At 40.9% G+C, this 72089-nt stretch overlaps 2 protein-coding genes across 9 annotated transcripts; one reads left to right on the forward strand and one right to left on the reverse strand.

The window, feature by feature from the left end:
- Positions 1 to 9020: 9020 nt before the first annotated feature.
- Positions 9021 to 30718, reverse strand: GASK1B (golgi associated kinase 1B). Its single transcript, XM_044430828.1, has 5 exons — positions 30299 to 30718; positions 28156 to 29502; positions 17133 to 17347; positions 14194 to 14420; positions 9021 to 13347 (listed from the first exon to the last, which is right to left on the reverse strand). Exons 2-5 carry the CDS (start codon positions 29129 to 29131, stop codon positions 13140 to 13142), a joined length of 1626 nt encoding a protein of 541 aa, XP_044286763.1. The 5' UTR covers positions 29132 to 29502; positions 30299 to 30718; the 3' UTR covers positions 9021 to 13139.
- A 5864-nt stretch (positions 30719 to 36582) lies between these two features.
- TMEM144 (transmembrane protein 144) lies at positions 36583 to 57636 on the forward strand. Of its 8 annotated transcripts, XR_006414802.1 has the most exons (15): positions 36605 to 36717; positions 38345 to 38547; positions 39583 to 39705; positions 40453 to 40552; positions 41244 to 41324; positions 41781 to 41862; positions 44030 to 44115; positions 45041 to 45159; positions 46579 to 46698; positions 47234 to 47331; positions 49677 to 49730; positions 50989 to 51189; positions 51990 to 52120; positions 55663 to 55813; positions 56441 to 57636. XR_006414802.1 is itself a non-coding variant. In XM_044430829.1 (12 exons), exons 1-12 carry the CDS (start codon positions 36674 to 36676, stop codon positions 51070 to 51072), a joined length of 1194 nt encoding a protein of 397 aa, XP_044286764.1. In that variant the 5' UTR covers positions 36605 to 36673; the 3' UTR covers positions 51073 to 53880. The 8 variants fall into 8 exon arrangements, 1 of the variants encoding a protein (XP_044286764.1); XR_006414806.1 differs by having other exon boundaries at positions 36583 to 36645; positions 50989 to 52120; XR_006414801.1 differs by having other exon boundaries at positions 50989 to 52120.
- The last annotated feature ends 14453 nt before the right edge of the window (positions 57637 to 72089 follow it).

The raw sequence follows: 72089 nt of genomic DNA on the forward strand, positions 1-72089 counted from the left end.
TTGCAATTCATTAAAATTATTGACAAAAAAGCCTGTTGCTTTCAATAAATCAGAATTGTACTCAAAGCCCCAGGACAGCAGCTCTCATATTGATATAAAAACTCTCATGAAGACATTCTGATGCACATTGTAAGCAAAAAAAGCTTCCATATTTATTCCAGTGTAGAGAAAGATCAGTAGCACTATCCCTTCAGTCATATTGAGTAGCTAACTTTACAGCAAAGATGGCCAACATGTTTATGGGGAAGGGTCTATTCTCCAGGCTGAAGAATATTATGGGTAACTCCTTAATAAATGGCTGGGATTTATCATAGTGCTGCTTGTTTTTCTTATAAGGAGAACTGAGGTCATTTTTAAAAATTACATCTTAATTAACATTTGTGTGGGCCACTGGGGATTCAGGATCACTGCAATGCATGTTCATTGCCCCATCAGAGTGTGAGTTATATGATGTTCAACCCACTCACAAAATGATGGTTTTACAGTAGTCATTCTGTCTAGACATGAGAATTCTCTCTTTCACACCAGACATATGGGGCTAGATTCAGATGTAATCCTACTAAGAAGAGTCCCATTGAAAGCAATGTAACTTAAATTAGCCATAAGCCATTTATTTCAATGGCTCTAATTAAAGTAGGACTAAATCTGGATCTAAGCCATGGGCCGTATTGCTAACTCCGGAAGCACTCATCCCTGGAAGGAAGTAGATACCAACCAAGCTTGTAACATCAATAATCAGTTTGGAATAATATGCAAAGGTGTGGTTCAGCAACACTGACACTTTTTGTACTCATAAAATGAGATCCAGAAGGGTATACCACATATAAAACCATATTTCTAGGTACAGAGCAATTATTATCAATTGGGGTATTTTTTTCTTTGAAAACTCATTTTGTTGCCCTGAGAATGATCTAGAATAGGCCAGGAACTAGTGCAAAATATTTTAATGTTCAGCCAAATGGGGTTGGAAGTGATTATGGGAGAGAAATATCATGCAAGAATCTGTCTAATGTGGATAAGAATGCTGGTCAATAGGATTAGAAATAAACCACAATTCCTCCTTTTCCAGAAGGCACAATATACGCTTTGATTCCTTGCAGCAATGCCCCAGCACCTAAAAGGTTCTGAATGCTAGCAGAATGATATGCCGAATAAACTACGTGTGTCATTTTGTATTATCTTTATTGCCTTTACCCTGAAACCTTTGCAAAGAACATGGCAAACAGACATTTTTTTTAAATGGCATGGATTTCAGCATATACTTTAGAACTTTCACACAAATTGTGCATTGCACAAAAAACACCAGCCTTCTCATTGCAGACTGTCTTTGCAACACAAATAAATAAAGGGAAGCAGAGAAATGTTGAGAATGGCCAGAGAGCTGGGGAAAGATCTCATTCAGAGTCTCATAAAGGTCCTCATTTGAGCAGTTTTTGGAAACAGGGTAAAACTCTATAAATAAGCTGACACAGGACTGGGAGAGGCTCAGCCTAAGGCTATAAAGGGCAGTGTTCCTTTCTGCACAATTACGTTTTAGATATTTTAAGTCTTTTGAAATGCTGGGAACAATAGATGGCAAATAGACGGCAGAGAATGAGGTGGCTAGATGGAGTCACTGAAGCAGTCAGCCTGAGCTTAAGTGGACTCCTGGGGAAGGTGGAGGACAGGAAGGCCTGGAGGAATTGGACACGATGGGTTGGACACGACTTCCCAACTAACAACAAGTCTTTTGAACTTGAACTTGGATTTGATTGTAACTCATCCTTGGACTCTGAGATGTCACAGCTCCAGGAAAATATGTCTGTGTTGTTTGATACTATATATTTGAATAAATACTTAATTCTCAGCGGCTTATCTAAAATGTGCTAGCTAAAACAATGTCCTTCCAGTGCAAATTAGACACACACTTAGAAAGGCCTCAAGTAAATTCTTTAGCATCATGCCAGAAAGTGACATGCTAAGTAATCAATATGAGAAAAAGGACACGTGATTTATAGGATTTGTATGATCATCCCACTTCAAAGTGTAAGTTTAAGGTGACATATCTTAAGGGTGGAGCAGTGACTAATCCATGGGTGGAAAACCCCCAGATGTTATTGGACTTCAATACCTATCAGCACCAGCCAACTGGGAAGCAAAGTCATTGCTGCTTCCTGCTCCCTTGCCCTTTGAAAAAAGACAGAAGTCTTCTTTCCCTTCTTCCCTCAGGAGTAATGAGCTGCAATGTTTCGATATACATGTCCACTCAAAAGTAAAATCACATTTTCTTCAGCTGCGCTGCCTCAAAAGTAAATATGATCTTCAACAATTTCCAGTGCAAATTAGACACAGAAACAAACAGCAACAAAGAAGAAATTCTTTTCACACAGGCTAAGAAGACTAAGCCACTTTAGTCTTGAACGGCTTCTTTCTATGACTGGGGTTCCATTGCCAAGAAGTTTAAACATGCGATTGTTTTCACTATAGGACTGGACCACAAGCTTTTTTGTTAAAAATCACTGCCTTATTAATTGGCAATGATTTGCTTTATTAATAATGCAGCTCCAAGGGTGTGTTGATAGGTGTGCTGAACACATTGACTTAATAACAAGCAGGAGAACACATGTTATTCTTTGTAACCATATGGGACCCACCTTAGTTCTGTGTGAGAAAACCATCCTGAAAACGAATGAGTACATTACTTTAATTGTTCTGTAGTTTCTTGTATAGCTATGGGTAGATATAGCTCTTATTTATTTATTTATTTTATTTAAAACATTTTTATGCCGCCCCATCGCAACAAAGCCTCGGGGCAGCTCACAATAAGAACAAAATATAACAAATAGTACAATAAAAATATTAAAACCCGGTGCATCTTGGCTTAAAAGATTTAAAATCCTATAAATAACAATAAATTAGTTTTAAATAAAATAAGTTTTTTAAATAAAATAAGTTTTAAATAAAAAAGTCTTAGCCTGGCGCTGAAAAACAAATAACATGTATAGTTTCATTAAACTAGGAGTGGTCAGTCAATTTTAATATCATCAGTGCAAAAAAGGGTCCTTACTAATTCTTGCACTAGGCATGTCTACTCAGAAGTAAGTCCCATTGATTTCAAGTTTACATTTAGACACTTTTATTCACACAATAATACAAAATGGAAGTCTCTGCTTATTACGACCTCTGTTTTTAACCTCTTTTCATTTCCTTTTTTTGGTACTTCATCAGCAATTTGGCCCACGTGAACTGCCTTAGAAACTTAGCTGACTCTTCGGAAGCTGACAAAATACTCTCTTTTATAACTCCTAGAAGTAAGCATGTTGCTTCCAGAGAGTGTATTTTCTAGGTCAAATATTTTCAGGCTTAAGTATTAAGACATTTTATTTATTTTAAAATTGTTTTAAAATGCCAAAAATAATTATTTGCCATGAGTAATATCCAGAATGGAACAATTGGAGTGAAATGTATCAATTGTTCTTATAGTATAAAGTGAGGGCGGCAGGGGGGGCCGAGTGGAAAAAGCAAGACAAAATCCCTGGTAAGAAATTGTACATTTCTCTCCTTCGTAAAATCTAGTTAGTATACAAAGATGCTCTAAAAGATGCATGGAAATGTCTGAAGGCAACAAAAAGTAGGCATTTGGAGAAGCAATTTTCTCATTTCTATAGACATTTAGTTTTTCAAAATGCTTTATGTAAAATGCTTTGAGATTTCAAAAAGTTTCATTTGCTTCATATTTATAGAATATAAGCCTGTTTCCTGTTTGAATGGTTTTGTGGTTCCAAAAGTAAGTTTTAGGTCACTGATATTTTTAGTTTTATGGGTTTGTATTTCCTTTTGTGGAAGCAAAGGAAAGAGGACATTCATCAATTCTTTGTTGTTGGTATTATTATTCCTGACTTGAACTGCTGTGTGTCTTCCTTCGGCTATTTAAGGCCAATGAGAGGTTTAGCAAGATTTCTCAGCATTTCAACGTTTCAAATCAAGAATGCTTCAAATAGGAGCTAGCTTTCACCATCTGTCAGACATAGTTCTCTCACACTTTATATAACCGACTATAACACTGGTGTACTGTCTTCATTAAGTGTTTGTTATGAATTGTTGCCAAATCTGGACATGTTTCACATGACTTGTCCAGGGATACTACTGATATGGTCTCGCCTGCAGTGCTTAGACAACCCCCAAGGAATGTCAAATGAATTCCTAGTAGGAAAGTATCATTCCTCAGATGATGCTAATATGACACAATGAGATCACTGCCACCACACACGCTCAACCAGAAGTATTTTAGGGGATGAGGAGGGGACATAATTCAGTGGTGGAGCACAGGCTTCACATGCAAAAGTCCAGGGTTCTGTCGTGGCATGTCCAGCTAACAGGCTCAGAGAGCAGGGGATGCAAAAGACCTTTGACCAAGACTCTGAACAGCCACTATCCGAGGAGGGAATTCTCTGTTTAAAAAACATGGAGACTGATCTTCGCAAGATGCCTGAGGACTAGGAGATATATTTCACAGACTCATGGGTTCCTACCATGCTGCCTATTATATCCAACAAGACATTCAAAAATCCACAGTGTGTGCAAGGAATGGGGGACTTTCTATCCTTTTCCTATCAACCCCCTCATACCCTATGCCTCTCCATCAGCAGATCATTTGGGGTGCTGTTCCCATGTAGAGCATACCTACAAAAAATATAGCAGCAGCAACCCTATTCCTGAAGCTGAGTAATCAATAGAAGGTCCTGAAGGTCCAGCTAGCATGTAATGAGTTACAGCAGGAATGCTATGGATTGTTGTAAAGGTGGGAGGGGTTGGTACAGAAAGGTGTAATAGGGCCAGAGGTAATCCTAGCTAATCCATTAATGGTCCATAGGGTTAGTCATCCTTAAATCTTCTAAGGGGATTCTTGGAGGGATGTGTATTTCTCACCCCACTCTTAGCAAGTCTGATGCAATCCAGATGCCTCTGTGTGAAGAGAAGCAATAGAAAATAGCACTTTTCCTAGAACATAAGAATGGCACAGAGAGGACGACAAGAACAACAGCAATAGCAACAGCCCCCAGTCTGGACTCTGCAAGCTAAAAGTATTTTGGGGTGTTGGCTGCCTTTCTCCAAAAATTTGCAGATCTTGTTGATCTTAAGTTGTCAGTGTGAAATGACTATTCAGAAAACAGTTGGGTTTTTCTTCTCTCTCTCTCTTTCAAGTTATTGCAGAACCAGAAGAATCCAGGAATGCTAATCTTATCATGCTTATAAATGCAAATACATTTTTTCACAGAAACAAAACAAAGAAAAACACGGCCACATTGTGGAAAGTAACAGCTGTCTTCAGCTTGTCATGTTTCCTTTAAAAAAAACCTCTCTTATTCCATAGCAACATAGAAGCAGCTGTTCTATAAAGTTGGACTTAAGATCTGCCAGTGTGGAAGGGTTTCTTTTTTTCATAAGTTTTTAATTTGAACTTGCATATAGGTTGTTTTGTTTTGGCAGAAGTAAAACCAGCTTTGAAACTGTGTAATTTGTGCATATATCAAAAAGGAAATAGACTATGGCCAAACCCACAGAATGGCATCTATTAGAGTGTGGTCCAGCATCTTCCACCACTGGAGCATGTAAGCTTCCAAACACTGAATGCTTACGTTCATTCAGTGCAGTGTGCAAGCCCTGCATGAAATGCAGCCACTTCCCACAATCATTGAATTGCAGAAGGGCAGGGAAGAAGGCTGAGGTGCTGTCTGAATATGACAAAAGATGTCTCCCCCAGCCTCTTCCCATCCCCAACCCCTGGCACACCCCCTTGGCCCTCTCCAAACTAATTTCTGAACCCAGAGAGACATCTAGCACTGTTCTATCTTCACTAGCAGCAAGGACAGAGTGGGGGCTCCTAGTGCAGCATCCCAGCTCCAAAGTCACATTTTCTCAATGACACTTTTGATTCCATGTAACTTTCTTATTGGTCATGTTCCTCCTGGGACCGCTGGTCTGATGGATGCATTTAGGCAATGCCTGTGGAAAATATGGTTAAGACAGAAGAAAGTCAACATGCTACACTACTCAGAAACTGGACTTCTGCAAGTTCTGCAACAACTTCAAGAGAAAGGAAGGAGCACAGCACACACTGTTAATGCCATCCCAAAGTTAATGACATATACAGTGGTGCCTTGTACTTCGAACGAACCTAAGTTCGAACATTCCAGAGTTCAAACGCTAAGATTGACATAAAATTGTTCCAAAGTTCCAACAATGCTTCTACATTTAAACTGTGCAAACAGTGAAAAAATGAGGTTGCTGCAGAAACGTCATCTGTTGTGCGCCCAAGTCTTATATTGTTTTCAGTTCCTTTTCAGTGTGTGCCTTTTCAATCATTTTCAGTGTATTGGGTATTGTTTGGTGTCTGGAAATGAATTAGTTCACTTTCCATTATGCTAATGGGGAAAACTGATTTGGACTTCGAAAGATTCAGAGTTTAAATGACCTCCTGAAATGAATTAAGTTTGAAGTATGAGGTACCACAGTACAAGAATGTGTTGCAATGTAATCCCTGTTTAATTTCATGATATTAAGAAGTAGCACCTTGCCATTTTTAAACATCTATACCAACATGCTATCAGGGAAGAAATAAAAGACCTGTGAACTCTGTTAGGTAGCACAATACACACACACATTCTTTACATAATCTCTAATCCTATGTGGGAAGGATGGTATAATACAGTGATGGTGAACCTTATAGGGACCAAGTGCCCAAACTGTAACCTCAAACCCACTTATCTCAAAGTGCCAACACTACAATAAAACCTCAAAAAACAGGTTTTAGTTTAAAAACAACAACTAACAGCCAGTCCAAACAAATATATATATCCTTGGCAGTGCACTGACCAGCCATGCGAAAGCTTGGAGAGTCGCAGCTAATGAGTCATGGCACATGTCGTCATCCCCTGGTGCTGCTACTCCTTACCGAGCATGCGCATGGCCCCTATGTGCACTATTATCCGATGCTCAGCTGCTGGGGCAATGCTGGGGTGACTTGGCTCACATGCTGACAGAGAGGGCTCTGCGTGCCTGCTGTGGCACGCATGCCACAGGTGCACCACCACTGGCATAACCCTACCCTGATGTGCTCCCCTAACCCTAATATATGGCTAAAGTTCCATCAAAAAGAAGGAAATTTTGAAAAAGTCTTCCTTGAGCAGCTTTTTTGCACTGCTCATCATTTCTGCCCATTCTCAACACACTCCAACCTTCAAAATCATACCAGGACACCTCGTTTTTCTAACCCTAACCCAGTGCTGGTAAACCTTTTAGAGATCGAGTGCCCAAACTGCAACCCCAAACCCACTTATTTATCACAAAGTTCCAACACTGCAGTTAAACCTGAAAACAACCAGGCCAAACATAAATACATACATACATACATACATACATACATACATACATACATACATACATATATATCTCCTTGGCAACACACTGACCATGCAAAAGGTCGGATGAGTCACAGCTAATGAGTCATGGAACATGACGTCATCACCTGGCGCCACTACTCCTTTCCAACCATGTGCATGGCCCCTATGTACACTGTTATCTGATGCTCAGCAGCAGGGGCGATGCTGGGGTGACTTGGCTTGCCTGCTGACAGAGAGGGCTCTGCGTGCCTGCTGTGGCACACGTGCCATAGGTTCGCCACCACTGGTATAGTAGATCCTGTGTGCAGTTTCCTGCACTTGATAGAACCAGCTTTGTGCATTTACTGCCATGCTCAGGGTTTTGGCCTTCATGACAGGTTGCGCGTCGGATGCACAGTGAGGCCTCTCAGGAAATTGCCTTGATCCCAACCAACCCTCAGTGCCGAAGTGATTTTGTGAATCGTTCAGAGAGGATCCTGATTCCAAACACATATGGCTACAATCCGGTCAAGCTATGCTTGTATAGAACTGCACAGGTTGATGTCTGTAAGGGAACATTGCAGGGAAGTGGATTGTACCATTGTTTTTAATACAATGATGCTTCATAGAGCACAGCTGCAAAAGGGACCTGAGAGACAAACTAGCCAGCCATTACTTAGCAATTGCATTATCTTCCTCCATGTTTATTCTAGAGTAGGCACAGTGAGGGAATTCAGATCTTCAAAGTCAGCTGCTTACTTCAGAGTCACAATCTAATTTGCCTCCTTGTGCCTACTCTACAGTAATGTTTGTTCTGGCCTTTAGTGGCAGGTCTTAAAGGAGAGTTGACTGTACAGGCCGGACTTTTACATTTCTTGAGTGACATTCTTTAGCTTTGTAGTTATGTGCTCCTGCAGGCAGATGCTAACTTTTCTTGGAAGGGGCAGGCACCTGACAGGGTCCATTCACATAAAAAGGACCCTGATGAAGCCGGTGGTTAGTTGACAGGCTGCGAGCTGAGCCCATATAGGGTAACAACCATATTTTGCAGCTTAGAAACTTGGAAGAGATGCTCCGGCCCAGCCTTCTCCCAAACATGTTCATTCATTACACGCAGGATGTTGTCGTTTTAACATGGAAAAATGTTCAACCATGTGATGTTTTTGCCACAGTCAGAGTGCCATCCCAGGCAGCTAATTTGGGTACTTGAAAGGGCAGCAAACATTCCTGTATTATTGCCAGGGAGCTCTAAGTGGGCAAGGCATGGGAATGTATAAGGAACTCACTTCATTTTGTATAAATTAAAATGTATGCACCTTCCAGAATGAAATGAGGACTTGAATATACTCTGTGACTGTAGTCTGTACACGTCTGATCTTGTGGTGGAATTTGGGCAACAAAAATGCATCCAAAATTGCCTAAATTTGGAAAATGTTTGTAAAAGAATGTGCATTTTTAAAGAACGCTCAAACATATTTTATTCAATGGTATTAAATGTGCATCTCCAAAATGTGCATAATGGGAACATGCATTTAGGAGGAAATACATGAAAATGTGCACGAATTTTTGTACAAAGCCTGCAATCTGATATGGAATGAAATTTGAGGTGGTAGTCAGAAAACCATGGTGGGTTAGAGTTTTGCTAAGTTACACATCCCCAGAGAGGTGCTTGAGGGATTTCTTGCTGCAGTTGCCCAAATAATTCTGGGACACAAAACACCATGCATGGCTGCTTTACCTCAGGCAGCAAAACGTCTTTGGTCTGCATTCTAGATTGGTGCATTCCCATAAGAGCTATAGAGTATGACAGGAACCTGAATATCTCTTTTGCTAGCAGTGGATTTTCTGCTTGTTTTTCCACTTCAGATATATAACATGTATTAAACAAGTACAGCTCTGAACTCAAATATGTTTGAAATATCAAACCCTAGAAAATTCAGCCGATCGTTTTAAAAGTGAGATACTAGCAACTCTTACAAGTCTTTTGAATAAATAATGTGAAACATTTCCATTAAAAAGGGGAAAGAACATTGCATAATCTGTTTTGGCTTATGTTTTGCCTTCTTTTTTGCCACTGATATTCATTCAAAGTTTAAGCATTGACTACCTATTCTCTACAATAGAGTTAAGTCAGTTACTTCAGTGCACGCTTGTAGAGTATTCTAGCAAAAGGGGTGCCTTTGGTTTTTGAGTCTATTGTCCAAGATATAAGAAGAAATGTTTAAAAAGCTATCCCTTATAAAACCAAAATGTATTATATTTTATTATTTATTTAAGTATTACATTTCTGTATCACCCATCAACTGACGTTCTCTATTGCACACACATTATTTGATAGTAACAATACATGCATAATGCATACTATTTGAACATTGCACATATGTGCACACACGCACAAACACAGAGTCAATGAACAAAGAGAAAAGGCATCTGTAGTTGAAAAGTAAATGAAGTTGTTATAATAGCATTTCTCTGAGTTAGTATTAGAATGGGTTTTACAATTCTAAATACATTTTTTCTTCACTTTTACTATTAAAATTCAAGAGATAGCATCTTAAGCCTATACTCATTTCATCAGAAGATTACAGTTGCATACCATCAGTGCATTTTGCCTCACATGCTTCTCATTCATCAGGTAACTGTGCTTTAAAAGAACAGCATACATTCAAGTCAGGTGCTGGGTGCACCATTGTCCAAAAAAAAAAAAAACAAGGTCCCAGAACATTCAGTTTGTCAGTGCTGGTTTGATGCTCAGTGGCCTCTGCCAGTCCGGACATAAAAAGAGGGATTATTCTGGATTGAACCCAAATGAGTTGCTCCAAAGCAGACAAGGAACTCTGCACAGAAGTAGCTGCAGTACGCACAAGGACTTCCATTCACCTCTTTGGGAAGGTAGCACCGTGCGTGCCAGAGGATTTAAGCACCAGTCTCTGCTGAAATGATGAGAAAAGATGCATATGTGCATCTCTGAGCTCTAAATTAGAGCATTTTTTCTTTAGGGAAATTAAGATTTGCTCACAGACGTCTACTAGAATGAATATTCAGACAGTCTTGCTTATCATCTGGAGCAAAAAAAAAAGGATCTCTTTGTGTGAAAATACATAAACATTCCCAAATTCTATTTTATAATGATGAAACCATTCAGGGATGTTAAAAATGTTGACATTTAACTTAGGCGTGGTGGGGGTGGGGTAATGTTTTTATTTTTGCTTTTGTATTTTTAAACACATGCTCATTTCCCATATAGAGAGTTCTTGGGTTCTTTGAATACTCCCTTCAGACAAGACTGGAATGTGAAGATGTGTCTGATCCCATATGCCCAAAAATGGAAAGTAGCTGGGAACGGTTGTTTACAGAACAAGTGAACGAAACAAATGTATACAGCTTGTGATTGGCTTGAGAAAGCTTCTTCCCCAATTCCTGTTGCCCTGCTTCCAGAAGGGAATAAAACAAAGTCCTTGCCATTCTAAAATCAGAGGGATGAATTTACCTGCTACTGCTGTCCAACAGTCAAGGTGAATGAGAAAAAGTGAACAGTTTACAATTGCCAATAAGTAGTGCTTCTTTGGCACAGAACTGAATTTATGGATGTGAAATCGGCCTTTTACTTTCAGTAACAAATAGAGTATCTTGTTTATAGGAACTACTCAGTACTTACATAGAGTGTGACTTTCACAACTGAGTATAATGAAATAAAGGAGTTAACCTAATTCCATACATTAGAAGTCCAAAGCAAGCTGAAATAGCTACTTTGAGAAACTGCTGTTCCAATCATGTTATAATTTGGGGGATTTGATCTTCTGATGACGCAGTCCATTCCCTTCGTGGGCAAGTTCTCCCATTAATCATCAAACCCATTGCATTCCAAGTATGAGTAAGGAATCCCACAGGGTTCAGAAAAGGCATACCACAAGGACATACAGTGTAACCTTAGACATTCCTACTTAGAAGAAAGTACTATTGAGCTTAATGGGGCTCACCTGCAGGTGACTGCACATGGAGCTGCAGCCTTAAACTGGTTAATTACCATTTCCATTCCCTACAGGATGGTTTTCCAGTAAAAGTGTGGGTTGTGGATTTCTGTAGCATGCCTAATTACAATGGCAAAGACCTAAACAGTGATGGGAGAATTCACTCAGTTCAGGATTACTGACACTGCAGTATTTTAATACAGCACCTCAAATGAGCCAAGCTCCAGGTATGGCTGGAGCTGGAGCTGAATTTCATGCATTGATCTGAACTACTCAGTCAATACTTTGTCTGTGGGCTTCTAGTTTTCTATAGATTTCTGAAGAAATCAACAAATAAATGGTAAAAAAAAATCTCAGTAAAACATAAAAATAAAGAATGTAACATTCCTATGAACAATCTTCTTGGTTCTATGGATAGCATATTTACTGATACCGTTAACAACATGCTTCTAATTACAAAAAGAATGAACTTGGTCTTTTTTCATTGGAGGGGTTGGTTTTTTTGTTTTACTGAACAGTTTTGCTTATGTACAGAAATGTCAACAACAGTGGTTTGACTGGGGTCTATATAACTGTATGCCTCAAGCAAGTTATTTGCAGCAATCTTGGAAAAAAATATTATTTCAAAACAGTCCTATTGAAATAAGTAGTCTGAAAGCTGCAACTTTTGTCATTTTTGGGGGGGAGGGTGTCCCTAAATGAACTCATTCCAAGTGTATTGCCCATGCAATAAATACGAAATCTGTTAAATATTCTTATATGTTTGGATCCAGATGTAGGTGTGTTTAGCAGATGTGTGTGCAGTTTTCTCCAGCCCTTTCTCCCACGGCAACCCCTTGCAGATGGTGCCTCCACCCAGTTTTCAGGCATCTAGCCAGCCATGTGTGAGAGCCCACTTCAATCAGTGGGATCCCACTACCTCTTGTAGCCATTTTTAGTGGGTTGAAAGACATGCATTGGCAAACAGTGGCAAGGAAGTTTGTTTCTGCCAGGCTGGTCACAAGATGCCTAAATCTGGATCCAATCTTTAGTTACCAACAGGAAACAAAACTTGCATGACTTCATGACGCAAATAATTTAGGATGTTTTTTTGTTCATAAAACACCTATTTTAAAATGTTAGACTTGTTCTTTGTTCATATGTTCTTTGGAAACTGACAAACCACGCCTATTCAAGCTTACTCAAAAATAAACTCCATTAATTTCAATAGGACTTAACTTCCAGATGAACCTGTCTAGGATTGCGGCCTATCCCAATGCAAATCCAATAGGAGCTTCACTGCATGAGGCTGTCACTGTGCACTCAAGAGCCCTGTGTGTACACTGTGTGTACAGTGTCGTCACTCTTCAGAGAACCTCCGAGGTTTCCCAGCCTTCTTGGATTATTTTCCCTTTTTTAAGATGAAGTAAAGTCTGGTATTAAATTTTAAACTGAGACATTCTGGGACAAAAGGCTCACAAATCTGCTCTACTGCAGCTATACCATAGCACAATCTTGTGGCTGGTTAATAGAATATACAGAAAGGCAACTCAATCCCTAGGAGGGAAAGCCATGCAAAGGACACATTTGGAAAATGGAAGAAGCTTCAATAAAGTAGCAGTTCTTCCTGATGTAGAGAAGCCCCAAATTTTGCATTAGGTGTGCATAGATTCATTCTCTCATTAACGAAACCTGCAACTTTTCCTTATAACCTGGCTATTTTACTCATTCATTCATAGCCCACTCCTATCCATGTTTACTTAGAAGAAATCCAACTGTGTTCAATGGAGCTTAATTCCCAAGAAAGTATGAGTATAGGATTGCAGCCTCATTCATTCATTGGTACCACTTTAGCACCATGTGCATTGATGTAGGTGAGAAGAATTTTAGCCCTCCGTTCTATCACATCGATTAGTTTTTCAATGCCTTGGCGACCCCCTTGGCTATCCCAAAAAATTCTGTCAAGGAACAAAGACTGAAGAAGCTTTTCTCGTAAACGCTGGCTTTTCATCACAGAGATTGCAGATTCTGGGAACCTGAAAATGAACAGACAAATATAATCTGATATCATTTCATATTTTTTTTCTTACTATGATCGAAATACTCCCTATTGGGAGGTAGAAGAGAGAGAGGAAAAAAGGCCAACTGAGTTCAGTCTCCAAAAGGCTGGTATCCTGAATTTGCTCCAGCCTCCTTCCCCTCTCTTTGAAACACAGTTTCTGGTCAGCAGAAAATGGTCATCCAGCAAAAAGATGGCTAGGAAAGTAGGGGGAGCAATGAGATAAAGACCATCTCCACTGTTCCTCCCCTAATGCACTCAATGAGTATAAGCCCTTGAGTTCAAAGGTCCATGCTCGTATCAGTAAGATTGCACCCCAAAGTAATGACTGTTTTGGTCTGTAGATGCAATTGCAATGCACTTTGTGTACACAGTCATACAGGACCATTATCTGAAAAAGAAAGGGATGTGGTCAAGGTGAGGAGCCAGCAATGCTCCTTAGGTCCAAAGGTGCCTATGGTTTCCCAAAGACACAACTCTGATACATGCATTGTATATGTGGAGAGGGTTCCATGATCAGAAGAAACAATGGTACCACCTGCGCATAATTTTGCTCCCTGATGTCCACGCATGGAGTGCAATCTAAAACCCACATGGTGGATGTTGGAAGCCAGGTGACTGTGTGAAGTCAGGACTGAAGCCAATGGAATGGATGGCCATACTGCTTCCTTTATAGCATACCATTTAAAGATTTCACAACTAAAAGTGCTTTAAGTTATATGTCTGATTTATTCATTGTGAAAGAGTTGTGCACAAGATCTGAAAAGAACTGTGGAGGGAGAATGCAGCTCCATATACCTGTATGGTATATCATTATACTTACTCATTTATGCCATGTAATAATTTGAAATTTAGATTGTCTTCACTTCGGTCAAAGAAGCCTTTATTATCTATAAAAACTAAATGCCTTGGCTCATCCTTCCTCTGGATAATGTGTGTCAAATCAATGTTGTCCTGGTCATTACAATTAAGATTCAGTCCTTTCTGTACACAAGAGTCCTCTTTGCGTGGTCTGAACCCACAGCAGTTCTTATCCAAGCGGTTATAAATCTGAAAATGAATACAGGTTGATGAAAACATTGACCTCTTAAGGTGATGGGATGCCACTGAAATGCTTGTCAATATGGAGCATTGCAACTATTAATCAATCCCATAAGTAAGTTTAAACCCTTCATTATGTTCATTTTTAATGTGTGGAAAGCTAATGCCCTGTGAGCCAGATGTCCCAGTTCAGCCATGTGGCCTTAGGAAAGCCATAGTCTTTCAATGCCAAGCTCCATTATCCACCTCTTTTAATGCAGACAATCCTGCAGCAGCAGACAACATGCACTGCATGGACTGTGCATGCCTCCCAAATGGGCATTTTTAGCGTCCCCTGAATTTGCTGTGGCAGCAGCAAAAATCACAGCAAGTTTGCAATCTGAAAACAATACCATGCTCACATGTGCAGAAGTGCACAGCTAGAGTGAACAGGATGAGAGGGTAACGGGGACATGTTTACAGTTCTATGAGATTATTTTATTACCATTTGACAGAGCAGCATTTTACCATCCTAAACCTTTGTTTTCCTTGTGGGACTTCTTTACTCTGCATCAATACAACACTTCCTTACTTGTTGGTGTCCAATCCTGAGTGAATGGATTCTCTTGAAGAAAGTAAGGTGATAGCTAGGGATATATAACACTGGGAAATCTGTTTCATTTGAGCCTGATAGACTTGCACAGTTTTTCTGATCTGCTGATCTAAAAAGGCCATGTTATTTTTTTTCAGGGTCTGGAAATGTGCACAAAATAGCTGCACACAGCAAGAACCAAGAACTGCATATTCATAGTGCCAACTGTGAAAAGGGAGATTTCATCAAATTGGGTGTTTTGCGGGATATGAATCTTTACATTTCTGTAAATGGGTTTGTGTGTTTTTAATATTATATCCCATTCATAAGCCTATTTTGTAACCCTGATGGTGCATATTCCCTTGGTAAATACTCTTGTCAGTTTTATCCTCTCCCTACTTTGTCATTAGCTCTTTGCCTCTTTCCTAAAGAACTGGTCACTGTCAATTTGTCTCATTCAGCACTGACACTATAGTTTTCCACTAAGGTTATATGACTTGCACACATCAAATAGTTGCACTTTAATTATTATTTTTTTGTTTGACCATGAATTGTTCAAACAGGATTTTTAGTCACTTCCTCCTACCCCTCATTCTTCCCACCAATACTATGTTTACAATATCTGAGTTTTTTAAAACGGGCCATGACATACAGAATTTTTTTTTAAAAGGGAAGGTCAGAAAATTTGCACAAATTTGTGGTGCCACAAGTTGCACACGTTTCCTAAGATATTATTTTAAATCATTGATAATAAACTCACCCAAATTGCAGTCCAAAGGAATCGATTCAAAGATCAAGCTGTCACCAGTATAAGGGTAATAGAACAGTATTCTGAGGTTAAGTCAAGCACAGCTGTCAGATTTTCACACCTCCCCCCCCCATAGAGGGTGAAGTGGATTTCTTGCACAACCCTCTGTGTATACTTCTTCTGCAATAACTGCATATTCTGTATCTCACAGTCTACACATATGCGCTAAGCTTGCCTGGGTTTCTCACCATTAAATATTACTGATGCTTTCCAACTACTATTCTATGTGAATAATATTAATACTACCATATTTCCTGCTAAACTGCTACAGACCTTAAAATTCGAAAGTTAATGTATGCTTAAATGCAGTTCCCTGGAGAGAAGGCTATTTACTCTATGATCCACTAGAGAGAGAGGGAGAGAAAATTATTCTGCATCAACACATCAGAAATCATGATGCTCTCTTTTACTCTATGGCTGTTGCTATGTTTAGGATCATTGCAATCCACACATGTGACTTTATATTACATGCCAAGCATTACATATTCAGAGAAGCATTTAGAATTATTAGTTAAGTGACTATTTTTAGGCAGGAATTGATGTTCCACAATAACCACATCTATGGCCCAGACATAAAACATAAATAATTAGACCTATCTACTCTTAGTAAAACCTGTCATAGACTGATATAAGCAGGCAATTGAAGGATTGCTACAGTTTAAATATATACAGAAAGAGTCATCATTTGAGATATAAAAGGGCACTCTTAGGAATAGGGACAATATGAAAGCAATCACTAGTCCAAGGTTGGGAGAGGGGGCTGGGCAAAGCAGGTGAATCCTCCCACCCCACCCCCGGCAGGCCTGGTGATTTTTGAGGGCAGCATCATCCTAAGCATTTTTGATCACCTGGATGTTATTTCCATTTTATTTTCCAACCATATATACCTGCCTCAACCCTAAGATCATCCTCAGTGTTCCTTCTCTGGCAGTGCCCACCAAAGGAAATGAGGTGGATGACTATGAGGACATGGGTAGCTTTTGTTGTGGCATCCCGGTTGTGGAACCTGCGTCCTACAGATACTGGCTTGGCATCAACAGTATGCTTGTTTTGAAGATATTGCTCAAAGACATTCTTATCTTCCCATGTATTTTAGTTTTTCTGTTTCTGTCCTGTTTTAAATCTGGTATTATAGTTTAAATCTTTTCATTGTTACTAGGTTTTACTTTGGTTTTTATTCTTATGTTATACTGTAGTTATAAACTTTTACACTTTTGTTGCATTTTATCTTCTTCCATTTTATGGCTTTAATTGTTGTGAACCACCCAGAGAGCTTCAGCCATTGCGTGGTATCGCAATCTAGTAAATAAATAAGCAAAACAAATAAAAGTGGTTACACTACCTGTAAAAGAAAATCAAGAAGTGCCATCTTGGACCATTCGTGGTGATGGACAGCGGTACAGCCCCATTCTGCTTTGGGCACTTTCCCATTCTGCCAGCACTTTTGCTTGAGTTGTTGCTTGTAAGTCCCCCAGTTTAGCCTCAGTGACGAGTGTGTCTCATTGTCTGTTTGGGCCAAGGAGGCATCCCAAAGAACAACAGGGCACGGTTGATCATCTGGATGAGAAAGGAAAACCAAAGTAAACAGAACTATTAGCATTCTTTGACGAAGCATTTCAGATGTACAAAGCCAGGGCCACTTTTGAAACATTGTCTAAAATTCTAACAGTCAACAACACATGTTTCCAAAAAGAGATTTTAAAGATGTGGCAGGAAAAAATCTGAAACCAACAATGATTTGGCTTCTCTCGGTAAATGTGGTTATACTCCACATCTAAAAGCAGCAACCACATTCAAGGAAGAGCCCTGGACAGTGTAATTGTCTCCAAAGTCTGAGAATAGCAGCTCCCTTGTTACTATGAGCGTGGCATGCTTAAACAGAGCCCCACTTCATGAGATGATTTATTAAATGAATTTGGCAGGTCAGGACCCGATGTAAATCTCTGTAGTTCATTCAATTTCAGCAAAGCAATATTCATTAATGAGAGTGTCATCTTTTAATGATATATGCATGGCCAAGCAGTGAATTCCAGCACCTAACAAACAGATTTATATTCTCATATTTATTGCTTTGGGTTTTAACAATGCATGACCTCCTAACTAGAAGAGGATACAATAAACAGGCAGGATGTTTCACATGTGTGTGGCTCTATTGCTCCCAAAAGGTGAGCCCACGATGAGATTGTGCAGGCCGTGGAAGACAAAAGCTGTTCAAATCTCGACACATGGGGTGCAGCTCTTTCGTGCATTCTCTGTGTATAAGAAACATGTTAGGGTCAATTACACAGTGGGTTGCTTGATGCAACACCAGTTTTATTTTTATTAAAACCATGTCAGAAGATCTGACCCAGTTCAGGATGACAGTGTGCAGGAAGGAGAGAGCTCCTGTGCGCCTGAAAACAAAATCATGCTTTGCAGGCTTTCAGCAAGTGATGCTTCCCTATTGCTGCATCTCCACGTCACCGGGAAATGAACTTTTTGAGCATCTGAAAGCAAGCGGTGGCAATGCTAAGAAAGACTATGAGGAGTAATGGCAGCTGGAGACAATAGCAGTGAGAAGACCAGTTCATTGAAAGGTGGGGGGGGGGAACTGAGGGTGCCTTGCCCAAGGGTCCTCGAAAACCAGGAGCTAGCACTGCTTGGGCCAGAGCAGATGTGTCTGTGTTTGCTAAACAGAAACTTGCCAGATTGCCTATGCAGCTGTGGTGAAAGAGGGGTCTACTGTTATTCATGAAAGAAGCATGCTGCAGACAGGAGCAAAACCCATGCCATAAGAACATAAGAGAAGTCATGCTGGATCAGACCAATGGTCCATCCAGTCCAGCACTCCATCCACATGGTAGCAAACCAGCTTCTCAAGAATCCCCAGAGCAGGATGGGTGCGAGACCTCCTCCTGCCCAAGCTCATGAGCAACTGGAGTACGCAGGCAGGCCACCTCTGCTGAAGGAGGTAGCACTTAGCCAGCAAGGCTAGTAGCCACTTATAGCCTCCACCCTTTACAATTCCTCTATAAAGCTATCCAGATTGGCAGCCATCACTATTTCCCAAGGCAGCAAATTCCATAGTTTAGCTATATGCTGTGAGAAGTGCTTCCTTTTATCTGTTCCAAACCTCCCACTAATCAGCTTCATGGAATGACCCCTGGTTCAAGTGTCATGCGAGAGGGAGAAAGTGGCCTCTCCTCCCACTTTCACCACACCATCCATAATTTTAAATGCCTCTGATTCTATCTCAACTGACCCCATTGTTGTAACTCTTGCTCACAGAGGAGTTGTGCCAACCCCTTGATCATTTCAACTGTCCTTCCCTGCATGTCCTTTTTCATGCGCCATGTGCAGTGACCAGAACTGGACAAAATATTCTAAGTGTGCTCTCACCAAAGATCGCTTAAGGGAAGTACGATCTTGGCAGTGTTATTTTCAGTTTCTTTCCTACTTGTGTCCAACATGAAGTTTGCCTTTTCCACAGCAGCTGCTCACGGGGTCAACATTTTCATCAAGTGTCCACCATCACCCGAAGATCCTCCCCCTCACCTTATGTCACACCATACTTTGCTGCTTGGCAAACTCTTTCCTGAGACAGATCATTTTTGGGATCAGAAAGAGGTTGTAGGAGTATGAGGCAATACATCACAGGAAGGGGACCAGATTTTTCCCATCCTTCTCAGTTTTGCAATAAAAGCAACCACCCACTACCACTTTTTATGCAAAGCACAATACCCATCTTTAGCAGACACATACTTATCATTTTTGGATGCTTAGTCAAATACCAGGGCTTCCCTCTTTCACCCCCTGAAAATCAAAGATGCATTATTTTCTTTTTCCTATACTAAACACATTTATTCTTTCTTATTTTGCAAAGGCAGTTTCCTTCAGCAAAGCTTTTCCTGTTTTTCTTTTTCCCTGCTTCCTCCCATGGGTTCAGGAGGGGAGTGAGAGACAGAGAGAGAAAGGGAGGGTGAAAGGGAAGGAAGGAAAGCTGCAGGGACGGGATGGATACAACCCTCTTCTTTTTAACAGTCATGAAAACTTGCAGTTTGGAAAGAATGGAACAGAGATAAAGAGAAGCCCAGGAAGTGTTATTCACAGGAAAGAAGACAGAGCAAATACTCAGCTGTAATAGTGCTGTCTTCAGTGTTATCTACTAAAATAGACTCCACTGGAACAAATTAATCAAAGAAAAAGAAGGGGCCGAGTTGGAAACTATGTAGTGTCTCATTGTAATACAAACAGAAAGGAGCTAAAAGCTGTTCTGACTCACTGTCCTAGGGGAGGTCTGCTACAAATGAATTTACAGTTCTGAATGCAACACATTAATGTCCTATTGATTAACTTCCATCCAAATGAAAATACAGTACAGTACAGTACAGTGAATAGGTCACCATGTCTGCAGATCAACCAGCCAATATGACCAGTAGAAAAGGTCTCCTGCCTCAAAGAATGTGAAATATTAGACCCTGCCCTTGAAGCAAACCTGCCATTAAACCTCCTCTTCTCTCTGCTCCAGTCCTTCCAGCAAGCGGGTTTTATCAGCAGCGCTGCAGCTGGACAAGGGAGACAGCTCAGTTGCCTGCTATCTGGGCACAAGCCAAGATCAGGAAGAAAGAGAAACTGCTGCAGCCATCAGAGTACCTGCTTGGCATGGGACCTGAAAAACGCACCCCACCCCAAGTATCCCATCTCTTTAGGACTCCTGGTTTCATTTGTAAAGCTTATTGAGCATATGGAGGCTTGCTCCTGGAAAGAGGACATCACCAAAAAAGGGGAAATGCATGACCAAAAGGAGGGCACATATTTGCATACAGCTTAAATATGCCGATTTAGCTGTATAACTAGGCCAACGTAGATAAGATTGAAAAAGAGATGCAGTACATTTCACTGTGACTCAGTCCCTGTGTGCTGTGCCTCCTCCAGACTGTGGCAGGCAGCAGAGAGGCCACTTTTCTCCCTTCTTACAGTTACTTCTGGCTCCTCCACTTTAAACAGGTCTTGCCCTGGACAGTCCCTCAGACAGAGAACATCTTCAAACAAAGAACTGTCCCCTGGCAGACCTTCAGATAGACAGAGGGCTGTTCTCTGCAAAACAGGATACCTGGACACCCTTCACCTTGTCTCATGATGAGCAGGAAAGGAAGCTTCCATTACAGTGAATTTGGGCAACAGCTAAAAAACTATGGGGTTAAGAAGTAGGCTCTTGTGGGTGTGGGGGGGGTGTGTGTGTAAGAGAGAGAGAGAGAGAGAGAGAGAGAGAGAGAGAGAGAGAGAGAGAGAGAGAGAGAGAGAGAGGATACTGCATAGTCAGCAATGCCTGATTGTCACTAGCCTGGTGATAAACAGAACATCAGTGAAATGCCAGCTATTTTTACTTACAACAGCTTCTATTTCCATAGCAACTTAGTGCCTTCCCCACACTCATATACCCTCCAGATTTTCTAATATTAGAATTGCAAGTTTGGTATATTCTCCTACATAGGCAGACTCTGTTGGGAAAAAATGACTAGAAAACTCCCATCTGGTTTTTATAAGTAGTGCCATAATTATCCCATTCCCCAAATTGTGTTCTGTACTTTTTTTGCCTGGTTCTTTTTTTTAAGCCACAAGGAAGCAGTGCTTATTAAATACAGATTAGAAAATCTTCAAAGCTGCTCTCAGAAGGTCCACACATGCATATGTCAAGGATGGCAACACGTCAGCCAGCTTTTGGGAACAGCACAACAACAACAACAACAACAACAACAACAACAGAAAGGTAGAAGGAACATAAACACTAATGAAAAATTCCCATAAAATAGTTATCTCAGACATATCTATTAGAAGAATGTAACAATAACCATAATAGATCAGACCAAATGTACATCTACTCCAGATTTTATATCCATCACTGACTACTCAGATAATGCAGATAAATTCACAGCCCTGGGAGGACTTGATAGGAGATACAGATAACTACATTCCTCCCAGGGTGATACATCTTGGGCCTACAAAGTTTGGTCATGTGAATGCAGACAGGGCATGAATCAAGTCTCCCATATTTATTTAATAGATGGTTATCCCAACTTTCAAGATGTTAATTCTCACAAGGTCACTCATAATATGATCCCTGACAGCTAATAACTTACTGTGACATTAGGGTATATTAAAATAGTCAAGCAATGATATCAGCATTCACCCTAACTACTCATCCTATTGTCTAGACACGGCAACATTGAATACTCCTTGAAAGGCAAATATCAGCCTCTGGGATGTTTGACTCATATTATGAGGCACGAAAAGGGAAGTGGGAACTTCTGCAAAGTTAAATCAGGAAAAGGATATGTGTTGGTGAATATATTGAGGATATTGCAAACCAGGTCTGTACAACATGATGCCCACCAAGCTGAACAGAACCCATCATCCATGCAGTGTAAAGATTTATGAAGGCCCTGGCAGGTCACAATCCATGGTCATAACTTGCATAGCCCTGTTCCAAACTCAACAGTCTAGCATCAGCTTTATTTACTATTATCTCTGAACTTAATATCATCATCATCATCAACATCATCTCAGAAGAGTTATATAATTAATAGGGCAATTTGAATATGAGTCCAGTATGAAGGCATTCTTATGTTATTCTAATCACATAGTGTGAACATGAGGGTTAATTTTTATTTATTCTAGTGTAAGTCTGTGTGGTCCTAATTTGGATCAGGACCACCATAAACTGGGAGAGGAGAATTATGCCTCCTCCTTAGTATGTTTCCCCCTTGGAAAACCCATCACCTCATGGAAAGGAAGCTAAAATAATAAGAAAAGGGTTTAAAAAATATATGCGGGCGGAAATTTAGAGAAAAATTGTGAGGGAGGTTTAATTTTCCTCCCAGTTCATAGCAGTCTCAATCAGAATGCTTTTTATTTATCATTTATGCTAAAACTAAATAAAAAGCCAATTCTTAGCTACATACTGCACAGTTGGCATTACACTGAGTTTGCCTGAAATATCAGAATCCTGGGTCATAATGGTTCAGGGCCTTTACCATCTCAGTGCCAGCTCTTGGGAAGGCTTGCTGCCCCCAGTACATATTAGGCTAGCACCAACTTTTCTAGATTTTTCCAGAATGCTTTCCCAGGTATTCCTGCCTTCTTCCCTGGTGTCACATTAGTCTCTCTCCTAGGTTTTATATGGTATTTGATCATGGTATCATACCAACTTGTTTCCATATCACTTACCTATTTCAGCATAAGCAATTCGGAAAAGTTGGCAAATAAATAAACAACATGGAGACGTGGGAAGGCAGACACAACTAAAGATGTGACCTATAGATTGTACCACCCTCAAGAGCTCTCCAGTAGATTTTTATCTGCCACAATTTTCCTCTGGTCTCTGCTCATTTTGTCGAATACTAGGAACAAAACTGCTGAATCTGATAAAGGCCATGCAACAAAGCTGAATGCATCAGCAAGAACAAGTCTTCTCATTGTCCTTTGCCTGAATGTTAATCAGTCTGATGGAGTCCAATGTTAAGGGTGCAGGGAGAGAGCAGACTAAATGCCTTGCTTACTTGCTGGTGCTACTGCTTCAGGCCATGCTTATCAGCAAGTGGGGATCGCTAGAGTAACATGGTAATTGGACTCAGTGGAACTTCTCTCCTACTGTCTGTGCCAAGTTCCCAGCCTCTGTTGGTACAAGACCAATTACAGAGTGAACAAACACAATGGGGCTCAAAGTCAAACGGTCTTTCACACTAGGTAATTTCAGATCGAGGCAACTCTGAATCCAAGCCCAAGCCTTCGCTAGTGCTGTAATCACTGAAAATATATACATGTAGCTCTTCTGACACCAGTGAGGATTTCTTGATAAACTGAGGTGGTTGCTAATCCAGACTGTTTTTCAGAGCACCAAAGGGGTTTCAATAGCACTCATAGGGTGGCCCAGTATTTGAAGGCCTGCTAGAGGACTATCCTCTCTGTTTGAAAGGTCCTCCCTGTAACCTACATGCTCTGCTGTTTCACATGGTCCAAAACTCTCAGGGGTTACTTTTTAGGGCACGCAGGAGATTGCAGTTGGGGGAAGTAGGAAAACCCCTTTGCAAGAGCAGAGTAACACACTCACTTCTTTGGATAACTGACCTCACCCCTTTTCTCCAGCTATTTACTCTAACTATATTCATTTAGAGTTGTGCCTCAATACTTCCTGAAATATTTGCTTCTTTACCATAACAGTTACTTGTTTTGTTAGTTGGCAAACCCAAATCAAATCAAGCCCCTATCAGATCAGTGCAACTTCCCCTAATTTGGTTACAATGGACCACGATTCTCAAAATCCCTATTCAGCATCACCATCACCCATGCTGACTTGGTGGAGAGGAGGAACGTTGTAGCCCGACACAATTGGAGGGTGTCAAGTTTCAGAAGGCTGGACCAGTGTCTGGCATGTGATTGTTGATCAGATGTTAAGTCATGTCTGACTGTCTGTTACCGCATGGACAAAGCACACATAAATCATTCATATTTATGTCCCCCATTTTCCCTCTTTTCCACCCAAATGGCCCTCTGAGAGACTCCCTCCATATTTACATGCTAACTCATCCCATCGTTCTTTCCTGTGTTTACTTATTCATTTCAAACCTCTTCCTGCCTTCTCTTCTAAATAAAACCACACACTTAAGTGCGGGGTAGTGGGTAAAGCAGCCTTCCTCAACTAGGCATCCTTCAAATATGATGGACTAGATTTCCCATTACTCATCAATATAACCACAGGATGATAAGAACTATATTTTACCACATAGGTTGGGAAAGGCTATGCTTGACTCTCAGATCATGACTGAGGAGAACTGGCTTCCATTTTCTGCTGAATCCAAAACACACAAAGTGACCTCAAGCCAAGTACTATCTGTCAAAAAAACAGATAGGATCATTGTCAGGATAATAAGGGGATGGTCATGGGGAGAAGGTTTGTAGGATTTCCTGAAATCTCTGGAGAAAAGACAGGATATAAATATAATAGATATATTTCTGCTCCTGAATTTACTTAGGCCACAGTCCATTGAACCAGGCGAATAGTACAACACAGCTAAGCATAGGAAGGGTGACTTTAAAAAAGTTCTGCTGTGCCATATGACAACCCTACTTTAAAAAAGTGGAGGTGTTTCGAAAGCTATTAGTGATATAGTAACTGCCATTAATGCATTAATCCATTCAAAACAACTAACAATTGAAAATCCATGTCAGTATGCTTAAAGTAGGTCTCTGAATGTTGGACTGGATATTTTAAGTACACCTTTTGTAAGAGTCTTTTAGATTTTCTGCTATTTCACCTTAGACCAGAGACAGCCTTCAACAAGCACACATGAGTGAGGGATTGGATGCATGCACTTGCTTACAAGACCTTTAGCTCCCTCACCACATCTAATTTGTTCATGTTTTTATCTTCCTTCAGCCTTTATATGAGCTTACAGACAAGTGCAGCACATTTGTGACTGGCCTTCTGGATTACATTTTGCTCTCCTTGCAAGTCAGAATTATGCAAGGCTTTTCCTTCTACTAGGCCTCACATCTTTATACATTCTGATCCATCAACAGTAATGAATCTTAGGAGAAAACTGTTCAGAGTCAGCATTCCCTTCTAATATTGTTGATGTGTCACAGAACAATATGAATTAATTCAGTAATTTAAAGTTACTGATTCACTGGGGCAACAGCAAACATAGACCATTTAGTTAGCCTGTCAAACCTGACAAGGACTTCAGGCAGAAGAGAGGGGAAAGGAAGTACAAGCTAAAGTTTTTTATATGAGGTGTCTAATGCATCTTGGAAAGAGCTTTCTCCAAAATGAATGACAGCTCTGAGACGTCTATTTTGTGAGATGTTGAGGTGACAGCAAATTTGTCTTTTTGCGTTACATTTGTAGAGAGGCATGCTAAAATAGAAACATTATGGAGATATTTCCAAAATCATATTCCATAGATAGGAAAATTCACCTGGTGTAAATGTTTGTATAACCTCATATATGTGGAAAGATAAAAGGCACAAAAACTTCAACAATAACACTGGTGAACTGCTTGTGAATGTATTATCTTTACTAATTAAAGCACTCAGGAAGGTTGATTTTTCCAGTATTTCATAGACAAGAAGAAGAAGATGATGATGACGACGACAGACAGACAGACAAATTTTCCAGAAGACACATGGAGTCTGCTATACCTGGGTAAAGTCACAGCTTATTTGTATCTACTCATATATAAGTCAATTGGGTTTATTATCAGGTAAATAGGTACAGAGCTGCAAAACTCTGTTTAATTCTAACAACATCACCATGAAGGCATTTATCATTCAGGTATTTGTTATTAATGAACAAATCAAGATAAATTTAAGAGGCACCACTCTCCAGGAAATTCTGCTCACAGGCCCCAGAGGATCTTCAGTCCTTACATTCATTGCAGTGGGACTTGGCCTCAGTGGATTATGTCCACCATCTCTTCTGTAGCTAAATCTGGATGTTTGCAATCCAAAATATTTCCAGGGAAAACCATCTACTGTGCCTGTTCTACATTCTGATCTCATCTGTAGCTAAGAAACAGGCCAGCAAGAAATAAGCAAGATGAAAAGTGGGTCTTCCCACACCCCCTCTCATCTCCTAGCAACAGTTCTCCAACTTTGGAACATCACCAGTTACAAAGAACAACAGAATGAGAAAGGCTGGGTTTTCCTGCTGCCCTCTTGACAATCTAAATAACTGTCACATCAGCTGAAAGCAGCCATTCCTACAGTCTTACAGCAGCTTAAACAAGCTTGTGGTTGACCATCTGTGTGTGTCCACATCACCCAAGATCCCCAGCAGTGAGCCACCTCATCCTTGCTGACAGCTCTGCAGTAATAAAATCTTTCCCTAAAAATAATGCATGCATATCATGTCTTCCATGCCCAAGCAGCTCGAAAAACTCTCAGAAGCAAGCAAGGAAACAAGCTGTTTCTCCTAGAAATCAAATTTACTGCCATTGTCTTACTTGCTGCCAGAGGAAAGGCTTATAAAGTGTTGATAAGCAGAAATTGCTCTTATATCCGCTTTCTGCAGTCTGCTGCTAGTATATCTTTGCTTCACTTTTTCTTTAACAAAAACACATGCTAATCATGAATTTGGTATGTAATAATGTACTGGCTGCATTGGAAAAAATCAGACCATAAGTAGAAAAGTATTTTAGCAGTGAATACAATATAACAGCCAGGTTTTTCTGGCTAAAGGCTAATACTGCTACTGAAACCATTGTTTGATACTACAGTGACATAGGAACTACATAGGTCAGTGTACACTATTTCTGATCTAATTTTAAGGTAATTTTGGGATTTACAACACTGAATGTGCATAATAAATGCAATTATAACAATTGTATCTTTAGTGCATAACAAAAGCTGAATATTTTCTTGCTCTGATGCAAAATTAATAAAGACGAAAATCACTCATGGGAGCATGCTCATTTTTCATATTTGAAGCATTTGGCTGGGATCCTTTTAGAAAATTATCATAACTTATCATAGGAATACAGACTAGATTGAAAAATGGCTTCTTGAACTCCAGTCTGACTGTGACAAGTAATTCCAGCATTAGGAATTTGAGGTAATTTTTTTAAAACAAACAAACATTATGCATCTTGGGCAGCCAAAGTAGGTTTGTACTTTTTTTGCACAACTTCCAAAAACTCCATTAATTTATTCTCACCTCTAGCAAAAATTCATCAGAAATAGAGGGAGATTACAGAGCTAGAGTATTTGGTGTTCTATATCACTGTACAGCATTTTGTGACCCATCAGTTTCCTGGCTGAGAAAAAAAAAAGACCAACTAGGGTCACCTGCGCAAACCCTTTACACAATCTGATAAAATGGATGAGCATTTTCACAGTTTATTTATTTATTTTATTTATTAAAACATTTTTATGCCGCCCGATTGAAACACAATGAATTTACCATTTCTATAACTTTGTACAAGTTCCATAGCTATGGATATTCGATTTTACCTACATGATAACTAAATAAATCACCAACCATTTCACCTTTAGAGTAAGTTAATTAGCTTGCTAGCAAGATTGGATTCTCGCTGTACTCAGCTTCTCTGAGTATACTGATGAATTCCAGAAAGGACAAGTTTAACTGGAAAACTGTAACCATGTTATCTCAGAAATTTTAGTATATATTTTAATAAACTGCTATAAACCACTCAGAGAGCATCAGCTATTGGGCAATATAGAAATGAAATTAATTAATTACATAAATAGTTAAGTGCCTTTTTATATTGACTCTGCCTTGTGAGCACTGGCTGGGTGTCCTAAGGGAAAGAATGCCCTGTGGTTATGTGGTGGGACTGTCCTTGTTCCTATGCCCTGCAGTTATTTACCTTGTACAAACTCTGATTTTCTGCTTATCGTAGGCAAGGTCCGGTTCAGTCCCAGGATCCTGTCCAAATGGAAGGCAAACACTTCACTCAGGTCAAGAGGTCTCTTAATGAGGCCACAGTGGTTTTGGCTGCAGACATCTCCTCTGGCTGACTTGCTAATAGCAGTGGTCCTCCCAAATACCAGAAGTACTCCATGCTGAGAAGGAGCCTCTTGGATACTGTCTATTTTGGAATCTGCCAAGAGATGCATACTTGAAATGTCCTCTTTGCTCAACCAAGAAGGAGGACTTTCACTGTACATCCTGATATTGCTCTCCTGAATACGGGGCTGAACATTTACACCTTTTATAGTCACTGCAGGTCTCCAGTGCCTCCTATCCTTTGGAGTAAGTTCTTTCTCTTTGTATTTCTCCCTGACATACCTTGCTTTCTCTGGAAGTGCTTCTGCTGTTCTCTTCTTGTTAAGCAATTTACTGGTCCCATGAAATGACTTTTGGATTAAGGTCTTCTCACTAGTGCCAACCAGTTGGTTCTCATTTCCATAGTGCAAAGGCAGTACTTGCTTCTTCCTTCTCTTGGGCTTTACAGTGCCTCGGATGTTGGCAGGTTTGCTGCGCTTAGATCGAAGGGTGATGTATACCACATTGGGCAGTGCTGAGCTGTCATTTGTCTCCACCAGGGATCTTTCCAAGTCAGGAAATGACAAGGTGCCATCCAAAGGGATTTCCAGGAAAGGGGTCTGAGCAGCATCTTGGAGGTTCCTGGAATTTGCTTTGGGAGGTCCCACTCTGTGCTGAGGTACAGTATAACCCACTTGGCTGACAAGAAAACCCAGATATATCACAAAGGCTGTGCCCAATAGCAAATTTCTTCTGGTCCATAGACACCTGCCACTCCAGAATCTCAGCAGCCGGGGTGAGCACAGAGAACAAAGGAACCAGTTTATAATTTGGCATGTCTGATGCAGGAAGCTCATTTCTCCAGTGAATCCACATGATGAAAGTAGTTTAAGAATCAACTGGTTGCTGGCTGGGATGATGATGCATGCCTTCTAATTACCAGATTTCTCCTCCTCTTTTCCCAGCTCTGCCTGTGTGTGTGTGTGTGTGTGTGTGTGTGTGTGTGTGTGTGTGTGAGGGAGAATGCATAAACACACTGGAAATGCCCCAGGAATGTAAATGCTCAGTCCTAATGAATCTGACAGGTTCCCCGGACAAGCTGTTAAAATTGTATCGGCCACCTCAGAGGGTGTGATTTTGTTTCAGTGAATGAATGGAGTTGGCTGTGTAAACAAAGTTAACTGAGTCACAGGATGAAAAGTCTGGGAGTCCCTTCTGGACTGGTGCACTGTTACAAGGGAGAGAATTATAAATACCAATTTATACTCATCATCATCAAACACAGTTATTTTTACACAATGTAAATCTCTATGATCGAAAGCTACAGCAAGTGATTACATATGGAAATAATACCCAGGTATCTCATAGTGCATATATCAACTGAATAGACAGCAATAAAAATAACTCCCCAAACACAGTACAAAAATAATTTATTATCCTGAATATTAGAACGTGTGATGATAACACTGAGTCAGAGGAATATTTTCAGAATTTAGCCATCAACATTTTCTCTTCTCATGCTAATAATGGGCAAGAGGTTCTGTACAGCACATATTTCTCCTACTATTAAGAGAGAATGTTACAATAACTAGTCCAAGACTACACTAACCCAAAGAAGCATAGTTGCAATATTTTTTAAAATTATCTTGAACCCAACTTGACTTCAGTGTAACAGCCAACTATGAATATGGTTGATTTAACATTAATTGTATGCAAAGCTGTGTTGCCAAAAGCTGTCTTCAGTGGCTAAATTTACATTTAATATAAAAATGGAAAGCTGCAAATAATAAACGTATGTTATTCCTTGCTGCATCAGAAAACTATGTGAGAATATTTTTACAATCAAGGTCACCAGCCCTGTGACAATAATCAAAGAAACCACATGTCTGGCACACTTTAATTACACAAAGATAGAACACACAAACACAATTTTCCTGTGCAACCAGAAACACAATATATTCTGCATTACAAAAAAAATAACTTTGGTTCATTTATAATAAAATATCTTATCAAAATCATCTTACCTATGAAGTTTGGCTCAGTCTTGACTCTCATAAATCTTTAACACTAATGCAAAGCCATGTAAAAATGCAAAACAACAAAAGCCATGTCGATCATTAACAAAAATTCCAATATCCACAATAAGGCAATAACTTTATTAGCTCAAGCAATATGTCATGAACAGTGAGAAAGTTTCTGGATTCTCCAAACCTGTAGTCTTCAAAGTCCTGGAATACACAATTCTTTTATGACTGCATGATTCGTATTTTAAAGATTTCACTTCAGGCTCCGCAGTTCCTCAAAATATTCTGACCACACAGCATGGTTGTTTCTAAATAACTGCCACAAACTTACATTAACTTTTCATTATTAGCAATAGTTTCAGTATTAGAGTTAGTTTTATTAAGCAAGTTTAAATTCCACAGTGGAAAAACCCAGTGTGATGTCTCGTATCCAAAAAGAACAATCCTAGATCTGTTTGTTCCAACTCCTGTGGGCCCCCTAGTGTATATCTACCAAAACTGTTTATGGAATAGCAGTCTTCTTTACTGGGGGAAAAAACCCTGAGTAGTCTTGGACATTACTAAGGAGTTGGCCCATTCACTGAAACCATAGTAAGTTAAGGCTCAAGAAGTTTATAAGCTAAAACAGTTTTCCCCAACCTGGTGCCTTCCAGATATATTGAATTACAACAACCATGATGGTTGAAAATGATGGGAGGATGTAGTCTAAAATGTCTGGAGGCCACCGGTTGGGAAAGGATGAGCTCAAATTGGAAACAGAGAGAAGAAATGGAGGGCAGGGAAGATGAAGTCATATATATATATATATATATATATATATATATATATGCATGCATACTTAAGCTTCATTTCAGTTAAGTAGGGATGTGGGTGTAGATGGGGACTTCAGCTCTTAAGCCAAATCCCATATTGATGAGTTTTGAGAAGGAATGTCAAGGTCAGGAAGAAAGGCAGCTAGCTGCACATATGTCAGAAATTATTGTATCATCATCACATAGCATTTATGCCCTCTTCCTCTTGTGAAATGGGCAACCTGGTGTCGATGGAGGGATTATAGGCCACAGGACTTCCCCATCTAGTTCACCAGCTCCCTCCCCAGGCTCAGGCCTGTAGTTAAAAGCTCTTTCCTTCCATCAGTTTCTCAGATGTGTACATGAGCCCAAAGAGATTACCTACAATAGTGCAATATTCTCTGTTAGAAATCTAAGATTAATTTGAACTGGATTCACTGAAATTGTGGGGAGTGGAAGGGGTGTTGCCTAGAGAATCCTACTGTGGCAGCAAATATGTATAGCTTTGCTTTGAGGTACCTGAAACATCTAAACTTGCTTAAGAATTAAATCTATTCAGAGATATAAATAACATGTTTCAAATTGACAGGATTAATGACTGCAAGATAATGGGGTATATGAACAACCTTGCATTATCCTTCTCAGCATCTTCTTTTGAATATTCTGCCCTGCTTGGCAGACTGTTTGTTCTGTTTTTACACACTGAATCTTCTCAGAAGGTGTTTCTAAATTATTGCTATTACATTGCATTTTTATCCTACCTCTTTTTCTTCTTCTGTGGAACGCAAGGTAACTTATCCTCCACTTTATCATCACAACAGCAACCCTTTCAGGTAAGCTGGGCTGACTGAGTGACTGGCCCAAAGCTTCATGGCTGAATGGGGACTAGAACCCAGATCTCCCAGTCCCTGGTACAACACTCCAGCCACTACACCACAATAGTTCTTGGTGTAGTCAACAGAGCCATATCTTCCTGGGTATCTACCTATGCGGAGAAATTTATTTCTGATACAAGCCACAGAACTTCCCTGTGTATTGAAAATAAATGCAGCATGATTGGCCTCTGCTGTAAATAGATTTATATTTTGTAATTAGTTTGTTTTAGGCATAATAATTTGTTTGTTTGTTTGTTTGTTTAGAGCTTTTCTAACCCATCCACCACTGGCATCTCAGGATGGTTTACAACAGAAGAACAAGTCAAATCAAAACAAAACAAAGCACAGCATTCAACAGCTCAATATGATAAAACCCGTTAAAACCAACTAGACATTGAAATCATGGGAAATAAAAAGGGTTTCACCTGGTGCTGAAAAGAATAAAGTGTTGGTGCCAGGCAAACCTTTCTGGGGAGCATATTCCATAGTTGGGGCACCACCACAGAGAAGACCCTCCTCCGAGTAGCCACCTTCCTGATCTCCTTCAAGGAGGGGTCCCGAAGCAAGACCTCCACCTCAGATCTCAAGAGGCAGGAGGGCACATAGGGAATATCAGTATGTGGTCAGTCCATGTGTACACAAGTAAGAGCACAGAAATTAATGTTGGCAAGGGCAAGCCAGGATTCCACTGATCCCAGAGACATAGTGCCTTGCAGAAATGTGTCCCATTTCTAAATTCATTAAACTTTTGGGTAGAAATTATCTTTATCTGATTTCTTCTTCATATTTATCTTCTTGGAAACTTTTCTCATTTTCTGTTTTCTCCATTTAAAGTTTGGTTTACCATCTCTCCAGCAGAGCTCCATAAATATGTACCACCTTCAGTTCCACTTGTCCATCACTGGAGCATTCAGAGTGCAGCAAAATTGTCTTAGATGAGGGGTGCAGAACCTCAGGACAGCCATACCCTGCCCATCTGAGCTCCCAGGGTGGCCTTCTGAGGTTCACAAAACAGACCCTTTCTCTGGCCCCTCCACTTTCTCCCGGCCACCAGGTAAGTCGTGGTTCCAGGCTGTTCCCCATTCTGAAAGGTTGAAAAGTCTATTCTAAAGCCAAGACCTGGCGTTAAGAGCCTTAAGTTAGAATATTTTGGCATGCTTGGTATTTGGATCCTGCCCCTTTTGATCTTACCCCTGCCACTGGAGGCTTGTAAGGAACTGTCCATCATGCTGAATTCAACGCCCAAAACTGTGCCTGCACCATGCATACCTGGCATGGATACACCACTCCATTGACATTGGAGCCACCGGCCTCAACTGCCCCCACCCCTCTGCATCTGGTCCCCTCTCCTACCAAAGTGTGGCTCCCAAGATGTTCTCTGAAATGGCATTCCCTCTTGGGCCAAAAGATGTTTCACACCCCTGTTGTAGACTCTACACTTAATGGTTTAATGGGAGGTCCTGTTAGACAGCTATACATGTATTATTTTAGTTGTGAAACACCCAGCTCAAATGTCTCTTTCCCCCACACATCCCATTTCTTGCTCTACAATTGCTTCTAGTAGTTGATATGTCTGAACAAAACATACTGTTAATTTGTTTGACTAAAAAACCCTCCTCTGAACATGAGCAGTTTGAGCATCTACAATTCTTTTAATAGCACAGCACCATCATGATTGCAGGAATACAATGCCTTTAAAGACCATTTCATTGTAAAAAAGAGAGAGAGATTGAGAGAGAGAGAGATAATAAAATGAGCATCAGTAGCCATGCACATGCCCAGACAGCTGCCCAGGCTGTAAAGTGTTTTTAAAAGTAAGAGTAAAGGCTACCCATGCCAGGGCCTGTTCGGGGCTTCTGTGCCGCTACTACCCTCACCTTCTAATCTCTGGATGTCTGGTGGAGACTCCTGGACTCTAGGGCCTTGAACACTGGTCCCAAGGTCTAACCCTAGCTAGACTAATGAGTGGGTTAAAGCCCAAACCACAAATAAGGCCTTTAACTATCTCAGTCAGAATAAGCACACGACCTATTGAAATGAATAACATACCTTCCTGAAGGTGTAGGAAACCTGTGGCTCTCCAGATGTTTTGGCCTACATCTCCCATCAGCCCTAGTCATCATATCCAGTGGTGAAGGGAGATGTAGGCCAAAACATCTAGAGGACCTCAAGTGACTCACCCCTGCCTTACCATGTGCTACCTCAAACCTTTGCCTCCTAGGGGTCATTGAACTGAATGCCTTTTTGTTCCTGCAGATGCATTTGTTTCTGAAATGCATGTTCCTCAACCAAAGTAAACGCTTACTGCCCAATTTCCCTGGCTACGGACATGTTTTCCAACTGTATATGCTCCCATTCGATGACTAAGTCAACCTTTCCATTCCCAAAGAATTCAGACACTGCAAATGTGTTTCTATAGTGGCGAGGAAGTGAGATTGTTTTATTTTAGTTTAGTTTGGAATCAGTTATAACCCTTGAACATAAATGGAATGGTTTTTGGTCTGCCTGAAGAGAGGTAGGATGATGTAAGCATTGGGCTCACTTCTTGGAGAATACAGCATTCTAAGCTAGAACATTCAGACTCTGAAAGGAAGGAAGCAAAGACGGGCGTGGAATGCATTACTGAAATACCAAGGTTAACTAGAGAGATTAGTCAAGCCGCTGCTGAGTACCAGACTGCCTTTGGTTTGGGAGAAGGAATTCCATTTAGAATCAGCTCCTGACATGTATGAGAACTAACTCCACAGACAGAAAGATCTCTATATGACATTTGCTACTTTTAAAGAACTTTCTTATTACTCACTCTGGTTTGTAATGTGAGCCCTGACTGGCCAACTCAGCTCAGTAAAAGACTGTTAATTAGAAGGCTTTCCCCTTGATCTGCTAGAATGAGGAAAAGCGAAAGTGGCAGAGAAATGCTCACAACAGAGGACACCCCTTTATTTATTTATTTATTTAGTATGTTTTTATCCTGGCTTTTTTCCTTTCAAGAAACTCAAGGCAGCTTACATAATTCTCCTCCTCCTCACAATCTTATCCTCCCAAGCTCTATTATGGTTGCTCAGATAGCACTTGTAGTTCTTCTCCCTCTTTTGTCTGCAAAACAACCCTGTACAGGCTGGGACTTAAGGAACATAACCCACTAAACTTCATAGCTGACAGCCAAGCTACAAAGGAGTGGGAAAAAGTTTAATCAAGATTGAGGCCATGCATTCTTACGCAAGAGTAAATAAAACAATTGGGGTCAGTGTACGATTAGCATAATGTAGAGTTGGGCCCTGAATGGAAATGTGAAACTTGGGCTTCCTCAGTGTTAGTGGAATCCTCTAATCATTGTACCACACTGCCTCTCTACCATCTATCAGCCTGGGGAACAATTCTGGTTCTAATCCAGCACACAAAAGCTTATGTGAATACATAGGTTAGTCTTTAAGGGGCCACAAGATACTCTTGCCCAGGTGTGCATTTATTGTACTGACAGTACAATCCTGTGCAGAGCAAACTGCAGGCCTGCACATTCCCCCACCCAGATCCAAACTGTAGCACCAAAATGGTTCAACTCCCCAAGAGTAGTCAGCTCTCATCACCCTTGCTTGCTTTTTAGTATTCAGTATCAGCCCTAATAGCCTCTAGCCTGAAATGAAACAAACTGTTAACCCGACCTGAATTCATTTCAATTGCTATAGTCTGTGTAAAAGTAGCGCTATAGCTTCCTGCTACCTTAATTAGCTAAATTTTAATCTGTCCCCAAGTTTAAAATCTTGATGGCAGTACTCTGTCTATAGCTTGACAGATGGAGTTGTCTTGATGGCAGTAATCTGTCTATGGCTTGACAGATGGAGTTGTTGCAGGACTTCACCTGGATTAGGATTCTCGCAGGGACAGGGAAATAAATTGTAAACCTTTTCGCTCACTCACTATAGGCTTCACCCGACTGTCGGGGAGGAACCTAGTATTTCTGTTACTGCTGCTGCATCATCATCATCATCATCGATTGATTTGCTTTCTTTGGAAGTCCCTCTGAGACTTGCTCTCTGCCAAATGTGTTGCAGCCTGTTACGGATATGCTGCTTGTATTTGCAGAGGAAGAGTCGTGTTAGTCCATTGCAGCAAAAGCAACACGGTCTTGCTACAATCCTATACTCGTTTAGACAGAAGAATCCTACAACTCCCAGCATTCTCCGGCGAACTGAAGAGAGCTGGCCGTTGCAGAACATTTTTGTCTTAATAAGCGTGCTGGTGAGAGATGGGGAGGGAGTTTTTAAGCATGCACAAGGATGCGCCCTAATACACTTATTCTGACATGAAGTACCACATCAAAGTTCTTAAAATTAAGGGTAGTATCAAGTTCGTCCTTCGTAGAGTAGAGCCATTTTCACGAATGGGAACTAAATTAGCTGTAACTGCTCATGCATTCCATTGCACGGAGCCACCTTACGCGGCTGAGATTTCTCGTCTAGCCAGCCTCGGAAGGGGAAGAGTCAACGTGGCTCCTTCCCGACGTCCTCCGTGCGGCAAGGCTACCTAAAATGGAGAAAACGTCCTCCTCGCCTTCCCCTTTGCCCTGATCGCGTGATCGCATCCAAGCGCGGCGCCTACTCCGGGCTACGGGGAGTGCGGAAAAGCAAGGCGGAGTTCGGCGTAATGCTGCGGCTTCCACGCAGCCGCTTCGGTTCTGCCCGTGCGCGAAACACAGCAAGGCATTGGCGATGGCCCGCATATATGCTCGAATGAATTCGGCTTTGAACTTAACGTAATTGGAGGGGAGGAGGGTCACATGGGAACGGGGTGGAGTTGCTTGTTCTCGGCAGAGCCTAGCATTGAACATCAGCAGGAAGCAAGATCTGTAAGTAAATTAAATATACACAGGGAAACATGTTTACATTTCCGGTGAATGAACACATCGGGATGGAGACAAAGTGGATGCGGATTCCGAAAACCGATTTGGAAACAAAGGCCAGAGTCATTGTGTGACTGAACAAAAGAGTTCAAGACATCCCACCTTCCTGGATTGTAAAGCATGTCTGTAGAAGCAGCCGTTGCAAAACAGTGAATCATGTACTGAGGCGGCTTTCCTTATCCTTGTCTCCTGCAGAGTTATTGGACTACAACTCCCATAATCTCCAGTCAGAGAGTCTGGGACTTGCAGTCCAACCACTGTGGAGGACACTAAGGTTGGGGAAGCTGTAATTCTGAGTGTAACAATGCAGTGATTACTAGTGTTGCTAGTAGGCTGTGTGGTGGGAAAGCAAAAAGAGAATCTTTAAGTGCTGTTATGAGAGCCAGAAATAAAACGAATAAGGACGCACTCTTAGCATATTTGGATGGGAACCCCCAAGTGCACACACCTCCCAGCATTCTCAGGCAGCCATATTGGCTAGGGAATGCTGGGATTTGTAGGATTTGCATTTTTGTCCTTAACCTTCCCATGCACACTGATTTTGTCCAATGATATCCAATGATACTTCATTTGGTGCAGTATGGGAAAGGGGAAACTTTGTGTACAGAACTGTATGCATTTAAATTCTGCATGCAGGTGAGAATGCTTGAACATTCAGAAATCATGATGTGCATATATTTTACATGCATGAGCACCCTTCTCAGATGTGATCAATGCTTGAAGATGAAAGGTTGAACTAAACTTAGGCTGGCAGGCATAATTTGATTTTTCTCCCATCATATGTTAACTATATGTGTGGAGCCCTGAAATACAGTCCTGAAAAGGTAGCCTTTAAGTACTTTTGTTTGTTTGTTAATATTCACAATTATACAAAATATCCGATCTGTATTAAGAACTAAGGAATGCACCCAGTTTGCTGTAATAGCCCTTACTTTAACAACACAAACTGAATACAAACTTACAGAGCTGTCAAAGGTGGTCATATTGTGCCCATCAGAAGGAAACCACCAAAGGACTTGGGCTGTTCACCTTTTTCTCATGAGTGGGGGCCTGCACATAGGAGAGTGAAGGTACATAACTATACTTAAGCATGCAAAATTCCTCTGGTTTCAATCTGTACATGCTGCAAACCCACCAGTTGAGTTGGGAAGTCGTCTCTAGTCACTGAAGATGTTCCCGCAGGCTTGAACCAGTGGACACATTTAAATTATTGCATTTAAAAAAGCAAACTAACAATGAAGTGCACACCTTTGGGGTACCATTAATATGTATGCCATGTTTCAGGTGTCTAGATTTCACAGTCTTGGCACTACGGCATGGAAAAATGGACAGGCATGCACTCTCTTTTATTATTATAATTTTGGATTAATTACTTTAGAAGTTAGACTCATAGGAGAACTATAGGATAATTTACTAGCATGATGGACTATTAGGAAAAAAGGTCTAGAATTGTTATTTTAGTCCATTTGTCTCCTTCCAGAGCTCCCAGGAAGAAACAGAATTCAAGTAACTCCTTAAAGAAGGCAAATCAACTAAGAATTGAGATGGACAGCTGGCAAGGAGACATCAGCTCTGCCAGCAGTAATGCAACAGATCTAACAATTGGGTTTATCTCCTCTGGAGTAGCTGTCATCTTATTTGGAACAAACTTTGTGCCAGTTAAGAAATTTGACACTGGTGATGGTAAATGTTTGTGCTCAAGCCAAAATGCTATCATTATCCTTTGAGTAATTTTGCACATGGATGACTGTAACTTAAGGCATATATCATCAGTAGATTTGCTGGCTGGAAGATACTATGTGTTGTAGGACTTTTTTTTTAACTAAGCATGCATAGACTTGCTCCCTAAGGAAAATTATTAGAAATGGGACTAGGCAGTTGACCAACCCATCAGCCAATTGAATAGTTAACATAGATACCATTTCATGGCTTGAAGGTTTTGTGTAAACACAAACAATTGTTTTTCTTGAATGTGGTTTTTCAGTTACTGAAGGCCAAAAATCCCCCTTCCTTATCAGCTGTTACTGCCAACAGCATCTTTGAAAGAAACTAAGCACAGGGTGGGGGAGTAGATATTTTCATCAAGAAACTGTTGTGTGGCCTTAATCAGGGAGCACATTTTGGGTTGGAGTCCCCTGGCTATTGTGCTTAAGTGAACCGTTGTATTTGGAAGAAACATCTTTTTCAAATCAAGTTTACCCTAACAGGTAGTTTGGCCCTCAGACAGGCTCCCAAGAAACCATCTCTCCCTTTTACCTTGTTATGGGATAACTTTCTACTTCTTTTTCTTATTGGTCCCCATCTACCTGTCCTCCTCAAGATCCTGTACTTCTTGACACAAATCTACTATTCTACCCTATCCTTTAGCCTTCATTCTCTATTTCCAGGGCTTTCTCATTTTTCCTGTGGTTACCATCCATACTTCACCATATAGTGCCTCCTTCCATTAGACCTGACTTTTAACACCAGTCTAATTAATTATTTTTTTTATTCTGCCCAATAGCCAAAGTTCTCTGATGATGGTAAAAGTTCAATATGAGTTTTCCTTCTGTTGCTGATAGCACCATTTCCCCTGCACTTGGCAAACATTTCCCAGTTTCTCAGCCAAGCCCTGAAAAATGGTAGACTCTTTTAGCACTTTACAATATAAAACTCCAGCCATTACTGTATAAAATTATCTTTTGTGCTTAATTGTTCTTTGGTTTATTTGTGTTCTAGGAATGTTCTTTCAGTGGATTCTCTGTGCTGCCATCTGGATAGTTTCCTTAATCGTTAACCTTATTCAAAACAGTCCTAGATTTTGGCCTCTTGCTATGGTTGGGGGCTTTTTATGGGCTACGGGTAAGGCGGACATAATATTACTATCTCAGACTTTCATGTCCATATATATGTGGATCTATGCACAGGGAGAAATCCTGAGAAACCCAGATAGGGTCCCCTCAGCATGAATGTTGAAGTTCCCCAGGACCAACAAGTCCCCCAGGGACTCCAACATCACCTCAGTCAGCTCAGGTAGGGAGACTGATGGGTGGCAGGGTGGGCAGTACAGCAGCAGTATCCCCAGCCTGTTGTGATGGACCAGCACAGGCTGCAGCCACTCTAGACTAGTTGCTGGACATACAGGGCACCAAGAGAAAGAGGAGGAGAGAATTCCTATAGACCACGGAAATCCCCCTCCCCAGTGCTCTCATCTACCCTGATGTTCAACCAAGTACCCAGATGGGCACAGCTGGGAGAGAGTAGCACTTCCCTATTCACCCACCCAGATCTTGGTTATACATGCCAGATCAGCTGTCTCACATGAATGAGGGAGGTTTTATTCTGCACCAATCTGGCATATAGAAGCAGCATCTGGAGACCTAAGGGCCATATGACATGGCAACCATCAAACCCACAAGTAAGGGGAGGACCAGAACAGGGCCAGCCATTTGTTGTCTGGGCCGAATTCCCCGTACCTATTTCATGACATGCAATCATGCATTGCAAGCAAGGACTCAAATTGTGGTGATTATTAATGATGATAACGCAGCTATAACTATTGAACTAATAAGCATTTCCTTTTACTTTTGTTCTTTCTGTCCTGTGCAGGTAATATAACTGTTGTGCCCATTGTTAAAACCATTGGGTTAGGTCTTGGTCTCCTAATCTGGGCTTCTTTTAACTTGCTAACTGGATGGGCAAGTTCAAGGTAAGCATGCTACATGTGTAAACCTTACTGTGGGTAGTTGTTTTTTGCTTCTGACATTTAATTAAAGAAATACCACAAAACCAAACTACTTTTCCTTTTATAATGTGCTTAACTGTCATTAGTGGCCCACATGATTATTCCAGAAACATTGTCTGGATACTTCTGATGTATTTTTTTCTATATTTATATACTCACATGTTAACTCTGAGAGGTTCTGGGCCCTTTATTTCCAGACTTCTCAAAGTATATTGAAGGAATTCACCTTTACAGAAAGGAAGGCTTAATGCATTAAACTGAAGCTCAGTCCTTTACAGCCACTTGCTGGCCTAGCATTTTTTAAAGATTTGTTGTGTCATTGTCAAGATTGGCCTCAAACACCTATAAGGAAACTTTTTTCATGAGAACTCTTTGTATGCAACAGTTATTTAAATAGCACATGGAATCCAGATAACTTTATTGGCCATAATATATTTATGTATCTTTATATGAAGCCTTTCAGCTTGTGCGAGAATAAGATCAACTGGAATACTGTAGCACTGGAGAAATTCTGTGTTCTTTTCCTAGCCAATATGCTTCCTATGAGTACCACATGTGATATGTTTGTGCAAGTGCCATAGATATCTATTGGTAATGAACTGCATATGTTTCCTTGGCCCTTCCCATTCTAAGAAATCCTCCTTTTATTTGACAGGTTTGGTTGGTTTGGAATAGATCCTGAAAAAGTTGTAAAACCAGTCTTAAACTACATTGGAGCTGGACTTTCAGTATTAAGGTATTTTAAAACACTCATGTTTCTTAATGACTGTGTTATATTACTTTTAAAACAATAAGATGTTTTAAAAGTGGTTTTAAAAGCATGTGAATAGTTTGTGCTTTGAGTCTGAGGCCAGGAATAGGTGTCTAAGGAAGCAATCCTCTGCCTGCTCAGATAGCAAAAGGATGTGGAACTCACAGCACTTCCAGCCAGCATAGGTAGAATTATGAACTAGGATAGATGCGTGACACAAAATCCATAGGTTGCAGTCTCAGACACGTGGGAAACACCCCCCACTGGCACAGTGGGCTTACTTGCCAGTAAGGGTGCATAGGCCTCCACTGTTTTAATGCTGTTTGGGAATTGAGTGTGTTTTGTTTCTAGATGTTAGAAAATAAATGTTTTGCAAATGGCAAAAAGCAACACATAAAATAGGGAAAACACTTGGCATAAATGTTTCTGTTCCCTTTGTAGTACCATACTATTTCTTTTCATAAAAAGTGATGTTCAGAGTTCTCCACAACCATCAGAAAGCACGCCATTGTTAAGAGAACATGTAAGTCTTGTTTTGTTGTTGTTGTAAAAAGTGGCTCACATTAGCGTGGGGCTTTTGGGGGCGTTGCGGGAGATCCTTGGGAGGTCCTCAACATACCTCAGCTTCTGATTCAGATGGAGAGCTCACTTCTGGATGGGTGCTGCCTGCTGTCATCATGGGCTGAATAGACTGAGCAGAAGAAAAAGAGCAAGTGCGTGGGGGAGTCAATCAGACTATACTAAATACCTCATAGTAGAACTGGCCTGAAATATAAGAATAGCACTGAGGGGTTACAGTAAACAGCAGAGCATGGCACATTTGCTACTTTAGATTGCATTGACAGAATCATTTTAGCCAGTTTTTGAGGAAAGAAATGCTCTTTGTTGACCCCTGCCATTAAGACTCCCTCAGGACAGGCTTAATCCTCAGAAGCCTTTCTCTGGATCAGCTTTCCCTAACCTGGACTATAAATGGTTAGATTTATACTTGGACAATTTATGGACTATAAATCCTGTTATCCCCAGTCAGCATGACCAATGATGGCTAAGGGTGATAGGGGTTGTAGTCTAAAAATTCTGGAGTGTTCCAGGTTGCAGAAAACTGCTCTGGCTGTTGAATGCTCTCCCTACCTGCCTGGTGGGTAGCTACCAGCAACAGAGGCTTTTCAGTAGTTGCAGTCCATCAGCTGAACTGCAGCTCATTCCAGGGGAGAGCCATGTGATGCATAAGCATTATTTTTGGGCACCAAACCAACTCTGTGCCCAAGGTTTTAGTTGATACTTTGCATTGTTACCTTTACTTATGGCAATTGGCTCTGTCTGTGGTATAGCTAGTAGCACTCAGGATTTGTTTTTACTGCTGCTTTGACATTTGAGGGAACCCGCTGCTGGTGGAGTTTGTAGTTCTAGTGTTTTCTTTAATCGTTTTTAACTTTTAGTGTGTCACTTTGAAACTGCTAGTGTGTGATGAGAAAGCAGTATGAAAATAGATCGCATACAATAAAGAGCAATGGCATAAGCTCTGGAGTATCTTTCCCATAATTCAAGAAATATGTTACAAATAGAGCACACTTTAAAGAATTTTGAAGTTGTTGTTGTTGTTGTTATTATAAGTACTGTTATTGTTGTTTTTAAAATTTTATTGCCTCTTTCCTCCAAGGGGAATGGTTCTCCCTCCATGTCATTTTATCCTCACAACAACCTTGTGAGGTAAGTTAGGCTGAGAAATAGTGACTGACCCCGGGTCACCAAGGAACTTTGCAGCCGAGTGGGGAGCTGAGCCAGGGACTCCCTAGTGTAATCCAGCACCCCAGCCAGTGCACTTTCCCTCAGAAAGGACTTCCCAGGAGAAGAGCAAGCATCTCGGGGTGGCCAGTTCTGCATTCTTGAAATCCAGGCTGTTCCAGCAGCAGCACTGCAGGGGCTGTTAGTGCATTTTGACTCCCAAACCTGGTTCCAGAGGAAGAGATGAACATCTTTCCATCAGTGGAGGTTGATGGCTGATCAAACTGGTGGGGTGGAGGGTGGGTCAGCAGGGACAAAGCCAAGATCAGCAGAGAAGCTCAGTCTTGAATCCTGAGCGGTCAGCAACTCATGTTGCAGAAAGCAAAGACTAAGGTACATGCGCATGCAAAGGAGGGGTGAGGAATGCAAGCCCACACAAGCACCCCTTTCAACCACTTGCTCCTCTTCTGGGCACAACGCCCATTCCACAGAGAATCTGGTGATTTTAGGAGCCTGAACACACAGCAAGAGACGGTAGGCAGTGGAATGAACCATCCAAAATCCTGCTGCTGCTGCTGCTGCTGCTAATGGAGGTATCCTAGGAGCCACACAGCTGGGGCTGTTTGGGCAGGCTATACTTCTTTGTCATGTTTCTCCTGGCAGCTATTTTGTGGTGGTGCTCAGGGCAGTTTCTCAAATTTCCAGATGTACCCCTGGTCCAAAGGGGTTGCCCACCCTTGGTGTATAAGGATTGTAACCTTAGGCAGAACAGCAGGATAAAGTAAACTAAATTGCACTGTTATCAGTTCAACAATGATAGAGTTTCAGAGGAAATTCCTGTTGGGATTTTCTAGGGTACCAGGTCTCAGTTTCTCATACCTTGCAAATTATATAATCAATATAGATTCAGATGTTTTAAAAACTCTTGTATTCAATGCCCTTAATCATCTTGGACTCTTCAACAGTCAATCAACACTTCTCATCGTGAAGCTGAAAACAGGGGTGATGTGTCATGGGTGGACAACCTTTCTCCATTGGGAAGGAGATTGATGTAAGTTCTCTGCGTCTTTCTGGGAATTTCCTCTGCTTCACCTTATTCCCTAGAATATGCATTCCAAGATTTCTTTCCCATAAGGTAGCAGAGGTGCCAAACTCTAACCAGCACCAACCAGCTTTTTTCTTTTTTTTTTAGCTTGCTACTTACTTCACTGCTCAGGACATAGTTTAAATCTGTGTTTTAAAAATGCCTTCTCTGTCCTGCCTTGAAAGTTATATTTTTCCTTTAAAATGCCGATCACTGCTGATTTTCAGTTTCTTTTTTTCAGGAACACTATTAGTTTTGTTGTGCTTGTTATGTATTCTATTCAGAGAGCTTCTGCTGTAAAGGAATGCAGAAGCCACTTGGCCAGGGCTGAGAAGAGAAAACCAGCTTCTCACAGAGCGAACTGAATCTCTGCTGCCCACCTGATTATGATTGATTTTATTTCTATACCACCCAATAGCCAAAACTCTCTGGATGGCTTACAGCAATGCATAAAATACAACACAATAGAGTACACAATACAAATATCGTAACATGTCACCGCATTAATTAAAAAAACAAACTTGGCTTAAGTAAAGGCACAATCCTAGGGCCTCCTGACATCTTTGCAGTTACCTCTCACAGTGAGAGCAGGGATAGCAGTGGGGAGTCTTCCTGGAGGGTAGAACAGTGAAAGCCAAGGATGCTTTGTTGGCTACAAGTAGGACTGCTGTAGGCCACTGCTTCCACATTTTTGGCTATAGGGTGGCTCACGAATGAAACAAATAAATGAGTGCACACATTAAGTTGTGAATGCTTTGACATTTTCTGGTACCATTGGCGGTGCTTTGATGGGTGCCATGTTTTTTGCAACAGCGCTGCATGCTTGTAATGAGTATTTATAACTCAGTGCATGGATTTGCCATCTCTTCTTTAATATTTCTTTTTCTCTAAGAGGCTGCTCTCTGGCTGTGATAGCTGGAATATTGTACGGTTCCAGTTTTGTGCCTGTTCTGTACATCAAAGACCATGGCAGGAAGAATGGAACTGCGTACACAGGAGCAAGTCAATATGGTACAGACACATGAATGCTTGCAGTGTTCCTGTATACTGTGAACTGTGGCCATTCATGGTGGATAGAAGGGGTGGGAAAAGATTCCTCACCTTTTCCTTTGCTTCTGCTTCCCCTCCTGTTTCTACTAGGAGGCACATGTGTCCTCACCATAGCAATCTTGTTGTTGCTGAACTTTCCATGACAGCAGCAACATGCCCCCCTACATACACAGTTTTGCAAACAAACAAGGCATGTGGGGAATGCATGCCTTGTTTGGAAGGAAAACAGTTCTCCTGGAAGTTTCCTAGATGCACAGTTCTCTTTGTAAGGGGAGCGCACACCCTCCCCTCACCCAGTTTCCTTCCAGAATTAGGGCAGGGCATTGTTGCCAGCCTGACTGTTTTGGGGAGGGGGAGGTTGGTGGCTTCAAGGGGAGGACCACAGCCCCCCCCCTCCCCGGCCTTCAGATGTTGCCCATCCTTGCTCCCCCAGTGCTTTCAGTTTCTGGAGGTGAGTCATAGAAGGACATGGCAGTTGCTGCCAGACTCTCCATTAGTCAGAACTGACTTGAGCAGAACTCATTTGTGATCTTGGCATGGTTGGCAGATCCCTCTGCTCTTGATCACTCTGCAATTGACCCGGTTCAGCTTATGTAACGCATGATAAGCCTGGTGCTGGTGGGTGAAGGTTGAATGCATGGCATCCACGCAAGCTGAGAAAGCCTGGGTTATGCTAAGTTCAAGCCACCCTCTCATAATTCCCCAAAAGGTCATGAGTAATGCAGTGGTTGTTCAGTTCTCGCTGGGTTCATGCCACCTGAGAACACCTACATGGGGTGTTCAAAATGGCAGTCTCGCACATGCTGCAACCTCACTGTGGGTTAAATAACCCGTGGTGGGCTGCTGCATCATGAAGACAGCCCCACTGGCTCTTCAGGCACTGCCATCACAAGTCTTTGCGTCCCAGGAAGCACACTCTCAGGTTAAGGATGCCATATGTGTATTTTTGATATGGATATATAAGTGTTTATTAGCTGGAACAAAAAGAAGCTGCTGACATAGCAAAGCTTATGGAATCACCATAGAATAGAGTAATGAGATGTTTAGGGTACAATGTTATACATGTTAAGAGAGAGCTCTCAGCATTTGTAGCAATGCACCCTCAGCTGTGTCTACAGCATGCAAATAAACTGAGTGAAATACCTAATTCAATAAAACTGGGGAAAACATGAGAGGGTGTTTATCAGCCTTCCTTAACTGATGAGTGAGTGTCCATTACATCTGGAGAGTGTCAGTTTGTTGAAGTCTTGTCCTGTATCAGTAGATTTGTGGATTGGGTAAAAGCATAGCCTCACCTGAAGGAATCAGAACTGTGATTCACTTTTGTGAATTTCCTGAATATATTTGTGATTTCCTCACATGCCTCAATATTTGTTGCAGATTTAGATTACGTTTTTGCACACTTCAGTGGCATCTTCCTTACAAGCACCATCTACTTTTTAATCTACTGTGGAATAATGAAAAACAATCCTAAAGTTTATCCTGAAGCCATAATCCCAGGTATAATTCCAAAATAGATCTATACAGTGTTACAGCTATAAGCCCCTTTTAAGTATACTTGAATATGCTGCTGCTAAAGAAATCTGTAATTTGGCTGACTGACCTTTATTAATCATGTAATCTGTAGATATGTGAATATAATATATTTTAGTGAAAACATATGATCAGTGAAGTCCTCTGTTTTCATTGACGGTACACCCAGTTTGTGGTAGTTCCCAGGATAATTTCTCCAGTGTGACCACTGGAGGTTTCGTTGCCCCACGGGGTAGATCCTTGTTTTGCCAAAATGACACCATTCAAGCATGAGAGGGTGGGATCAGCTAGCGAAGGAAACCATGTGCTTTGCAGAAAATCAGAACATCTTTAGGAACCAGAGGAGAATGGCAGTGGATTGAAGTGCTGTAGGAAAGGACATGATTTGATGCTGGGCTGGAACCCTAAATGGGAGATTTCATTCTGCAACAGTGCAAACACCACTTGGATTGAATATAGGAAACATCTGTACATTTATGTATTTGTTTTATTCTCTCTGCAGGATTTGTTTCTGGTGTATTGTGGGCAATAGCTGATTGCTGCTGGTTCCTAGCAAATCATTACCTCAGCGCTGTGATCAGCTTTCCAATAATCACTGCAGTAAGTACCCATTGACCTGCACATCACCTGTGGGCTCTTTTCCGCACCAAACTATGCATAGATACCCTCCTGCCTTTTTAAATGATGATTTCCTGTTCACTTCTAAGGCATTCATCCTACATCATGTCATGTTTCCCCTTATTCATTTCAAACCACAGTCATTCTCTTTGAAGAATGGTTCCTTATTTCCAGTTCACAGCTAACAAATTGTAGCCACTGGAAGATGAGTCTGTGCATGAACAATGTGACTTGTCGAACCCACAAATGAGAGCAATAAATGAGTGCATGAATTAACTTGTAGATGCTTTGACATTTCTGGAACCATTGGCAATGTGCTCTGGGGTATCACAGCTTTGCAACAGTGCTGAATGCTTGTAATGAATTTTATAACCCAGCACATGGATTTGCTGAGAAACTACTAGAAACTGTTTCTGAAAACAGCTATTTTCAGTAACCCCGGGCTCCACTCTTGTGTGGGACCCTTTGGAAAAAGACTAGCTTGCCCCCTAGATCTACACAGGCCCTCTAATTGGGTAGCTGTTCTGACCCAATGCGGTGACATGCAGTCAGGACCAGACGGCATGGGCTTGTCTTCTTCCTTCCCTTGTCTCCTCCCTTCACTTCCACTCCCTGCCTTTTCTCATGATCTGCCTGAGCACTTGAAGGTGGCAGCCTTGAACTTACCTCACCCGCCTCCACCATCTTGATTTCCACACTTCCCATTTCCCAGCCATCACAGGCCTCATCCAAAGAGTCAGTACAACTCTGACCCTGGAAAGTGTACCAAGAACAACTGCCTCATCCATTACCAACACACCATATGGCATAGGTCAGATTATGTTATGTTTGTTAAAGGAGGATGGTGCTTGCCCGTCCAGGCAGAGACAAGAGGGGGTGTGGGTTGAACACCAACCCAGCAAGGTAGACTGCTGCCACCCCTTACATGAGCCTCAGCCTAAGTCAGGGGGCTCTTGGGCCTTACAGGACACCCTTGAGGCTTGGGGCATTGTGTTCTGAACCCCTATTTATTTATGTAAAGTTTTTCTATGCGGTCATTCATTAAACATCTCATGATGGTTTACAAAGATGACAGCTTCCAGCTCGGTACTCTAAGCAGTGGCAATAAACCAAGCAGAAAGTTCTGGATTTAGTACTAGGGCTTAGTTGGAAAGAAGCACACAACATCTTTGAGGTAGGTGATAAGTTCATTTAGAAAGGAACAGGGAGAAAAGAGAATAAAAGCCATAGAAGAACAGAGTAATAGGACAGAACCAAACAGATATACAAGGAATCCAAAGCAAAAGCAGAGACAAAGAAAAAGACCATGGGCTTCCTTAATACCTCTGCTTCTGTGCTCAGAACCCTGGCAAATCCAATAAGAGCCTTGCCGGCCAGTCACAGGCTGGCTAAAATAATTTTCTTGGGCCCCAGTGGAGGAGAGGGGAAGAGATTGGCTGAATGAAACTAGCTGTCTCAGTCCAGTTAACTTGATTTTGGCCCAGCCTTGAAGCTAAAAGCCTCACAAAATCACACCATCAAACGCAAGATGTGTCACTAGGTGCAGCTTCAGTCTGGCAAAATAAACTCATAGATTTCTGGGCTGCAAAAAGAGAAAACGGACTTCTTGTCAATGTTTTTTCCTTTGCCTTTTGTTTTAGGATAATATGATAAAATGATTTCATCACCCAAACATTAAACGTAATTCTAATCTGACCTTGCTCATTCTGGCCCCAAATCTCTTCCCCAGAGGCCTGATGATGCTTTCATACCAATGGAAGGTTTCTCTCCTTAGCTTAAATGCCATGCAGTTTCCAAGGGGGGATCACAGCTGGATTAACTCTCCCCTCACCATGAGTTGCAATACAGGAGGGCAAGAACCCGATTGTCCTATTTAACTAAATTTAATCTTGTAATAATTGTTGATTTTGATCATGATCATGAACTCCATCATGGCAATTAAGCTGGGGGGGGGGAACTATATTGATGCTGAAATGTGTATGTGTGTGAAATGCTTCATGAAAAACCTGACCACCAATTTTGTTTGTGCTATTATTCCAACCCCCTGACCCCACCTGTTCACACCATTGCAAATCTATGTATTTATTTATTAAAACTTTTATATGCCATCCCCTATGCGTGGCATCTTGGGATGGCTTACAAAGTTAAATGCCATTGAAGAGGAACCAAAAATTTAGGGTGATCTGAGGTTGAGAAAACATTCTGATCGTGAGCAACAGTTAGTGCAAGATTAAATTTAAAGTGAGGTAATTGAGCTCTTGCCATTTGGGCTCTTGCCTCCTGAACCAGTGATAATAATATTTATGTATGTTGCACTTGTTCTCTAGGGTCCTGGCTTGATAGCTGCCTTGTGGGGAGTCTTGGTGTTTAAGGAGATAAAGGTGAGGGCTGTGATATCCTGTCTGCACATCTGCTTCTAAGGCATGATGCTCAAGCCTGTTTTAATAAGGGTGAGAAAGGGTGGGCACTTTTTCCCCATGCTGCTTCAGCATGTGAAGAACCCTCTGCACCTTCTTCCATGGGGAGAAGTGTGAGCTCTGATTCAGAGGTTCTGAACAATTCTAGGGGGCTGAAGCACAAGCCACTTCTCTATTTTCCCCAGCTTTCTTTTGGATTTCCAAAGACTTGGGCTGAACTATAACTTTTCATGCATAACAAATCCCCCAGTGGCTGCCTCTTGTAGGGCAAATGGTTTTGGGGTGAGGCAATTTGGAGTAAAGCAGTGGCAAAGAAAAGGGAATGTTTAACCCTTTCCCTCCCTGATACTTTCCCTTTACATACATATCCCCTCTTCTCAGCTGTTCACTCCACTGCTAGGAGTCAGGCACCTGTTTCAAGAGTAAACACTCTGCGGTGTGGGACAAGAAGCAGGTAGGGGTGGCATTGTGCTGCAAAGTGGCAGACGTGCCCCCTTCCCAAACTTGCTTTTCCTAGATTACCCAAATTCATATGTAAAGACATAGTTCTGCCCTTCATTTTTCTTCTGAATGAATTGATTCAGAGGATTGATGGTTTGTTAGGCAGACAAATGGTAGCTGGCCAGTGTTCACGCAGATGGTTTCATGGCTGAGCAGAGAAGTGAACCCAGTCTCTGCAGTCCACATTCAGCTCAGTTTTACAAGCTGATTCATGCCATTGATTTCACCCACTTGGATTGCACTTTGGTAGGCAGATGGACACAATTTTTCATATAAAATGGACTGCTTCACATGCTCAGTTACACCAGCCATAGTGAGTGACCGCATGTGTTGGCTGCCAGTGTGAATAGTCAAGCTTCCACAAGCATATTTATCGCATGGGAACGCAGGTAGGACGGCCTGTTGCCTCAGTTAGCAGACTATTCCAGAACATAGGAGAGCCTCTAGGTTCTGGATGGCTTGTTACTCATAAGAAGAAGCCACCCTGTCCAGCTTTATGTGTTATAAGAAGCCACAGTGACTGCCTGCCACACCTGGAAAATTCCCAGCCACGGCTGTGACATGCTGCAAGCCAGGTAGCAAATTACCTAATGAAGGTATGACCCAGGTTGGCCTGTTCTTACGGATATGCACTCATACAGGAAGTCAGCTGCTCTGCAACTTAACATAAGCTAATGCTGCTTCTCTTCCCCATCCCATGCCCCTTTCTGTTCCTATGCAGGGACTGAAAAACTATCTATTGCTCTTGGTAGCGTTTTGTGTTGTTTTGGCTGGGTCGCTCTCCACAGCATTTTCTAAAGTCTGAAGAGACTGCTTGAACCAGCAGATGGTGCCAGTAGCTAATACTATCGCGACCTTCAAGAAGGAGCCTATCTGATCTTTTCCTTGGATCACAAATTTCATCACTCTCACCAGAGAAGCAGTAAAAGTGCCATAATCAAGCACCCTTTGTGCTAACTTTGAAACTTTCTTCATGTTTATATCAAGCATCTTCAAATTACAGAAAATAACACTTTGTAAATCTCAGGGTTGAGTGATCGTGGGATGAAATCTAGGGCAGCCATCTCAATGATCCCATAATGTTTTATGTTGTGGGTTGATACTGATTTGATGGAGAGGGGCTACAGTATACTATTAAAAGCTTGGTGAAGTATAATCATAATTATTCTTGGTCACAGGGAGTAACATCAGAATTGGGCCCAGTACCAGTTTCAAAGCTAGGCATGAAAAGGACTAACATCCCAGCAGGGGCTCATTACCAAGGACTTGGTGGAGATGTTCTTCTTTGCACCTTCACAGCTGGCTTGTTCAGTTGCCTTTCGCTCTGGACCAAACATCAGAGGTGCTAAGGGGCAAGAGCAGTGAATGCAGCTGTGCAGTTGCTCCCTGCCTATCAAGAAAGCACATGGTAGCAGTGATGAGGTGGAGGAGCGAGAGCTAATGGTGGGGAGAAGGCAGACTTAGTGAGGGAGAAGGCATCTAGGGTTGTATTACTCAAGAGGTCTCCAAAGCCCGGAGTCAGCAGTGGTTGGGCATGGAATACTTATTTTTTCATGCATATATATGTGTGTGTACTTAGTCTGCCATCCATAAGTGCTGTATTCCCCTGTCCCAGTTTTATAAATGGATTGTTGAGCTCTGAAGAAGTCAAAAGCTTGTTCACAACTTTTTGACATTTGGTTGAACAGAGTATGTTTTGCATTTGTTTATTTTGTCTAATAGACCAAGAGAACTACCTACATGTTTTATTTATTTTTGAGCCATTCTGAGGATAATTGAGGGTGTATGAATCAGCTGACTTGCTGAAGCTAAGCAGATCTGGGCCTGGAAGATCACTTGGGAAACCACTGCAGGTATATCACTTTGAGTTCCATGATAGACAAAGGGAAGGATACAAATTTACTAAATAAACATGTTGATGGCATGGCCAAGACTTCCATTGTGTACTGAGCCAGCTTCCCACTGCCTGGTGGTCTCCTGATAGCTTGGATTACTGTACCCATTTTCCAGGCACTGGGCAATCTGCAGCAGTATAAGCCACATGAAAGTAAACTGAGACCCGCAGGTGGGTCCAGGCTAACGATGTTTGGGGAAAGCATCTGGGGGATGGGAATTCTTTGAATTCCCTAGGCTCAGCTTCCTTTGTAGCAACCTTTGTGCTGCTGCATGTGATGCAGAAGGCTGCCAGTTGCACAGTCTTAGTTTTGCAAGGATTCACAGACTTACTCTGGGCTTGGCTTATTTTCCAAGATAATGGCTGAACATGAGAAGCAGTCCAGGACGTCTAGAGGGATAGATTCTGCAGAGTTTCAGTGCATCCATAATTTAGAACCACGTTTTGAGAAACACTAAAAAAGAAATCTGTAAACACTGCTCTACAGCAGGATTCAGCAGGTTTTCTTCTTTGTGGGTTCTTCATGGTTCCATTGTATGAGAATGCATCAACATAGATCACAAGAATACTTAGGAAGTTCTAGAAAATTAGAAATAGTGGCCCTTGCCCTGCACTGATGCACTGTAGCATCTCATGGATAAAATGGGATGTAGCAAACTTGTCACTGGTGTGTCAGTGCATCAGTCCCTGGCCTTTTGTCCTCCAGATATGTCAGATTCTAATTACTATGATCCTCATCTAGAACAGCTAATGGCTTTGGTGCTTAGATTGCTGCTAGGTAGATTGGTCTGCCTTCTAGAAAATGGGGGAGGGAATACAGTGCCTTGTATTCACACACTCCTTTGACTCTTCCACGTTTCTCTGTGTTTTAACCTGGAATTGAGGTGAATTTAGTTGTTATTGTTACCACTTGATGTACACAAAATACCAAACACTGCTAAGGTGAAAAATAAGTTCAATGTAGCACAAAAGTCAAGTAAACAGAAACAGCTAAGCATTTATTGATTGCATAAATATTACTTATTTTGCTGTTGCAAACAAGCTCTGATGTAAACCACAGCCTGCAGAAGTCACATAAGTAGTTGAATAGAGTCCAGCTGTTTGCAATTCCAGTGCCACTTGTTCTCAGCTTAAGTACACTTGTTTCTAGAAGACCCTGAGTTTGTCAGTTAATATATCTAAGCAAACAGCATCAGGAAGAGAGAAGCTATCAAAACAACTTCAGGTTAACGTGCAGAAGCATCAATCAGCATTAGGTTATAAAAATTATCCCAGATTATGAACACCCCAGAGCACCATTAAATCCATAATTATTACATAAAAAGAATTATGGCTCAACTTCAGCTCTGCCTTAGAGATGCTGTCCCCAAAAATCCCGTGAATGTGTAAGGAGGCCATAAAGTCAGTGTAACGAAGAGCCAGGAAGGGTTAAACTAAATAAGCAACTGGATTTTAATGGCCAAGGATGCGGGGGGGGGGGGTGCACTCCTGGGTTATCACTGAGGATGGACTAAAGGATGATCTTGGACAATAATGGTGTGAATTGCTCGTAACAGCTGGGAAAGTTGCAGCCTCTTGGATTGGCTGGTTGACATCATTCCACCTGCCAGGAGAAGGGGTTGATAAACTCCTGGCTAGTTTTAGTCTCCTGCTGGGTTTCAACCTGGTGTGAGGTTTCATGACCAAATGTTGAAGACTTCATCACAGGGAAACCTGCCATAGGGAAAGAGTCACTTTATTTTTTCTCTGTGGTGCAACAAGGAGCTTGCATGTGTGTGGCTAAGATATTGTACTCTGTGCATACTGTCTAATGTTGCTGTTACCCATCTGACCTTTCCCCCTTTCTTTCTGTGTCCCACTCCTGTATCCCCTTATTGATGCTTTAATAAACTTGCTTTAATCTGAGTTAGCATTTGGGTGAGTCACGGTGCTAAATCTGGTGCCTTAGCTGCAGGGCTTGGTCTAGCGTCTGGGCAGGTGTTGTCCAGCAACAGCAGGACAGAAAAGGGTTATCATTTGGCTTATTGTTACAGTCAGCAAAGCCAATTTTGACTCTGAAGGACCTGGAGAAATTCACAGCTGCAATAGAAGAAACTTATTAAAGGAGAACTGTGACCTAGATGTGCTTTATGGAAAAGTGGCAAGAAAGCCGTTACTGAAACAAATCCATATCAAGGTCCATTGGAGGTTGCAAAAAGGCATTTCGGAGACACAGCCAACATGTAGCAAAGGTTCTCTGTTGTGATGAAACCAAAACTGAAATGTTCAGCTTTGCAGGAAAAGCCAATGGATGGGCCCACAGTGCTCATTGCACTGAGAACACCATCTGTCTGTGAAGCATGTTGGTGGCAGCTTTTCAGCAACAGCCCCATCCAACCTGAACAAAGCTGGGGGTATTTTGCCAGGCAGAATGGGCTGATTGTGATTTACCCAAGAAGACTTGCAACTCTGACTTGTTGCCAAAGGTGCTTCTACCAAGCACTGATTCAAAGAGGTGAATACCTATACAACCAGCAAGTGCCCGTTTACTTTCATTTACTTTCATGACAGCAAAAATATTTTGCACCTTCACAGTGTTGAGTATCTTATATTAAATCTATTATAATTAAATCCCTTTCATTTCCAGGTTGTTCCATGACAAAATCTGGAAATGTCAAAGGGGGAACTTTAAATACTTTTACAAAAGATGGTACTTTCACTTTCTTTTATGGGTGGGTGGGTTAATAGCACTTTGATTCAGCCATAATTATTGCCACTGACTGTTAAGTCACTGATTCTGTCTTTTACTAGAACTGACAGAAGTACTGCCCTTACAACTTAGCTGAAATTGCAGTAGTTTTCAGTAAAGCCATTGATTTTCCTAATCTGGATTATGAAACTGAATGGCTTGTTTGACAGGCCTGATTGAGGAGGACAGGTATAATAGAGATACCCTTATTATACATGACCTGTTCTGTTTCCAGTTTTAGTCCATCTGCCTTTAATTATGTTACAGGCAATTTCAAGGTAGCAAAACACCATCTGTTACGTCTGTCAGTCTGCTGATCTTCTGTATCGGTGGTCTGACTCACAACGGTCTAACTCTAATTAATTTTGGGTCAGACAAAAAGAGTCCCTCTAGATTATTTCTGTTTCATTGGTTAATGGCCAGTCTTTCCTTTGTGTAACATGTAACAATTTCAGCTATCCATGAATGACACACATTTATTCGACCCCTTCTATTCTGATTCCCGATTCCATTACTGAACAAACATGCCTTTAAAACCTGGCTGATCTGGGCTCAGAGAGTGAATGCCTGCACATTTATTCTGCTTTAGATCAGTTTGAACACAATCCCATCCATATTTCCTTTGGACTAAGTCCCAGATAAGGGTGCATAGGATGACAGTCTCAGTGACTTTTAATACAGAGGATGGCCATATACTTTAAAATGGTTAGGTAGAGGTGGCAGGGCTGGCTTTCCTGTGATTGTCTCCTCATCTGTTTTCTGCCCAAACACAGATGGTGCCACTGGGAATGTAAGTTCAGCTGCTTGGGATTTGGTGTATGCGGTCCCACTGGGATGGGTGCTGCCAGGCACCTGATGTTATCTCACATCTCTGTAAAAACCTGGCTATGATCATCCAAAGCACTGGACCAGAGGGTAAAACTGGTAGGTATTTTATGACAAAATCTTGAGGAGTTGCTGTCTCTGTCCTAAACCTGTGTCTAGAAGGTTCAGTTGAGTGCAGTGAAATGACCTTACAGAATGCCACATCTGACACTCATCTGGTTTAGAGGTAGACAGAACCAATACTTGTGCGCATGTTTACAGTAGCATTTCCATGGCACTGGTGTTGCCTTATGTACTGGACTGGAATTAAGCCATAAGCTCAGCAGCAAGGCTGAGCCCCAGAATTGCTTTCATTGTCTGGCCTTAGCTTAGGAGCAAGCATAGAAATAATATGAAGGGTGTCTTTGGTTATGTATGGAAGGATTTCCCAACACTGTGAATAACCACACTCCCAGTCACACACATGGGGTTATCCCTGAAAACTTTGCAGGGCAGAAGGCATGATCTGAAGGGAAATCTTAATTCACATGAGCAGGCCTATCATTTGGTAACTCATTGTTCAGTGGCATATCCCTCAGTGATTTGCAGCCATAGAGAAGGATGGCTTCCATTGAAATGAAAGGCTTACCTGTACCTGCCTCTGTGTGGACTGTAGCTGTGGTGTTTGGGAGATGTGAAAATAGTGCCTGCAATGACATAAACCTGGCATCTTTTGCCTTCTTCAAGTGTTTAGTGTCTGCCAATGAAGAAACTCTCTCGACTGCACCAAGCTTGCAGCAGCTGTGTCCCCTTCCTCAGGCAGCTCCTGATGGACATCCATATGAAGGTGAATTATAATCAGATGACTCCTTCCATGGAGATATGAAGTGTGATTGATCAGACATGTCAGGAAGCCCTATGCGAATACCTGGGCAGGCAGATGCCCTACTTTACAAAGAGCAATCCTCTATTTGAAGAGGTGCCACAGAACTATCCTCTATTGGATGGGATGTCAACGCCAAGTCTGGTTTAAAATTGAAGAACCATCAGAAAGAATTGCTGGGCCTTGCAGCTGCCCATCAGCAGTACCTGGTCAGCAGACTGGACAAAGCACACGGGTCACCTGGTCACAGTCTTCACATTGTGTTTCTATTTTAATAATAGAGAGCAAGCCATAGCCAATGTTCTGCAAATTGATGGCCCAATTTGGTGATCAATTTCTACTTTTTGGAAGATATATAAGTGACTACCCTATTCCAGAGTAAGCTCCACCTTGTCCATTCTAGAGAGCCCCTTTCACACATCCAGGACCCACAGATTCCAAACTGTTATGACTATTGAGATACAAGTATGAATTGATCGGTCCTCTGATTTCACAATACATGATGCACTCTTTCTTTTTTCCTAAACCTTTTGAATACATTTTCAGCCACCTCTTAAATGTTTGGCAAATGTTATTATATACAGGATAGAGAAAAAAAATAATCTTGCTCTCAATCTTTTTACAAAATATACTCTGCTTTTGTCATAACATTCATCTCTAGCATATATATCCCAAAGCTGACTTCAAACATTTCAAAGCTTAAATATTGGTTTCCCAATTTATTCCTAATGTTATGAAATACTATTTATCTTGTGGTTATATGAAATATTGCTTTTCTTGACTTCTGTGTCTAATAGAAATAAAATAAGTTAATACAGTGTGTTGTATTCAAGCTATAAGTCAAGATAAATTATCTCCTTTATTAGAAGAAGGTTAATTAAACAGACTAAATATTGCCATCATTATCTTACTCCTTCCAATAGTCTGGCCCAACTATGGCTCTAAAATTGGTCAGGCAAAAAGGTAGTGAAACTCAATCAGTTACAAGAGTACTTCCAGCCTCATGCTTTTCTCTTACAAATGTTCCCATATGCAAATAAATGTGGTTGCCCCTTTACTTGATCATGTACTGACTTTCTCTTCTGTTCAAACTGCATTGTGTGTGGGGGAGAATTTCTATCTATGAATGCCACTTACAGGCCTGTGAGTCTTGATTGTAAGACTGGGAGATTAGTCAGCTGCTAGAGATTATCTTGAGGGCTTCATGCAGTCCTTTCTTTTGCTATCTCTAATAACCTTTTCTGGAAGGAGAGAGGAAGTAATCATGATTGAGGGGGAAGGATAACTGCTCCCAGTCACAGGTCAAGATTCCTCCAAAGGAATCCCCGCTGTTCCCTCCAAACTCAGATCAGAGATAACAGCAGGGGTGTAGAGAAAGGAAGTTCCACCCAGCCTGGGACAGTGCAGACTACACAAAGCCAGGGACCTGACAGGCACTGGGGGCAGCCGTTTCTTTTCCTAGTGGAGGCTGAATAGCTTCACAGAACATGGCCCATCCCCACTGACATGGCTGGTGCTGGGAAGAATGCAGCTTCACATGGAATCCTTTTCTCCATGCTTTCAATGGAGATTTGTTATTTGGGCCTCATTGGGAGGATGGCTATGAAAATGGGATGGAAAAACATGCTTGCACTGCAACACATAAGCCAAACATGCATGCTTTGCTACCTGTGTTTTGAAGATCACCTAGTTTGGCCTTGGGGTGGTTCAAGAAGAAAGTCTGCAAATTACACAAAGGTAAGGCATGTATGGGAGATGCAAGTCTCGCATATATGCCTTACATGTTTGCTGATAAAATACAGCTATTAGTGGAATTGCAGAGTCCACCAGCTTTAGCAATCCCATGAAGAGCTCTGGGAATGGAGCTATTGTTTGTTTCTGTGGTTTCATATGGGTGTTCTGGCCTTTTCTTGGTCTGTATCGGGTGTTTAGATAGATTAGCCAGATGGCTACTGATCTGCTGCTGGCTTTACCTCAGATGTCCTAATTATCACGCTATGCTTTCTGTATTGGACAGACTGGTTCAAAACCATAACACATCATTGGAAAATAGCATCATGGCTAGATGCAGACACGTCCATGAACCTGAACCAGCATAATTGTGCAATAGTTCCTTCTGCCAATGCTTCCTCCTCAGGTTGTCATTCATACTGATTCTTTTCTCTATAACTCATTTGACCTCCTAGACCTCAGTATGAAAGAAATTTTGATCTATATGTTGTTCTGCTAACTCTCCTCCTAAACTAAACATTTTCTGAACTTAGAATAGCTATATGATGGAAATTACACTTCTTGTAGTAGTGTCAAACATTACCAGATATTCTTCAACTCTCGTTAATTCAAGGCTGTGTCTTCCTTTATACTTGAAGTGTTTTTGCAATTTCTAGTTTGTGTTAGAATTACTCCATTCTTAAAAAATTCCATCACAGCACCAGGCCAGATAACCAAAATCTGAATAAAAATGTAAGGACAACCAAAAGTTCTCTGGTATCTCAAATACCTTCCAAAATAATGTCATCTGAAATTTTATAATGGCTTAGGAAGCAAATTAAATTTTACTGTGGGGTGACCATGGGCAAATACCAGCCTATTGAGACTCCAGCCCATGATGCAAAGTCTGATCACTGTCTAGCCCCCACTCAGCCATGGAGTCAATGAGTGACCTTGAGCCAGTCACGGACTCTCAGCTCAACCTGTCTCACAGAGTGATTGTTGGGATAAGAGTGAGGAGAATTATGCAAGCCTCTCTGAGTTCTTTACAAATGAAAAAATAAATCTCATGAGTAAATAAATGCCAGGTTTAGTGCACACACAGTGTAATGAGTTATACAGCTAGCCAGAGGCTCTACCTAGCATAGAATGATTTTTTTTCTCATCTCATGAAATAGTCACACAAATAGGCTTTCATCAAGCAAACCTGGCACATTATGCCATATTCTGTGTCTTTTCTTATGACTACATTTAGATGTAACTGCAAATTGACATGTATGATATTGTGCTCTGAGGGAACGGCATTTTAGCTTTTTCTCCCCTCAACATTTTCTAAGCAATTAGTAAACATGAAAGTTATAAAATAAAAAATACTCATTGCAGAGTATCAAGTTGCATGTGTGATTTCTATTACCACTGATTCTCAAGCTTAACAGTTTTCATTATGTAAATAATGAAGCAAGGATTTAAAAACCAGCACAATAATGCCGATGGGGAATGGCTGAACTGAAACTATCAATGGTGATGTGACAGAAATGTAAGAACTAGTGAAGCAGAAAAGCAAACTGCTCTTCAAATGTGTGGCATTTTGATAACAGGGAAAACCTAAAATGTTGCCACAAGTAAATGCATAACGGAAGAGGGTTTTTGAAATGATCCACGTTGAGGTTTATAAGAAAGAGTGGACTCATCTACACATTGTCATGTGACCAGCAAAGCTGAAATAATCAGGGAATTTTGATTTCTTTTAACATTCTCTCCTTGTGCTACTTTTATTCCTCCACCACCCCACCCTCACCCCCATGTTTGGGAAGCAAAACATGTCACTGCTGTGTAAGACTGCAAGCCTACAAGGATTTTGCATAAAGCATGCTAAAGATTTGCTGCCATTTCGAAGAAATCCAGCTGCACTTTCAGAACTGTTTCTAGGCTGATTGGCAGCTGTGGGGGAAACTGTGGCTACAGAAAGCCATTGTTGCAGTAATATTGCTATATTTTTCTATTTTCACAGCACATCATCTTTTTACTGTTGCATGTGAAAGCTTGTACCATTCCATGTGTTTTGAAAACATCAAATTTATCCATTGTGATGCCTTCTAATTCCTTTACTTAAAAATGCAATGTGCACATTTATTTTGGTTTTGAACATTGTTTTTTAAACATTTCCCCGTACAAGTATTTTTAATGCCTATCTAGTTTCATTTGGTTTTGTAGAAATATGGGCACAGAAGAGAAGAGTGGAGCAGAGCAGAAGATTTGACTACCATCCTGACTTTTGCTGGCAAGTAAAATGATCCCATCTGGAATGCATGCCATTGCCTTAACTGTCTTCATTCTATAGTCACAGAAGTATTCAAACATTTTTCATCAGCTTCACTGAATTTTTCCAGAAAAAAAAAATGTTTAGGGTGCTACCAGATCAGGCTTATATTATGCAATTACCCTGCCTTTTTCTCAGAATTTTACAGAAAGTCCAATCAATGATTTCATCTTTCTTTTATAACCCTTTCCTGTTCACCCACTGATTCTTCCAATGCTTTTCTTTCCAGAGTAAAATCCATTAATACAAAGAGACTTATGATCATCCTGTGCAAGGGAAGAGGAGTGTCAGAGTTGATCTCCACCTCCCAGTCCCTTATCTTTCATTAAACTGACTTTTTCCCTATCTAGTGTCTTGGAAGGGAGGAAAGGAGGCTGGAGAAGTCCCAAGATAGCTTTTATCCTAGTTTCCTCCCCTCCCCAGCTTTCCCATCAACATTCCCCCTATAAGAATATTTCCCCTCTCTGAGGTTGCTTTCCCAACCTCAGAGAGGCAGCTAGCAGGGTTTTTTCCCTGTAGCAGTAGTGAAAATGAAGGGATCAGGTAGCAGATTTTCCCCTCCAAGGTCAGAGTACTAGCTTGGATAGCTCTCCCCACTTCTATCTTCATTTGGATCATAGTTAAACAAAAACAAGGAAAGTATATTTGTGGAAAGAAAGCAGCTAATGTTTAATCTTGGAAAGCAGAGAATATAATCATGAATTTCTTTTTTATACTGACTAGTATGAATGGAGTGAGCCCTATGACTTGCTAATTAAGCACATTAATGCATTAGAAATTACCATATCTTGCAGCAGCTGTTAGTTGGGCAGTTAATATAGGATAATTGACTTGCACAAGAAGAGTATATTGATGAATTTGGATTGGCTTTTCCCAACAAAATTAAATTTGTTCAAAATCTAATTAAACCTAATTCAGAAAAGCAACTTCTAATTCACAAAAAGGTCCAATATGGGGACAAGAAAACACTTTGCACAAGACAGAACATGTGGAACTGGGATACCAAATCACACGGAGCTTCTACACAGGCAACAAGATGCATGACGGCTTCCCAGTAGTGGATGTCTGGGGTTGCAGCTATTTGGTGTACAAGCCATCAGGGAGAACTGTTGAAATGCCAGAAAAGACCACTAGAAAGTCAGGCAAATCAGGCAAACTTCCACACAGGTTTTCTGCAAGGAACTAGAGAAAGGGTCTTTTAGGCATGTGGTCGAAGAATGTTTGAACCAGTGATGCAGCTAAGTCCAGAGCCCTCATAGCCCAGGGAGCCCTTAAATGGCTATCTGTAGAACAGCTGGTGAAGGAAACAGTGGTAAACATGGGCTCACATGAGCATTTATGGACCACCAGGCCTGAGGTTGCTTGCTGCAGGTATTCCATCTTCTCTGTAGAAATGCAGGCAACCAACTGGGCATGTGTGTGGTCACAGATGCTCATTTATGCAACAAAATCATCTTATTCTGAAGTCAGCATGTTTAGAATCAGGGTAGCAGAAGCAAGCTCCATTTTGTTCATGGTGCCATGATGTAAGTGAGCTTAAAATTCAATAATGCACATATTCTAAGTATTTCTTTCCCATGTATTAGTTTTGTTTGGAAAATATTTTTGTTTCTTAGTGTCTTTGTTCTGGAAAGCAGGGAAAAGAAATGTAAGTTCTGTACTTCACAGAAGAAGTAACGAAACAGGATTATCTAAAGATGGAGGCCCCGAGGCATTAGAGTACAGTATTAGCTGCACCACTGCAAATGTTGGCTGTGGTTGAGCCACAACATTAGCTACAATAAAGTGGGCTGATAGCAGATTCTGGTAGAAAACTGAATGAGACAGAAGGATGCAGGGTCATGAGAGACGAGGTGCATGCCAATCACTGTAATATCATGGCATGACTTGTATGCAGTGTCAGCTCCAGGTTGTGGAGGGCATCTGGGCAAGACATTTTCAACAGGCCTGCTCCCTTGATGTGCCTATCTTCTCACCACCAATGTCACCAGCTGCTCTTCATCCTTTTTCTCATCTTTCCTACTACTAGCTTGCTCAACAGGTGGAGATCCATGCAGCAAGCAGGCAGTGGCACCTACTGCCTCTCCTCTCCACCACTGTGGTCTACATGAGAGGAGTTGCAGGTTACAATAGTGAAGACGAGCAGTAACTCCAAGGGATCTTTGGTAGGTGCCCAACCATACCTGTTCTTGACACTAGCCCTGTTGTCCAGTGTGCAACAGGCCACCACTGGTCATCATGGAGGCACTTCAACACTCATACAGCTACCAGTCATGGACTGACAAGCCAAGAAATGAAACTGATTGTGAGATTCATCCCAGAGCTATGCTGTAAAAATGCAAGGTTTAAAATCAAGGACTAAGGATGTGAATATATTGTTATTTTGTGACATGTTCTGTTCAGAGGTGAAAGCATGAAAAATAGTTAATGTATAATTTCACACCTTTTAAAAAATGAAGAGCATGATCTCTTTCTTCAGAACCTGGAAGAATGCTTTAAACCTTCTGATGCATACCCTGAAGCAATTTAGATTAAGATCCAAGGCTAATCATGTCATTGTAAATGTACCAGAAAATTAGTCTTCTGCTTTTTAAATGCTTGGGTTTTATCAATCATCAACAATGGGATACACTGCACACTTACCTGAGGGTAAATCCCACTAAACTGCCAGGAGTAATAAGCACATTGTTGAGCAGCATAAGGCTGGTTAATTTTGAAAAACCCACCATGAACTGCGGGAATCTTGGATAGGTAAAACTAGTCCAGCCAGTCATCACTAATATTGTTTAACTAGGTTTCTCCCCCCCCCCCTTCCCTCTCTCTTTTCTTAAAAGAAGCTTCATTTGGAAGCTGCTATGTCACATATGAAAGCATTATTTGATGGTGTAAACCAGTGTTCTAGTTGGTATGTACAGCCTCTGGCCCTAGACTAGCCTTGCCTGAGACTCAAATAAAGAAAAGCCTCTGGGAAAATGACTTTCTTATCAAGCTACAATTTTGTCTATCAGGTACCCAGTACCTATTTGTTTCTTTATATATCTAAGATAACAGCAGAACAGGCATATCATTTATTTACATATACATATACTTGCATATTTCAAGGCAACATATCCTTCCATCTTAAGTAGTACTCTTATTACTGTATTTGGTGATTTACCAACATCACCTAGACAAAATGAAAGAATTGGGTCTTTCTGATTTCTCCCAGCCTCTTACAAAGACATGTTCTCACTGAGGCTAATGATTGGGATACATTATAGAGAGCAGAAAGCTGCTCAGCTCAGCAATTTCTGTTACTATGGTGACAGAGTCATGAGGATAAAATGCTAAGTTTTCTTCTGCTGATGTTTAGCTAGAGCTAATCATTATATACACAGTTGCTAGTGACTATGACCTCCAGTCAAATGAAAACTGAATTTATGTCCTCTTGTATTGCCTATTGTTACATTTCTATCCCACCTTTCTTCATTTGAGATTGGATATAACTCAAGGTAGGTACAAAATGCTGAGATGATTCCTTCTCCAAGACTCAGACCTGCCTATCTTCAGCAAGAGGACTGGCCTCCAGGTGAAATGCCTCCAGACCATGCCCTGCTTACAGAGTCTGGGAAGTGCTGTATTTTATTGATGCCCAAGATAATCAATGGCTGCTGCTTCCCCTTAATGTCTTAATAAAGCTCTTTCTTTTCCAATACTGTCAATATTCCCCTCAAACAGAAGACTGCTTCCCTGGAGGCATGATATTTGCCGCTTTGGTTTCACAGGTTGCCGACTGTTAAAGAAAGAACACTTATCAGCACCTCTTTGGATCTTGTCTGATAAGAAGAACCCCTCCCATGGAATCATGCATGTCTTTATTTTATTAAACTAAATCATCATATGGATCATGATGATTGAGCAATGGGGTTAATTACTTGCTTTCGGATTAATGCTCTGTCAAGGGTTTTTTAAATACTCAGTTTTTGTGCAAATGTCAACATTTGTAGGCATGTATGTGAAGTGGCTTGTAGAGGGGAAAACTACACTTTTTTGCCTTTTTGGGTACACTTTTTGCAGCCGTTGTAAATTAACTAGAATGGTAATTTAATGGTAAATTAATTATGCTTAGCCTGATCTGGTGGTGGGATACAAACTAAATGAAGAATTTATTTTATTGAAGATGATCAGAATGGGAAAGTATCTGGTATGTCTTACCATCTGTTAAATTTAAATAAATTCCAGCATAATTAGCATATTTAGATTTTTTGCACATTTGTATCCTCTTAGCACTGAAATTTTTCAGTAGCTATCAAATGTCCTGGTTGTAGATGGACAAGTCTTCTAAATGAGCTAAAATCCCACAGAACAGCAATTCAGGAGGACTGTGCTAGTCTGAATTCAGTCTCCTTCCCATCATAATCAAACTTCTAATAGGTGCAATATTGTGTTTTTAAGTGTCTTATTTATTTCCTATATTTTGATCTTGCTTTTTCTCCTTTCAAAGAATACAAGGCAGTTTACACATTTCTCCTCCTCAGTCTTATCCACACAACAATCACCCTGTGAGGTAGGTTCACTGAGAGTCTGTGATTGGCCCAAAGTCACCCAGTTAGGCCATGGCTGAATGGGACTAGAACCCAGATCTTCTCAGTCCCAGTCCTGTGCTTTTTTTGTTGTTGTTGTTGTGAATGGAGTTTGAGTTCTAAGAAATTTTATAATAAATACATCACTTTAAAAATAAGTTTGAGATGTGAACTCTATCCTGTTGGGAGCACAAGGAAAAACCATTTAAACTAAAAAAAATCCAGAAAAAAACAAAACATCATGGAGGGGGAGCTTTAAAAAAAGTCAGATAGGAAATTAATAGAACTGGTAAAAGAAAAATGAGATACATATAACATTTTCTTTACTGTCCATGGCCTCAGCTGGCTCCTTTGTTTCCCATTTCAGAATAAATAGATGAAATTTATTACCACTTCAAAATGTATCTGTGTATTAAAATTGTCCCTCCAAGCAATATTCTTCCTACATTTCATGTTTTCCAACTACCATTCTTTGCTACTGTATTTCTTCCAGCATCAGAAGAGATGAGTTTACTGTGTGTTTCTTATGCCCTACCTCTATTAGGTTTGCAGGTCTGACCAACTCAAGGACCATAAACACAACAAAAAGTATATGCTAAATAAATGATCCACTTGAAAAAGTGATGGGGAGAAATCCTTTCTCTTCTCAGCATCACTAGTAGAAATGGCATGTTGATATTCAGTATATTCTTCTCCCTACAGGTGGGTACTCAGCTTTGCATGTTTGTCAAGACAAAGCATCAGTATTCACTTTTATGCCATTGTCAAATATACAAGATGTTTAAACTCAGGCATACATACTGTCTTTCCACCTTTGACTTACTTTGAGCCAACAGCTGTAAAAACATGCTGCACTATTTCAGAACAGAGAAAATCAGTTTATTAACAATGTTAGCTGATATTATGGATGAGAAATCATCAAATCAAACAAGTTTATATTGGTCTAGCCACCCCCTTCATTTCAGCATTAAAGATCTGCCTTCCTTCACAGTAAAACCCCTAGCAAAACATTCATTCATTCATTCATTCATTCATTCATTCATTCATTCAAAACATATACTGTATATGCTGTCCTTTACGATGACATCTCAGTGATTCCTCTTCTGGAATAATATGTACTAGATTCTTTGCAAAATCCAAGTGCATGTCTGAAACTAAGATGATGAGGAGAAAGGCACAAAACCCTTTTGGTCGGAGGTACAAATTGAGCAAGACCAGTGACATGCCTGCCTTCTCCATAAGCAACACAATTTCTTACCTTTGCAAATTGACATTTATTAGCATCTGTGCATTCAAAAAATGTGAGTCTTTGTATGCAACTGATATCTAACTTTTATTAGATACCTTCCCTAAAGGTGCATAAAGTGACCCAGCACTTAAATTTGTATTTGCTTGCTCCTGGTTCCATAGACATTCGTGTATATTGATGTATCTACATGCCATTCATCTTTATTCATAAGAATGATGTTTCTTGTTTGAGTCCTATATACTCTGCTAGTTGGATCTAGATTGAGCCATACATAGAATAGACCAATTGAAATCAATGGGACTTAATTATATCCCATTGATTCCAATTTGTCTACTCTTAGTATCATTAAATCTGGATCCTCCCTAAAGTGACATGTTGTGATTGGCTACAGGATGAATCAAAACACTATCTTTTATTTTAGCTGTGGGAATAGCAGGGAGGAAATGAAGGCAGCAGTCACTGGGACTTCCCTTGACTTTTATGGAACTAAAGTCATATCACCTGTCCTTGGATACACAAAGGCAAGTCATAATAATAAAGATGGACTCCTGCACAAGTTTTGATCATTCCCTGACATATGCCAAGCTCTGCCCACATTTCAGGGATGGAAAACTAACAAGTTATTGACTGATTTGGCTATTCCCGTGCTTTGGGATTAATTTATGTTTGAGAAAAAAGCTAAACTTCTGGTCTTCTCAGATTTGATGTGGAGAACGATGGAGGGTTCAGACAGGTAGGTGCCAAGACTTTGTAAAAATGTAATGGTATCTTTTAGTGATGTTGGACGGCTGAAGGAAATCCTTCACATTCTTTTCCTTCCATGTTATAAGATCTAGCAATTAGACATGTGTATGATAGGAGTCTGCAAGAGTTATTTATTGAGTGTGTAAAATTCTCAATGAAACTGTGCTCTTTCAAATCCTTTCCCTGTTGTTATCATAAAACACTAGATGTTTGCTCTTGCAAAATATGATCCTCCAAAGGAAAAAGTCTCTAAATATTACCCCTTGTTATATTTTATCAATTTATCGACTATATTTGGTTTCATTGATATGGAATGTATTTGGACTACTCTTTCATAAAGCAGAATTCTTAACCCTCTGATCAGACATTTCTTTCCTTGCCCCCTTGATTTGAATCAGAAGAAAGAAAGCACAATGCAAACACATTCCAGCAGAGATGAATATTTGTAAATGTCATGGAAGGAAAGGCTCAAATTTGACACGACTGAATTTTGCTGGCATCCACATTGTGTCAATGGAAGGGCAGCAGCGGTGGTGGTGGTGCTAATGGGAGGAATTTTGTGGGGAAAAGTGTCTGTGTGGGAAGGTTTAAACTACCTGCACATAGCAGTGCCAGCGTGAATCAGGGGACCACACACTAACAGGTAAGGATCAACTGCCCACTATATATTTAACATAGCATGTTATTTAATTTTCCTATTGTCTTGAATGCCTCCAGATGTGGAGGTTCCCATCATCCCTAGCCAGCATAGCCTGTGGTTGTGGATGAGAGGATTTGTAGTCCAGCCACATCAGGGTCCCTTGGGTTTCCCACCCCAGCTTTAAATAGATTTTTTAGATTAAACTGCAGAGAATTACTCAGTGGAATTGTATAACAGAATATGCTGATGAATTATACTCATAAATCCCACTGATTTTAATGACACTAGGATTTAGGATTTCACCTGCAGATAATTCCTACACAAATACTTCTTGTCTAGATTAGCATTCAGTTCAAACATATTATTATGTAGCATTTACAGTTCTAACTTACAGGTAGACAAAAGAATGTTAATGTGCCTTAATGTCTTTGATGTTGCTCATTTCCTGCATGGATAATTCATGGGGAGAGTTTGAGTAGAGTGTTCTGCAGATCTGTGCCTGCAAGAGAAATGACAGTTTAGCAGTTTGAGAGAGAGAGATTGTGATTTCTATCTGGATGTATCTGAAAATTGGGTTGAAGTCTTCCAGGGATGAGGCAGGATTCCCTTTTAGACTTGAAGGGCATGCTGCCTATTTGCAGGAATCTGCTTGATTTCAATAGGCTTGGCTTAAATTTTTGTACGTAAAGAATAATTTACCATTGAATAACAACCCACGATCAACTCTTGGGTGTAGGTTATCGTGTTGTCTGAACCTAGTCTAGGAGTGTGTTCCACTAAAGCTAAGTCAACATGGGCTACCATACCTCATCTTTAATTCAATTAGGCTGCAATTTTGTACTGACTTATCTAAGAGTAGGGACTGTGGGTGGCGCAGTGGTTTAAACTGCTGAGCTGCTGGGCTGGTTGATCAAAAGGTTGACAGTTCGAATCCGCAGACAGGGTGAGCTCCCGTACTTTGTCCCAGCTCCTGCCAACTTTGCAGTTTGAAAGCATACAAATGCAAGTAGATAAAAAGGTACCACTTTGTTGGGAAGGTAACAGTGTTCCGTGCACCTCAGTGTTTAGTCATGCTGGCCACATGGCCACCGAGACTGTCTGCAAACAAACAGTTTGTCTGGCCCCCAAGAGTCAGACATGACTGGACTTGAATGTCATGGGCAATCCTTTACCTTTAAGTGTAAGCCTCATTGAGTTCAATGGGATTTACTTCAGAGTACACATATGTAAGATTTTGCTGTTGATATATTTAAATATAGTCTTCTCTTTTACAAGTTTCTCCCTTCCCTTTGCCTGTTTAGTCATTATCAGCTGGGATTCATTAATGGATGGGAGACCAACATATAAATTTCTCTTTCTCTCGTACAACTTTTCCAACCTCAGATTCTAGAAGAAATTGGCCAGCTACTCACCCACAACTACCACCAACAGCAATGAAAGAACTTTCCAATCAAGCCATTTAATAAAAAGCACTTTGGGACACTTTGCTACCATTTAATTGTTTCTGCCTTTCTTGGGATGAAATGACATTTTGAAAAGCAAGCACCAGCTTGCATGTGGACTTGCAAAAATTCCAAGTGACATTCTGAAAGAAAAGCATTAAGCTCTAAAAGCAAGTTCCCTGCAACTCTGTTACTGCTGTCCTGTGTTAAATGGTGCATTTAACTTCCCATTCAACTACCTGGCAGGAGGGAGAGGTTGAAAAACCTCAACATTGCAGGAAGTCCCCAATCTGATGTCAGTCCTCTGTAGCGCAGGATCATTACTGGATGCTTTCGCCTTGAGTTCTGGCATCTATTTCTTTTAAGTCCACATTGTATTTGTCAAGTCACTGAAAAGCTGAGCTACATGGGGCCCCTCACTCTCATCCCCAAAGCTCAACTGAGATCTCAGCAAATTTTCCAGCCTGTATTATCACCATCATCTTACATACCTTTCTCACAATAGATCAAGGTGACAAACAACAAAATGAAAACATATCACATTTAAAACAGATAAAACATTTACAATACTTCACTTGTTAACCATGGTTTCTGTTCATTTCCTATTCTAAGTTCCTGAAAGAAAGCCTTCTCAAGTACAAGTGCCTATATTATTTTTGTTTTGTTTTATTTTTTGTAAGTACTCCTGGAAAAGTGGCCAAAACCTTGGTTAGATTTAATATTTAACTTCTTCATTTTAAGTTGTTGTCACAAATGTATCACCTAAACTCACTTTGCAACTGCACTTCACAAAATATGTGGCAGAACTGTAGTGACTCTACCATCCCGTATTACGAAAATAAGAACAATACTTACAGTAGAATACAACTAAAAAAACCCCTCATATTTCCTAGAGTACGTTATTGATCAATTTGGTATGTGCATCCCTTGAGTGCAATATATATATGCTTCTATTATTTTTCTGACTTTTATGTGTTTATATGCTCAATATAATCTCTTGCTGAAGAATTTTGAAAGGCTTATTAAAATACATCTAATGCTGCATTTACTCTAGTAACATAATTTTAACGTAGGCATAATTCAGGGTTTTGTAGCATTCAGCTGTGTCCTTAGCATTTTGCCTTAGAGAGATACATATGCTCAGGGATACACAAGAGAATTCTCAGTGAAGAAATTGCTAGTAAAGCTCGGGTGTGTGTCATTAAAAATAAGGTAATCTTAGCAGGGACAATTCAGTCAGTGTTTGAGGAACATACAGCACTAAATATCTAGAATCTCTGGCTCATCACTTCACCTAAATCCTTTCATTTGACAGTGATGGAAAATCAAACTCCTCTGGCTTGTTTATGCCATTCTAACTCCATTAGAAAATCTATGCCCATAGCAAGGAGACTTATTATTTTAATATCAAGCATGTCTAAAAATAACAAATAAGTTTGTGATAAACAATTCCATGGTATCATTTAAAAGTAGATAATATTTTAGGGCTAAAGTGTAACCAGCCTATGATTTTCAGCTGGATGAGTGTAATGCGATGACAATCTGCTTTCTTAAAAGTGCTTTTAAAAATTCTGTGCCAGGCAACTGGTAATGATAGATACCACATTTCATGGTATAGGCATTAATAGGCCGCAAATGAAGAGGCCCTATGGTCCACTCTGCAGATTATTTTGAGGCCAAACATGGCTCACATTTTGCAGGAAGTAGAGGAAGGATCATGGATTATCTCAAATGGTTTACCTTGTGCTTTTCATTTTGCTGGGACCTGCCGAACTGCAGAAGCTTAATACCATTTATGGTCAAAATATTTCAATTTTGGACCAGAGTTGGTTGGACCAGCCATTAGGAAGGGTGAAGTATCTGTCCCAAACAGCTGATTGGGTATTTCATTAAGGGGAGGCAAATAGTTAACTGTTGTCTTAATTAATGTTGTATTTTCACTGCTGCCACAGAGGGGAGAGGCACTTGTGGAACCAAAGTGACTTAGCAGCCATAAGTACCGTGTACTTTTATTTAGGCAGGAACACTATTAGGTACCCTGCCTGAGACAGCAAAGTATATTGAGCTGGTCAGTGGCTGGGTGTGTGTTCAGTGCTGTCAAGTCATCTCTGACTTATGGCAACCCTCTGAAAGAAAGCCCTCCAAAATTTCCTGTCCATGACAACTCCATTCAGCCCTCCCAAGTTCAAGGCTGTGGCTTCCTTTAGAGATTCAGTCTGCCTAATGATAATAAGCTCATATGTGGTCTTCCCTTTTGTCTTCTGCCTTTGCCTTTGCCTTTCCCTAGCATGATTGACTTCTCCAGTGAAGCACGTCTTTTCATGATGTGTCCAACGTATGACAACCTCAGTTCCGTCATGTTTTCCTATAGGGAAATCTCTGGCTTGATTTGATCAAGGACCCACTCATTCCTCTTCCTGTCAGTAGGCACAACGTCCTCTTGCAGCACCATGTTTCAGATGCATCCATTTTCTTCCTGTCAGCTTTCATCACTGTCCAGATTTCAGATCCATACATTGTAATTTGGGGATGCAATAGTCTGGATGATCTTGATCTTGATCTCTAGTAAAACATCCCAACACTTACTGATCTTTTCTGGTTCCTTCATTGCTGCCGTTTCAAGTCATGGTCTTCCTGCAATTTCTTGGCTGCATTTTCTTTGTCAGTGGCTACCACCTGCATATTGCAAGAAGAAGCTTTATGCAGAAGGAAGCTTGTTAATGACAGGGGACAGTATCTTCCACGTGCCAAGATCCAGCTGCTGGAGTGTGGGGAGCTGTTTCCTGAGCTAGCCTACCACCCACAGATGCAGTCACCAGTGGTTGATTTCTGTCCTGTGTTCATCA

The sequence above is a fragment of the Varanus komodoensis genome, unplaced genomic scaffold (genome assembly GCF_004798865.1).
Source record: "Varanus komodoensis strain SLA01 unplaced genomic scaffold, ASM479886v1 scaffold21, whole genome shotgun sequence".
NCBI lineage: Eukaryota > Metazoa > Chordata > Lepidosauria > Squamata > Varanidae > Varanus > Varanus komodoensis.

Excerpts from the sequence above, each read along its gene's own strand:
- GASK1B (XM_044430828.1), bottom strand. The coding sequence starts at position 29,131 with ATGAGCTTCCTGCATCAGACATGCCAAATTATAAACTGGTTCCTTTGT. Across the intron at positions 17,348-28,155 it reads AAAATCAGAGTTTGTACAAG|ATGATCAACCGTGCCCTGTT; the intron begins GTAAATAACTGC and ends TTTCTCATCCAG. Across the intron at positions 13,348-14,193 it reads TTATTACATGGCATAAATGA|GTTCCCAGAATCTGCAATCT; the intron begins GTAAGTATAATG and ends GTTCATTTTCAG.
- TMEM144 (XM_044430829.1), top strand. The coding sequence starts at position 36,674 with ATGGCCCGCATATATGCTCGAATGAATTCGGCTTTGAACTTAAC. Across the intron at positions 44,116-45,040 it reads CCATTGGGAAGGAGATTGAT|AGGCTGCTCTCTGGCTGTGA; the intron begins GTAAGTTCTCTG and ends TTTTTCTCTAAG. Across the intron at positions 45,160-46,578 it reads CACAGGAGCAAGTCAATATG|ATTTAGATTACGTTTTTGCA; the intron begins GTACAGACACAT and ends TATTTGTTGCAG.